Genomic DNA, 71,366 nt, shown 5'->3' on the forward strand with positions numbered 1-71,366 from the left:
TAGGGTAAGGATCAAAAAGGCTAGTCTGACTTCATTGTATTTTGGTTCAGACACTCCAAAGCCATTTTATGTGGCCCTCCTCATTCTCTCATTAGACAACTTGCCACCAGCCAGGTGTGAGGGCCATGGGCTATCTTCCAGGGGACATGTGTCACCCAGAGCACTGCCCTGCCCTGCAAGTGGCCCATCGCAATCTCAGCCTGCGCCTGGAAGTGACATCCGTGCCCCTTTGCACTAAAACATGCAAAGTGTGTTATAGGCTTAGTGCCAGGAATGGGTCCTTCTAGGAGCCCGTGTTGACACACTGGAAAACTGTGTGAATCAATTTCTTGACTCTGTTTCTTTGTCAATAAAGTGGGCACAAAGGCATCAGCTCAGCCTTGGGCTATGGTGAGAACTACACAAGTTCATGGACATAAAAGTGCAGAATTCTCAACAGAAGGAAGTGCATGCCAGGGAACAAACTCTGGAGCATGCAGTAGGTATGAGGACTCCCTGTTTCCATCAGAGAGTGAGCAGCGGATCGAGGACTATGCAAGGGGCACTTCAATAGCGGCAATAAACACTTGGCGAAACTAAAGAGGTAATCTCTCCATGGGCTTTCATGTGCCACTGGATACCTCTCTTGGCATGGCCTGAGACATTTTGGAAGTGGCAGTGAGAGATAAATTGATTTTCATCATCTCCATCCACAGGAAAAGGCCAAGAATGCCATAGAGTATAGAGACTCCAAAATTCAAACCACCTGGAATTTGGAATATAGCACTGCGCACACATGCACATCATTATTGCGAGAAGAGGGGGTTGAAGTAAGTTTGGGACAGATAAATAGAGAAAGTCAATGAAGGTGTCATGGACAGAAATACTGAAACAGGGAATGGCTGACGGGCCAATCAGGGAAAGACATATGGAAAGGTTGAGAACGGAAATTGTGTTTAACAGAAAAGTCACAGCTCTGACTCCTGATTGGGGTGAGACTGAGCAGGGCTGTCAGAACCAAGCTCTCCCCAAATTCATGCTCCAGATGGCTCTGTCAGCAGCGGGGGAAAGTGCCTTTCTAGCTGCTTGTCCTCATTTAACCTCCTACTCCTCCGCTCCCTGAAGGCCTGAGAGAAAGACAGAAGAAGGCTTGCTGCAAATCTGTAGAAGGCTGTTATACCTCCAGGCTAGAGGGAGAAAAGTCTTGGCTGACTCGGAGCATTCATTCTGTCCAATTTGATTCAAACATTAATTGAGCACCTCTTGTATGCAACACACATAGAAGGCACCGTGGGTGGTGGGAGGTGGGGGGCCTCAGGAATGAGGGAGACCACGACCTGGCCCTCAAATAAGATTAACATAGTCCAAAGTAGTTTGGAAGAGTAATCTTTTTTCAAACTAACATTTAAGTATTTGTGACATTCCAGTAGGAAGTGGGAACTAAGAATATGAATGCAAAAAAATCGCCACACACACGCGCACACCCACATGCATGGACACATAAAGGTAGGTAAAAAATATATATATTGTTCAACCTCAGTAGAGATAAAAATAAATATTTGAAAGAGCTACCATGTAACAATTATATTTTGGCAAAGATTTATGTAATAACAGCATTCAGTGTTTGTGATGGTGTATGACGAGGTTGACATATACAGCTCGTGGGATTGTAAGTAGGCACAATCATTCTGAACAGTAACTTGACATTATGTATATAAGTATATCAAGCCGTAAAATAGTCATAACCTTTGACCAAGTAAGTTCACTTCCTGGAATCTACCCTAAAGAGATAACTAGATATGTGGTCAAAGGTGTAAGCACACAGATATCTGTCATCGCATTATTTATAAAAGTGGAAAGTGCAAAACGGAAGTCCAACAACAAGCAAAGAGAAAAAGTGGATATGGCACATCAGTATAATGGGTGATGAGGCAGCCTTTTAAATTGGGTTTCGAAGAGTTTTTTGAAAACTATTCATAACACGTGTTAGGTGAAAAAAAATTATGATACCAAACTGTATATAGTGTGATCACAACTTTATTTTAAAATAAATATATACACACATATATATATGCACATGTATACATATGCACATATATACATACAAACATACACACATTTATTATATAGGTTGTAATAGAAGGAAATACTAAGTAATGAAATATTTAAAAGTGATTACCTCTAGACTGTGGGATTTGGGTAGTTTTATTTTCTTCCTTACCTAGTTTTTGCACTTCTAAATTTTCAATAATAAGTGTGAGCTTGATAAAGCGCCTTGCTTCCCTGGCCCTTGTGGAGCTCCATGGCTCCACCCACCCAGAGTGGTCACGTGTGCCTGAGGACTGAGCTGGGCCTGCCCTCCATCGGACCTGCCTGCTCTGACCAGCACCGGATCCTGCCTGTGCTCTGAGCCCAGTTCCCCATGTGACCTAGGCACCTGGTGCTCTGTCTCTCACACAGCTCATGTGTGGTGCTTGACTACCTTTTCCCCTCATGAACTCTCTCTCTGCTGTCCTGTCTCTGCTGACCAAGAGCTCAGGCTGGCAGCAGAAGCCCCACCCAGAGCCTCAGACTGGCTCTGACAGCGCTCTGGCTCCTCTCTGACCCCTTCTCCTTGTACTTCAGCATCAACTGGACCACCCTGCTTTCGCTTCTTGAAACGTCATTTTCTCTCTCACTTCCAACCCTCCCCCCTTCCTCCAGGCTGCTCTTCTGCCTGGAAAGCCCTCACCCATCTTCCATGGCTGTCTCCTACCCATTCATCCCCAAGGTCACTGTTAGATGTCAGCTCCACCTAGTAGCCTTCCTGTCTAGGAGGAGAGGTGCCCCTCCCCTGTACTTTGCCATTTCATCATAATGTCATTGCACATAGTAGGGGCACAAAAGTGAGCTACTGCCTGGGCTGACCAGCATATTGGTGGCAAATCTAGCAGGATGGGAGAACCCTCTTTATGGTTTAGCTGACCTCACTGCTGAATGCTATGGAGCTTATTGCAGCACAAAATTCTTTGTCATAGCTCTGAAAATGGCAGACCTCTGCCTCCCTCTGCAGCCCTGGCAGGGCTACCTCCCTGTTCCTGAAGGCTACCAGATGTGTCTGACCACCAACTCGTGACTACTGTCACTGCCACCAGTTCTTCACCACTCATGTGGCAGAGTCTGGGAAATTTGTCCCCAAAGATCCAGCTCAGGGCTTGAGCTCAAAGACTTGTTCCAAGTGTCTCAGCAAAGATCCTAGGCCCCTGACTCGAGGTGTGTTATGACTGTTAAAACCATCTACCCTGGACCAGTGTGCTAAGCAGCCTCAGCTCACAGCATGTGATGGTCATGGGGGAGGCATGCAAGGATGTCAAGAGTTAGGGTGTCACCTGCTGCTTATGAGATATCTGTGGGACCTTGGATAGGTCACTGCAGGCCTCTAAGCCTCAATTTTCTCATATATGAAATGAAGATAGCCCAGAAGCACATCCCACTGGCTGCACACGCTGTTCACAGAGTGTGGTGGGGTTGGGAAGAGAGGACAACTGTGCCAAGCCATCACTTCTGCTGCAGAGGGTGCTGCTGCACAAATCTGATGTCAGTCCTGCCAGGGATGGCTTCTGTGGCTCAGCGAGTATCTCTGTGATGGCAGAAAGTGTGACATGAGAGTGACACAGAAAGGAAGGCAGCTTCCTGATCCACAAAAAATTCAGGGGTGCCTCCAGTTTCTTCTGTCCCCCTTTTCCAACTCTGGCACCACATCCATGAGACCCGTCCTCAGAGCAGGACCCACACCGAGGTCCCAAAATATAGGAAGCTGCTATGTCTTTAACTAAGTCATAGCTAAATGCTTTATTTCACTTAATCCCAGCAACACCCTGACTCATTGGACAGAAGAGGAAAACCGAAGCTTAGAGAGGTTAAGTACATTGTCCAAGGTCACCCTGCTAGGAGGTGGAGTCTCGAAACATACGTTTGCCTGGTATAACTGCCCCAGTGGGAACTGACAGGCTTTCTAAATTTAATGAGCATAGGGACAGACCTGGGATAATCTTCCAAGTCCTATTAACTATCGGGATGATAAAAAAAGAGAGGGACCTCAGAGAGTAGTCATGCTCCAGGAACTCCAAGAACTTGGGGACCAGGAAGGCTTCAGGATGGAGGTGAGGGCAATGTCAGGCCTTGAAGGGTGGCTAGACTATATTTTCCAGGGAGGTCTGACAAGATCTTCTAGAAACTGGTGACAGCAATTACAAAGAGTCAGAAGAGGAAGTGAGCCAAGTCAGCCTGCTCCAGACACCACGAGAAGTCTAAACCAGCTGTTGCAAAGGTTTATGGGAAAGGTGTCTGGCCCTTCATGCAATGGATTGCCCATCTTAGGGGACGTGAGGGCATTGAGAGACCAGGATTTGGTCCCATCCTCAGTGTACCCCTTCCCCACAGCACCAATGGAGTAAAGCTCATCATGTTTACAAAGTGCCTGCTGAAAGTCTTTCATGTATTGGCGTGCCTAATACGTCTCTGTGAGGCAGAGAGAAACTTGCCTGTTGGGATCTCTGGAGAGGTATAAGAGTTATGACTTTCAATCCCTGAAGAACTCCTATTTCTGAGGAAAAACAATGTGAATCAGAACACACCCCTCTCTAGAGAGGGCATCATCTACTAAGAGCCAGTTTCCCCCTGTTGCCCACCGCCCATCTCCAAGACACAAAGTCAGCTCAGGGCTCTAAGCAAAAGGCTGGAGACAGTGTGAGTGACAGCTGGACACACCTGACTAGCACCTGTGCTGGAAGATAAAGGTGACAGGACAACCATGTTGACCGCTCTTGGTTCTTTGGTGCCTTCAAATTTCCAACTCATTGTGATTAAAATAATTAAGGTTCTGCCTGAGAATGAAAATATCCCCTCATTTATCAGATCCTAAGACAAGGATGTAGATGAATTAGTTAGGTCAAAATACAGAGGTTCTTGAATCCTATGTTGTTCAAGATGGTGGCCAGATGGCGGGGCTAGTATGTTGAGCAAAGCCAAGGAGTGGAAAGGCCAGGTGTGGGTGGGGAATGGTGGACGTGGCTGTGGCTGCTGCATGTGTGGGTTTTCAGGGAAGGAGGAAGACATGGGTCTCCAGAAGCCCAAGATGTTAATCGCAGGCTGAGAGTCTGTTCTTTATTCCACTGGTTATGGGAACAATTAAAGGGGCGGGGTTGAGCGGAAGGGTAGACCCTCTGAATTGTATCTCATAGCCTTAGTCTTCTCTCCTGCTTCCCCTCTCTTTCTGGATACATCCATATGCCTCAGCCATATCACCTTCCCTGGGGTGTCTCCTCAGGTACTATAGATGAAGGGATGGGTCAACAAAGGCCAGGGATAGGAGGAACCACCTCATCTTTCTGCCCCCACTCCTGGCAGGGAGCAGCTCAGCAGACCCAAGGTGTCAGCTGCTGAACTGAGGGCCATGGGTGGGATCCTTGGGGAGTGGTTCCAGGTTCTAGGCAGCTTTGGGACCCAGAAGCAGCAGCATCTCCCATAGCAGTTAAGGCAACACCACCCTTATTTCATAGATTTGCTCCAAAGTAGTGTTCTCACTGCATTTTTGTCTCCCAGAGACATATGTCAACATCTGGAGACATTCTGGGTTGTAACACCTGGGAAGTGGTTCTTACTGGCATCTAGCAAGTAGATCTCAGGGATGCAGCTACAATAAAGTAGGATATCCCCCTACGACAAAGAATTATTTGGCCTCAAATGTTCATATTGCCACAGATAAGGAGCCTTACTCTAAAGGATCTGTTTTCAGGCCCTGGAGAGGCCTCTGGTTGTCACCCCCACCCCCTCAGGTCATCATTTCCTCCAGAAGCAGCTCTGTGAGGGGCCATCATTGTGAGCTAGATCCTAAGTGAGACACTCTGAAGCAGGAGAGTATGTGTGGGAAGATACTAACACATATTTCAGGTAAGGTGGCTTCAGCTTCCCCGGTCTCCCCACTCAGCCCCTTCCAGAAAGGAGATGTGCTGCACAGGAGCTTTTCTTGGGATCTGCCCCTTTGAAGGAGGTAGGCTGCACTGTCCCAGGTCAGGTGGGGGTACACTGAGATGACCCCAAGACCCCAGCAGCTTTGAATAATCCATAGTCTTTATTATACATTCCCAGCCACCTAGAGAGCAGCAAGGCTTAGCCAGCCTCCCAGCCACATGCATGTACGTGTGTGTGTGTGTGTGTGTGTGTGTGTACACTAATGCAGACAGGACACGACTCACTGCATGAGGAAACCTGCCTTGGGAGTCACCACCCTCCACTGGTCCCTTGGCTCAGCTCTCTAGGGCTCTTCCACAGTGTCAGAAGGCAACAACCTCTCCTTTCCTCAAATCCCCATGGGCAAGGGGGTGGTGGTGTTGCAATGAGACAGCCGCCTCAACAGGCGGCCAAACTGTGAGCCACAGTCAGAGGGGAGAGATCTCCAGAGTCTGAGGGTACAGCTGTGTGACCCCCAGCTTCAGTACTGACATGTCACTTTACCTGTTCCTTTCCTCACCCTTAAAATGAAATAAGCATGATAGCTACCATTTGGAAACTACTTATTATGAGCCACACACCTCACATGCATGTCATTCTCATGACAGCCCTGTGAGAATTTATTTGTATTATGCCTGTAATATGGGTGAGAAAATGGAGGGCAGATGGCTTGTCCAAGGTCACACAAGCAAGGAGAGTGAAGCTGGGACTGGAACCCAGGCCTGTGCAATACAGTCTGCCTCCAAGGGGGACAAGGGAGCTCTCAGAAACCATGCTGCAAAGTGGGGTCACAGCATTCCAAGGTGGAAAGAGCTTTTAGAGCAAAGGCCTCCATGAGCACGGCATTTATTAATGGTGGAAATTTAAGTTAGGGGAGTAGCTCAGGCCGGTGGGCCCACCATGGCAGGGGCTAACAGGCAGATGCGGCTGTAAACACTCCTGAGACCTAGAGCCAAAGGCCCTGCTGCTGTTGGCTGGGCAGGCCAGGCCCCTCTAAAAATAGAAGGGCTCTTAGGTCCAGCTCCCTGACCACAGCAGGCAGGCCGCTCCCTGCACCCCAGCCTCCTCCTCTCCCCTCCTCCCTGCCCCACGGGACAGGAACCAGGCTTCTAGAAAGAACAGAGATATTAAGGTTTTTTACTTCAGGCCAGAGAGAACTGTTAAGTTGATGCCCAGTGGACATGTGTCCAAATTCTTGTGGGCCATAATCTCGGGGAGGTCCTGACCCCAAGACCCCATCCATTTCCTTCTTAAAGAGGGAACTGTCAACCTCCAAAACCCACCCCAGGCAGGAGTAGGGCCAAAGCCAAAAGTTGCCCAATTTCTCCACACCTTGCAATTCAATCTGGAGCCCTCTTGTTGTTTTTCCTTATCCTGAACTGACTCTCACTGTTGACAGCCCTGTGCGATTCTGTATTTGCGATGCCTTTCAGAGAAGGTCTACTTCGGGCCCTCTCGGGGAACCCCTTCCCCGCACCCCGCACCCCGAACCATCCCACCCCCCACCCCACCCCCGGAGATGTCAGGGATGGGGCGCGCCAGCCAGCCAGAGGACAGTACTAGAGTCCAGGACCAGTGCTTCCAGCTCTGGGGATAGCAAGAAGGGGCTCAGGGCCGGAGGTTCTGGGGCCCATGACCTCTGTGCATGTCTGGGCTCAGCCGGGATTTCCTTTCAAAGGTGACTTAGAGCCGCTACATTAGGGGAGCGCCCTCCCGGGCGGGCCCTAATGGCTTGTTTGGCAGAGTCAGCGAAACGCGGCGCGCAGCGGCTGAGCGGCGGGGGAGCGCCCTCTCCCGCGCCCTCGCCATCTCCCGCGCCGGACAGCGGCGCGCACGGGGCCATTTGCAGCGCAGGCAGCTTTGCGAGCGGCCGCGGCGCGCGGGCGGGGATCGAGGTGGCACCATGTCGCTGAAGAAAGACAGCAACGCCGTGTCCATCGACATGCTGCTGATCGTGCACTCGGAGAAGCAGCGCGCTGCGCAGGGCATGCACTCGGACCGGCAGACTGATCCGGGCGCACTACCGCAGCGCAAAGGAGGTAACGCGCGCCGGGCCGAACCCCGGAGGCCCCCGCACTTCGGCCTCTTCTCCCCAGAGCCCACCCGCCGTGGGGGCGCCCCAGGCGGCCAGCGACACCGACCCTCTTCCCATGGCTGCCTGCATCTCGACGCTGTCGCTCTGGCGTCCCTTGGCAACGCGCAGCCCCGTGATTGCCCTGAGTTGACTCCCTGTGCCTGCCTGTGGGTGCTTCCCTCAATCCCGGCTGCCAGTTTCCTCCAACCACTCTCTGAAAGATGCAGATTGGGTTGGAAGATACCCTGGAAGAAGGGGGCCAGAATCCCAGGCCTGACTCCAGGGTGGCCAAAGCCTGTTCCCCATATGGCAACGCAGGGTGCAGGGTCCCCCGAGAAATCTGTGTGCTGAGTCAAACTTGAGGATGGGGTGCTCCCTTCATGCCCTTGCACAACTCGCAGCCTCAGTTTCCCTTTCTTGAGCCCAGCTCCGCCCCTCCCCTCCCCCTTTGCTACAGAAGGCATAAAAGGTAAAGGGCACACAGGCTTGGACAGGATTAGGCTTGAAATCTGCCCTTCCTACCTTTACTTAGCTATTAATTTTTCTTTCCTTCAGACTTTCTGATAACATGTAGACTGGTAAAATAAAGCAACTGTTTATAGAATGATTGTGGAAAGCAGATCCTAGCCCTCTGTGTTCTCCAGAGGAGGGGACACAATGTGAAGAGAGTAGAGATGCATAGTAATTGTTAACCAAGCCCCTCAGACAAACGTCTGGGAACCTCTGGGTCCTGGGTATGGAGGAAAGCCCTCAGGACCCCTGGAGGAGGGGTGTGCACATGCACTAGGCTGACTGCACCAGTGCTTTGAGAGTGATGATCGACAACCCATGCGATAAAATGGCTTCTGCCTCCTGCCCCTCCTCCAGCTCCTGAGCTCCTTGAAGTCTGCCCTGGCTCTTCTGCCCCCAGAACCCCTTTGCACATTGAACATCCACCTTCCACCTGCTGCATTGAAGCAATGATATCATGGATGGCTTTGCCCCCACCAGCCACACAGGCTGGAGCTGCCCCATAGCTCCTGGTGACCCCTTGGAGAAGCAAACAGAGGGAAAAATAGATTCTAAAGAGCTGAGAATGTTGACAGGTACTCCAGTCTTGGGAGGAATTTGGGGGCCAACAGTTGTTTGCATTGGTTGGTTCTTGAGTTCTCAGAGCTGCTCCTCTGAGCAGGGAAAGTAGGGAAAATGCCTACCCAGGGTATTTGTAATGAGGAAATTGGCAGAGGCCATTGACTCCCTGATAGAAATGAGACTGTTCCTGCTACACACACCGCAGTCCAGAAGGCCTCCCACTGTGCGTGGCACCGCCAGAGGGCCCCCACAAGGCCCAGCTCTGGGTCAGACCATGAGTCCTCATGTACCGCTCCTGTCTGATCATGTCTCTCCTAAAGGCTCTGTCACTAGCAAGAAAGGGTAACGAACACAGAGAAGCCCCAGAAATGCCTAGGATCAGCACTGCTCCAAAAAGGTGTCAATCACCTACCTCAAACCCTGCATGACTCCATGACTCCCGATCAATGCACTTCACATGAGTCAGGGAAAGTAGACCCTGCTTGCTGAGCTCTTTCTGCTATTTTTCTCCAAATAGTTCCCTAACAGATGTTTCTTCCAGACCCTATGTCAGTGGAGAGACCTGTGTCACGAATTCAATCAGACAGTTCTGCAGCAGAGCAGAGAAGAGGGAGCGTGCACCAGAGCCGAGGCCTGTTGGTCAGTGGTGGTATCTAGGAGACCCCTGGCTAAGCTAGCTTGCGAGCCTGCACAGCCTAAGGAGGGGAAATGCTGAACAAGACTAGCTTGTTCCAAGGTCTCTTGTTGGTGCACAAGATCTAAAAGTCACCCATGCCTACTTCCAGGCATCTCCTCCTATCCCTTCCTGCTCCAGGTCCTCAGCTCTGTAAAAGAGGGCCTGAGCTCAGTTACTGTCATCATGCAGAGGACTGAGTAAAGATGTGACTAGGTGGCATTCTGCTGTGTTCTTGTGACAGAAAACATTCAAAGGGTCAGGAGGCAAGGATGTGGCACCAGGGATTTGGGATTCAGGGCCAATAGATGCTCTCTCCCCTTTCCTCTAGGGTCCCAGCATTTTCTCAGCCACTCCCTTAGAGCAGTGCTTCTCAAAAATGTGCCTGGAGGCCCTCAAGTCCTCTCAGGTGTGCCCCTGGCCCCCTGTGCAAGACTAAAAGAGCTTCAGTGTTTTAGGTTTTATCCCCAAAGTCGAGGTGGCATGTGCCTTCCACTCCAAAAGTGTGTGGGTGAGGGTTCCAGGTGATAGGTCCCAGACACTGACTGTAGAGAGCTCTGCAGAAAGGAGGGGCTTGGAGTGGCTGAAAGGGCTGCGAACAGGCCTGAGGCTAAGCTTCTGGGAGCGGCACCATCAGCTATGCAGCAAAGCTGCCACCAAGGACCATACGGTGCTACTTTTCCACCAGGAAATTGATTTTATTGCAGCGGTTTCCACTGCCAGAACATAGGCCAGCTCTGTGACAGGAGCTTGACCTTGCAGCCACCACTTCCAACTGTCACCAGAGAGAGAAGTTTCATTCCCTTCCCTGTTGCCTTACCAGGTCCCAAGATGCAATTTGGACACATATGCTACTGACATACCATTCCTAGGCCACATGTGTCTTTGCTCTAGCTGCAAGGGAGGCTGGGAGAGCAGGAAACTCTTACTTTCATTCCCATAGGAATATGTGGTCTTTGCCAACTCTCACCCCACATCAAGACTCTCAAAGTAGGAGATTCATCACGTACAGAAACAGGCAGGCAAAATGAATAGCAAATGTCTTTAACAATAATCCTTACATATTTATTCAGTGGAGGCATGGGAGTGAGAAGTGGGCACCTGTACTGTGAAAATTCTTCCTAGATAATCCTGATAATCAACCCCACCACCTTGAAAACTAGTGTTTTAATTTTTTTTTTTTTTTCGTGTTTTAAATGTTGAAGGCTGCATTCATGCTCCCTAGTGCATCTCATTCTTGGTGAGCCTCCTTTGGATCCCAGGAGAGCCAACTTCCACCAGCCCCACTTTAACCCAGATGCAAATGCAATTAGTACCTCATTCGCCAGGCCTGGGTCTCCACACCACAGAGAACCTCACACCAGTCCTTGTTATTTCACAGGAGGCGTCGCCAATGGAATGCGGAAGTGGCAGAAATTAGAAGGAAACAGCTTGTATGGTAAATCCTCTCTTTTCATTTTTTCGTTTAATCCCTGGAATTCAGCATGTTGAGATATGACTGGACGCATTGGGTTTCACTTATCTGAAGATGCTCTTGTCATCTAACCATGGAGAAGTGGCTGCTTGTGATGCAGGCCTCTGGGGCCACTGTGATCCTCTGGGGCCAAGTTTCCCCGTCATCAAGTGCCCCAATTTCCTGGAGTGGGGTCAGTGCCATAAGCTTTTGTACCATCTTGCTCATGTGGGATGTGAGGTTTGGATGTGTTCCCACGGAGGTGGGGCTTCTTATGTTCTGAACAGAGAGGACAGCATCCTGCCTTGAGACAATTCTACTTGAGGCCTGGGAGATGCCTGTGGCTACCTGGCCTGGGACCCAGAATACCATAAAATCTGAGAGAAGTCAGCTTCCAAAACCTCCTCTCTCTGGTGCCAGGTGCCTGTCTCCCTGGAGGCCCGGGATTTTCTGGTAATGTTGTGCATGGACCAGCTATACTGGGCCTTATTCTGTGCCCTAGAGAGATTCATTGGCCCAGCCTCCAGGAAGAAGCATCAGTGTAATTGTCCTGTGGGTGTGTGCAAATTCTAATAAGAATCAGATCTGCAGTCACAGAGCCCCAGTAGGGACCTCAGTCAGACCCTGGGTCAGAAGACTGACTCATCCGATGCCAATGTGAAGGAACCACCCTCCATGACCCTCCCCAAATGGGGAAACAGAACCACAATTGAACAAGACCAAATAGCTATGTTCTGGCATCCTTCTGACAGTAACAAAAGGGAAGGATGACGTTTTAAAAGTACATTCACTTATTTACTCATTGCCTCAGTAAATTCTGCAGTGCTTACTCTGTGCCAGGCAGAGTTCTAATTGTTGGGGATGAAACAGTAGACAATGTGGTCAAGAGCCCCTGTCCTCTTGGGGCTATATTAAAATTATTGTAATCATACACCATTTACTGCAGTGGAGTCACAGCACCCTGGAGGTGAAGAGCCTGACTGTGTCCTCTGCCCTGTGCATGGGGAGGAGTCATTCTCAAGACATACACCCTGGAGACCACCCATCTGTGTCCCAGCTGATGGGCATGCAAGGGTAGGATGGCTTCTTTAACCTTGCCTTGGAGCCATCCGGTGGGAGTGCACCCACTTGAGCTCTACTGAAGCAGATGCCAAAGTTAGTGGAACTGTGCTGCAGGCTCGTGAGAATTACAGTAAGACTCAGACCTCTGGAGACCTGCCGGACACAGAAATGCATAGCCCATGCATGCATATGTGCCCAGCCAGTGTGCACGCGGGCAAGTGGGCTGCAGCGGGAGAAACATGACATAGCATCCTGGTTCGTTGTAGCCCTCGTACTTTGCCTGGGTTGTCTGACATTTGTCTTATATCTTCTCCGGTGTGTTATTTCATCAGGAGAGCATTGAAATATATGCAGGGCTGACGAGAGGCTCCATGGAGGCCTTGAACCCAGACCATGCCACCAATATATGTAATTTAAAGTAAAACTGTATTTATTTTTTAAGTGGCACACTTGCATGCATGCATAAATTAGAGCTATGGCTCTTTTCTGTGTTTTCTGATGGTAAGACTCTGAGTACATATCTGCCTTGTTGGTGTGGTGCTCAAGGCACCCAGCCCTAGAAACTGAAGGACAGCTGATGGCGTGTGCTGGTGGAGTGTGCACAAATGTGGCTGAATGTAGGATTGATCCAAAAAGGCACATGTGCTCCCTTTTGCTGCCCTGTGCACTCCTTGGACTAGGGTGTTGGCAGGATGGGGGGAGCCTGGAGCGCTCCAAACTTTTTCCAAACAGCTGGTGTTTGGGGCTGAGCCACCCCACCACCACACCCCCAGCTTGTCCAGCAACGGGCTTCCCCTTCTGTGATTGGCTGCTTTCCTTGGTCCTGGCTGAAGTCTGCCTAGCAGCACAGCGACTGACGCCCCGCAGCCACAGGGAAACCAATTGTGCAGCCCCGACTATAAATACCCTACAGCAGCCATGCCAGCTAATCGCCCTCCTTGAGGATTCCCTTCCCAGATCTTGTTTCCTCCCTCGGCCAGCAGAAATGCAGCCAGCTGTGCCCACAGGAGGTGGCCTCCCTGTTCCCTAGCCCGAGTCTGGCCCGGAGCTCCAACCCAGCATACCACATCACACGGGGATGGGGCTTCTGTGGAGCTGGCCCTCAGCCGACCAACCTTTTGCAGCCCAGGGGCACAGGGTCCTGGCTGGCCTGTTTATAGGAGAAGGCTGGAGCCAACAGGTGTCTCTGGGGCAAGACCCTGCCAGGTGGATGGCAAGCCCAGCCAAGCTCAGTGCCCCTCCCACCCACCATGACTGGCCTCTGCCTGGACACAGGCGTGGGAAGCACAGAGTAGCAGATCTGGTTGGGTGCATGAGGGACGTCATCGGAATGGAACCTGGTCAGGCCATCACCCCGGAGTCGTGTTTGTTTCCATGCCCAAACACTGGTCCCAGTGGTCACTTCCAGTGGCAGTCCCCACAGCCTGTCTGCAGACTGGTGGGAGGCCAGGGAGAGGTGGCTGGCCAAGGTGGTAGCAGTGGGAGAACCTCCCCAGCTGCCATAACCCTGTCCTTCCCAGACTCTCCCCACACCCTTCTGGAGCATAGATTCAAGGGCAACCTCAGCAAGACCAGGCCACCTCAGCAGCTGGAAAGGGAGATGTAGGAAAGGTGGTACCTCCCCATAGGAGGGGCAGGTAAGACTGTGGGTTCTCCTCATGGCCTATGGCAGAAACAGGGCATCCCTCTACAGCAGCTTGACCCCACTAGGCTCTGAGAACAGCTCCATGTCTTGGGGACATAAATAGTCCTAGCACATGGAGAGCGCTTTCACATAGTAAGTGTTCTGCAAATGCTTGTGCAACTGAACCAAACGACAACTCACCCCAACTCCCAAGGGGAATTGAGAGGCAGGCTGCCCCATTCTCAGAGGAGGCAGGAGGCTGAGCTAAGAGTCAGGAGACCTGGGGTTCAAGCCCTAGGTCTGATGCTCCCTAACTGCTGAGTCTGGCAAAAAGTTAACCAGTCTGAGCTGTAGATCCCTTAGCTGTAAAATCAGGACAGGAACCTTTCAGCATGTTCTACGAAAAGTTGGGGATGTCAAGCATCCCTATGTACTTTGAAGACTGTGCCCAGTGACCCCAAGTCTGAAGTTGTGATTACTTAACACATGGAAGTGTCCCCAGCTTCTTTTGAAGAGTCTCTGTTGGGTAGTGAATACACAATACAATATACAGATGATGTATTATAGAATTGTACATTGAAACCTATATAATTTTATTAACCAATGTCACCCCAATAAAGTCAATAAATTTTTTTTAAGGAAAAGAAGTTCATTAGTATCCTCAAAAACAAGTCAAAGAACTACATTCATAATGCTATAAAAGTGTGTATATATATTTTGAAAACTACGAGGAAAACTAAAACCGTGGCTCCAATAATCAAAAGAAGCTAGAAATAAAAGTAGGAAAAAAAAACCCTAAAGAATCTGTTGGTCTCTGCTGGGAGGTGTGAGGGTATATGCACATTTGCCCATCATTTGCCTCTGTGTTCAGGTGTGGGACTGCTGACTCCTGCGTGCACACGCTATGGGGCTGTGCAGATGGGTGAGTGTATGTTCAGGCCACGCCTGGGGTGAACTAGGCCCCCACCAGCCTGCCTTCCCTGCAGACACACACGGCTCCCCGCTCTGCCCTGGGGAAAATTCCACTGTGGTCCCAGTGGTCACTGCAGGTCCCTCTGTCTTCTTTAAATAGGAAACCTGGCAGAGAAGCAGCATCCTCAGCAGACGCAGGTCATCACTTCCTACGACAACCAAGGTAAGGAATCCGCTGCCAGTCATGACCTTTTCTCCAGCTCCTGTGTGCCAGAGATAGCCGGGTGCAGAGTGCACGCTGTGGGGAGCAGGGTCCTCTCTGCCCCATGGATGTTGGAGCTTCCTTTCCCTCTTCTCCCATCCATGAGAAGCAATAAGAAGCTGCATGGTATCATGGGATCGAGAAATAGTCCTTGGGCCACAGAACCCCCTGGTGTCATCATCACCCTCATTGCCATCACTATAGCTAACATTTATTGAGTGCTAACCATGTGCCAGGCATGCTGCCAAGCCATTGACATGATTATTCTCACACAAATTAAGCTTCACAACAATCCTGTTTGATTGGTACTCCTGTTATCCTCATTGCACACATGAGTAAACTGAGGCATGGAAAGGTTAACATGTGTTCAAGATCAAATGGCCAGCAAGATTCAGAGCTGGGCAATTGACTTCCCACCAAACACCACCAAGTCCTGAGCTGTTAACCTTCAAATCTCTGCTTCTACCACAGCTGCTCCCACCCCGGCCCTACACTGAACCGGCCTCCCCTGCTGGCTAACCTGGAGCAGGAGGACTCCACTGTTGAGGCTGGAGGCGAGGCCAGGTTAGAGACCCCCACCCAGAGGCGGATTTAACGGTGGGTGCACTGGGCACGTGCCCTGGGCCCCAACTTTTGAAGGGCCCCACAAACCCCAACTTTACACTTTTTTCTAATGATACCAAATTTGGTTTCATTACTACACTGCATAAAATATGGTTAACATGTATTTTTATTTTCCCTGTCTCTCTCTTTTTTTTAAGGGGCCCAGTATTTTCTTCTGCGCCCGGGGCCTCAACCGACCTTAATCCGCATCTGCCCCCACCCCTACCTCAGTTTCCTGTTATGCATTAAAGACTCGGGGCCCGGTGTCTAAGAGCTCTTGTAGGCTCAGCCCTAAGAGTTCACCACCAGCGCCCTCAGCCCTGTTGTCCTAACCTGTAGAGAGGTTATCTGATGGCATCCAGGGGGCAGTAGTGGCTCCCAGGAGGACTGGAAGCCTCAGAAACTGCTCTCTGAAACACGGGCAGGAAGGCAATGGTTTCCAGCATGAGGCAGCCGGCTCTCTCTGCAGCCTGGGTCAGTACCTCTTTAGGCTAGAATGCTAGCCGTTAGGTTAGAACACAGCTCCAGGACAGGCCCCAGAGCCTCTCAGTCGGTGCCCCACACCCTGCTACCCACCCAGAGCACCACGAGCACCAACCCAAGCCCACTGCTTCTCTGGACTACCAGCATGCAGCTGGCACAAAACAAGAATAAGCAATATTACTAAAATGAGAGTGGATTAGTGACCACTTAGCTCACTTAATTCTAGCCACACCCCCTGATGGGGTCATGGTGTCATTCCTGTTTACAGTTGAGGCTGGGAATACTTCTGTCCTGAGCCAGGTTCTCAGAATGGCACCGCCTCCCTAGTGTCACAGGCTGAGGGGGTGGGGTGGGGCCTGCCAGTCACCAGAGCCGTACCTGGCAGAGCGTACCCTGGCTCACGTGTGCCACACACATGCTACCTCCTAGCATTCAAAGCTTCCAAAGGGGCAGGGAGGAGGGCAGCGTTGGCGTCCTAGGACAAGGATGGAGCCCCGTGTAGATCGAACAGGCCATTCCAGCAGGGTCTTCTGGGAGCTTGGGCCACAGCAGGAAGAGGGCTCCCCCTCTTTGGGGGCCTAGTCAGAGTTCACACTGACATTGACCCATTCATTCCACAAAAAGCAGTTCCTGATGCAGCACTGGGGATTCATCAGAGAAGAAAACAGACCAAGGCTCCTGTCCCCATGGAACTGACACCTTAGTGGGAGAGACAGCTGACCCTAACAAAAGGGTGTCGGATAAGACTGGAGGGAAAGATAAAGCAGAAAGGAGAGTAGGGATGATGGATGGATGTGCCCTGGGGTATGTATTAGCTTCCTATGACTTCTGTCACAAATTGTCACAAACTTGGTGACTTGACACACATTTACTCTCTTAAATAGTTCCAGAGATCCCAAGTTTCAACTAAATCTCATTGGGCTAAAGTCAAAGTGTCAGCAGGGCAGTCTCCTTTTGGAGGCCTATGGGGAGAATCTGTTCCTGGTCTCCCAGCTTCTAGAGGCTGCCACCTCCTTGACTAGTAGCTGTGTCACTAATCTTTGCTTCTTTTGTCACATTGCCTTTTCTCCAAAGTAGTTAAATCTCCCTCTACCTCTGTTTTATAAGAATCCTTGTGATTACACTGAGCTCATAAGTATCAGATAATCCAGGATAACCCCACCCCACCCCCCACCACCCCAGGGATCCTTAATCACATCTGCAAAGTCCCCTTTGGTATATAAGGTGACATTCACAGGTTCCTAGAATTGGGACATGGATATCTTTAAGGGCCATCATGAAGCCTACCACAGGGGACAACTTAAAATAGAATAGTTGAAAAAGGCCTTCCTGAGAAGGTGACATTTGAATAAGGGAGGAGGTGAGGGAGCATGCCCTGCAGGCACCTGGGGAAGAGCTTCTGGCAAAGGGAGCACAGGTGTGTTCAGGGATCAGGGAGAGCAGGTCACTGTGGCTGGAGGGGTGTGGGCGAGGTGGGGGTGGCAGAGATGAGTCAAAGAGGACACAGGGCAGATCCTGCAGGGCCTGTGAGGCTACCCTTGGTATGCTGGCTTCTAAACTGAGTGCCACTGGAAACCACATGGTTTTAAACATGACAGCCTCCAAAGAGTAGTGAATAAACAGAGCGGGCAAGAGTAGATGCAAGAAGGCCCCATGGGAGGCAATGTGATAATCCAGGCAAGAGAGGTCTACCTGCCGTGTGGATTGGGGTATAAGAAAAAGAGGGGAGTTAAGGTTTGGGAGCAGAGGGTGGAGATGGAGGAGCTGCAGGAGGCACATTGTAGGGAAAGAACATGAGGAATTCAGATTTGGCCTTGTTGAGGTTGCTACCAGTGCCAACAACCACATCCCTGCTATTTTGGACAACAGTGACCGGGACATCAGTATTCTATGGGCCACTTTCCTATTCATCCAGTGAACCTTGAAGCTCATGAGCTCTTTCTGTGAACCACACCAGCCCTCAGAGCAGCTTTCTCAGCACCTCTTTACGTGACAGTAACAGCAGGGCCCCAGGGGGAACACTGCATATGGGCCAGTCAGTGACCTAAGCCCCTTTTGGGGGTCACTTCATTTAATCCCACGACCACCTTCTGTGTAGGTTATCACTCCCATTTTACAGATGGGGAAACTGGGGCCAGAAAGATTTTAGTTACACATGTCAAGTCTGGAAGTTAAACTCACATCTGTGCAGGTCCAAATCCAGTAGGCATAATGACTCCACCCTACACCCCCTTCATATAAGGCAGGGACCAATCTGGAGGGGGGACACTCTGGTGCAGCACCCCCTCCACTTTTCAGCCAGACAAGAAATTCAAGATTTCAATCAGAACTTGTCACTCAAAATGGTTCGGCTTTCCCCACTCCTCTTCACCTTGTCATTCAATGGAAGATTTGATACAATAGATGACAAAAGATTGTTGGAATCTTGGATCTTCACCTGGAAGAGTCTCCACATCTGTAATAGGCGTGGGAGTTGAATGAGAGGAGAGCGCGCATCAGCGCCCCTGGACATCAGGCCTCCGTAGTGATTCTTGGAGTCGGTTTTCTGTTGAGGCCTTCATCTTTCCAGGTCATCGCCCTTATCACCATGCAGACATTCTGCCTTCTTTGATCATGCAGCACTACGGTCAACTTGCCATGTTTCCAGACCTGAGACATGCCCATGGAGTTCCACTCTGCAGAAGGAATCATCAATGGTTGTGTTTTCAAGATCCCAGTGGAAGCCGGGTCAGTTAGGGCCACAAGGGACGCCCTTCACCTCACACACCAGCGGGGCCCCGAGCTCTGCACACTGAGTTGTCATCTCATAACTAGAGCTGTTGAGTGCAGCTTTCATACCACGTCCAGCAGTACCTGTGAGCATTCTGCAGAGCTGGACTCTCCCCTGCGACCATCCAGCATGCTGTTCCTGGGATGTCCCAGCTCACTACATCCTGCACGAAAGCTGACTACTGAACTGCTGGGGCGGAAGCCACAGCAAGTCTCTGATGAACCTCAGGTAGAGTCTGTTTAAGGGTATTTTCAAAATGCTTTAGCTGAGGTGTGTGGACGCTCAGCTACCACAGGAAAATATTCCAAGGCAAAGAGTTCAGGTCGTAAATGTGGCAACCAGTTACGGAAAGAGTTAAAGAACACCTTCAGTCAGCGATGGCAGATCTCAGATGAATCCCTGATTTCCTACACATACGTGTGTGTACACTCACATTCATACACACACATGCCTGACAGCCTTTGCTAACTGATCAGTGCTCTCAGCAGCCCCTTGCAATCAGAGTTAATGAATAAAAACAAAATCTGTTCGCCATCTTCGCATTAGTAATTCTGACCAAATTAGGCCTTTAGACAAACCCCAATTCAAACTTGCAGAGACCTAGAGAGAAGCTGTCGGTGGGGGGACTCTCCTGACGGGGTAAGTGGCAGACCAGAGCAGTGTACCAGGGACACGCTTGGGCTTGTCTGCCGCATCTCCATTCCTTAGAAGGTAGGAAAAGGAAGCAGAGCCCATGGCATCTGGGAGAAGCACCCGGGAGCCACTCCTTATGGGTAGCAGGAAACAGTCATTAACACACTTCCACTGAGACAGCCAAAACTGCAGCTTCAGAAATGCTGGCGGAATGTCATGAGAGAGTCAGCATGGTCATGAGGTGGCCTGAGGAAGGACTTCCATTGGGTTTGGTTGTGACTATTAAGATTAGTATAACGGTGTCTGTACTTAGGGTTTAGATCTTACTTTAAATTTTGTTTTAAATGATGTTCCATTCTTTATTATTGAAGATTGGCCAAATTAAATTTTTTCCTAAGTTAAGAGTTTTATTTGATACAGGAATCCTATCGTCAGCAAACTCTTAACATTCGGAAGCACAGGGCTATGCTGTGAATTCTGCTCACCTGGAGACCACAAGCCCAGTCCCAGGGTCAGTTTCTAGAGCAGGGAGCCTCCTGGAAGGGCCCTTACAAACCTGCAAATGAGAGCTGGGATCACACTCCCATACAGATCAGGCAGGGAGTTTTACTGTTTCTCTTGAGAGGGTGCTGGTTAGCAGCATCACTTTGGGGAAGAGTCAGGAAGTGGGCCTCAGGAGAATATTGAACATTGGCCCTTGTCCAAGAGGGAAGAGAGAAGAGGAAGTGCAGGAAGGAGAGAAGAGACAAGAAATAGAGAAGGGTGGAGCTTCCTTACATTCTGCACATGAGACTCCTTCAGAACACACCCTTGGAAGGACTTTAACATTATATTAAAGAGCGATTTTTCAGCTTGCTTGTTCTTTGACAAAGAGATGATGAGGCTGAATTGGGAGAGGTTGGAATTTCCTGGACATTAGAAGTTCGGGAAGAGGTTGGTGTGGAGCCCTAGGCCAACAAGTTGTTTAGTTTGGGAGATTGTTCCTGTCCAGCATTTTTCAAATTGTGTTTGACAGAGTAGGACTTCTTTGCTGGAGGACTTCTCAGAGCATCGTGTACTGAAACCTGCAAAAGGGGAAAGAGCGGTCACGTTTCTCAATTTTTGTTTTCACAAGGCATCTTGCAGCCCATTACAGTTTGGCACCTCCTTTAAAGAACACCTCAGAGCATTTCAGGTGGATAAGTGAAAAGGCAAAGGAGAACAGGCCTAGACCACTCCATTGTGGGAAGATACACAGGGAGTCTTTGCTGCTGGGTGTGAGGGCATGGGATCCTAAGAACAAAACTGAATCATGCTTTTAACTCTGAAATGCTTAAAGTCATAATTATGAAGTCATGGGCTGATTTTCTTTAAAAGTGAATGTTCTAGGAACTACACTCAAAATGAATGTTAACCTCTTCAAAGTAATGCTTCAGGAGGCCAGGTGCTATCTTTTTAAATTGTTTGAGAATTACTCTCTTTGGCATGCAGAGCAAGTTTTTTCACAGTATTGTTATTCTGTGAAAAATAATTGTAACACATTTATCAGGCAAATGGTTAATAAAAAGAGCTCTTACAAAATTAGTAAGGAAAAAGTAATATATTATCAGTAGAAAACTAGACTACCCACAAAATAAGAATTTAAAATGGCAAATAAATATATGAAAAATACTATACTAAAAATTAAAGAAATACACAAAAACAGCTAAATGTCATTATTCATTAATAAAAAGTTAAAGGATTGATAAAAATCAAATGTCCGTGAAGGTAGTTGGATTTATTTTTACATTACAAATCATTCCAAAACTCAGCAGCTTAAAACAATAAGCATTTACCAGCTCACAAGTCTACAGGTTGGCTGGGCATTCTTGTCTGAGCCACACCCAGCTGATTGTGGGTCCTGGCTGGGCTTGACCATGTGTCGTGGCCAGCTGGAGGGTTGGCTGGAAACCTGCTGGTCTAGGCTGACCTCACCTGAGATGGCTCTGCTCTGCTCCATGTGGTCTCACATCCTCCAGGAGACTAGCCTGGGCTCACTCACATGGCAGTTGTGGCTGGAATTCCAAGAATGAAAGCAGAAGCTGCAAAGTCTCTTGAGCCCTAGGCTCAGAGCTGACATAACATCACTTCTGCCACAAGTTACCTGGCCAAACCAAGTCATAGGCCTGTACAAAAAGATCTCTCAGTGGGAGGAAGTACAAAGCATTGTGGCCCATTTTGTAATCAGGCAGAAGAATGAGCAAAATTGACATTTTCTTGCACTATAGATGTGGTCATAAACTGATAAAATCATTGATGGATAAAGTTTGCCAGTATCTAACAAAAGCTTTAAAAATCTTCGTATCTGTTGATCCATGTTTAAGAATTTATTCAAGGGAACTGATTTGAAAAATAGGTAAAGAGGTGTGTATCAGAATTTTCATCACATCACTGTTTATAATAGCAAAATATTTGAGAAAAGTTAACTATCCAATGAAAAGGGATTGCTTAGATGGATTATAAACCAGCTATAGAATAGGATACTATGCACCCATGTAAAATGATGACATATAAGTATATTCACTGATGTGCAAAGACAAGAAATGAAAGCAGGTTACAAAAGGGATGTTTACTATAATTCTACTTTAGGTTTTCAATTTCTATTTTGTATCTTTCTATATCATCAAGGTTTTGTTTTTGTTTAATTCTGCTTAGGCTTTTTTGTTCATTTGGGGATCTTTAATTTTTATTTTATTTTAAGTTATGAGTTGTAATATATGCATAGATTCATGTAACCACCACCACAGCTAGATTACAGAGCAGTTCTGTTGTCCCCAAAATTATCTCGTGCAGACTCTTTGCAATCACATCCTCCCATCACTCCTAAGAGTTTCTCGGTATTATTGGAAATTGTTTCTTAATATGGATGTACCCACCAAAGGACATCTAGGTTATTTCCAGTTTGGAGTAATTATGAATAGAGCTTCTGTAAACATTTGTGTATAGGTTTTTGTGTGAACAGATTTTCATTTCTGTGGGTTAAAAGTCCAGGAGTGCAGTAGCTGGGTCATATGTTAAGTATATGTTTTGCTTTATAAGAAACTGCCAAACTACTTCCAGGAATGGCTATACCATTTTATGATAGCACCAGAAATGTGTAAGAGATCCAGTTCTCCACAACCTTGTCACCCTATAGTATTATCACTATTTTTATTATTGCTCTTCTAGTAAGTGTGATATTTCATTATGGTGTTGATTTGGATTCTAATGGTTAATTGAATACTTTTGTGTGCTTACTTGTCATTTCTGTTTTGACAAAATATCTGTTCTTTTACCCATGTTCTAGTTGGATTGTCTTTGCACTTCTGTAAAAAAATCAGTTTGCCATATTTGTGTGGCTCTGTTTCTTAATTCTCTATTGTGCTCTGTTAATCTATATATCTATTTTTTGCCACTATCCCACTGTAGTGATTACTGTAACTTTATAGTACATCTTAAAATCAGATAGTTGGAGTCCTCCAACTTTTTTTTTTCTCACAGTTGGTTTGGCTACTCTAGCTGCTGTATCTTTTCATGTAAATTTTAGAATCACCTTATCTATATCTATAATCTTCAACATCTCTCCAAGGGGTTTGATTGAAATTGCATTAAATCTTTCGGTCAATTTAGGGAGAATGCTAACTTGGCAATATTGAGTCTTCCAATTCCTGACCATGGTATGTCTCCTCACTTATTAAAGTATTTTTAATTTGTTTGAACATATTTTATAGTTTTCAGCATACAGTTTCTGTACCTTTTTTTCAAAACTTATACTTAAGTATTTTAATTTTTGAAACTATGGGAAATAGCAATTTTTAAATTCAATTTCAAATCATTTATTGCCAATATAAATATAATTAATTTTGGGGTGCTGATATTGTATCCTGTGACCATGCTGAACTTATTATTACTTCTGGGAACTCTGCTTATAGCTTACTTGAGCATTTCTATTGGGACAGGCATGTCATCTGTGAATAAGGAAAATTTTATTTCTTCCTTCCCAAGCTATATGGCTCTTTTTTCTTATTTTATTATATAGGTAGGACTACTAGTACAATGTTTATTAGGAGCAATTAAAGTGGACATTCATGTCTTATTCCCAATCTCAGAGGAAGAGAATTCCATTTTCATCATGCAATATGCTATTATCTGTAGATTTTGGTAGATGCTCTTTATCAGATTAAGGAAGTTTCCTTCTATTTATAGTTTGTTGAGAGGTTTTATAAGTAGATGTTAAATTCTGACAAATACTTTTTCTGCATTAATTGATACTATCAGATGATTTTCTTCTTTGGCCTGCTAGTAAGGTGAATGACATTTATTGGTTGTCAGATATTGAGCCAGCCTTGCATTCCCAAAATAAACTACACTTGGTTGTGGTGTATTATTCTCTTACTATATAACTGTATTTAAATTTCTAATATTTTGTTGAGGATTTTTGTGTTCGTAAAGAATATTGGTCTGTAGTGTTCTTTTCTGATACTATCTTTCTCTAGTTTTGGTATAATGCTGGCCTCATAAAATGAGTATGAAACACTTACTACTCTTCTAGTTTCTGAAGGATCTTGTGAAAAATTGGTGTTATTTCTTTTTAAATGTTTATTAGAATTTTCCAGTGAAACCACCTGGACCTGGCATTTGTTTATTTGTTTGTTTGCTTTTGGAATATTTTGAGCTACAAGTTTAGTTTTAGAAATAGATGTAGGAACATCCAGGTTATCTACTCCTCTGGTGAGTTTTGGTAGTTTATAACTTTCAAGGAACTGGCCTATTTCATATAAGTTGTAGAGTTTATGTACATAGAGTTGTTTGTATTCCCTTATTGTTATTTTAATATATATGGGGTCTGTAGTGATAGCGCCCATTTCGTGCCTGATACTGGTATCTTGATTCTGATATGTATCAATTTTACTGATATTTTCAAAGGACCAGCTTTTGGTTTTATTGACTATTCTTTCATTAATTTCTTCAAATATTTTTTTTGTACTGCACTATTTCTCCTCTCCTTCTGGTATCTCAGTGACTTGAATGTTCAGCCTTTAGGTGTTGTCCCACAAGTCCCTGAGGCTCTATTTACTTTTTCTCTTTGTTGTTCATATTGGATCATTTCTGTTAATCTATCTTCAAGTTCACTGAATCTTTCCTCTGTCATCTCTATTATGCCATGGATCATATCCAGAGAACTTTTAAACTACCTATTTTTCAGTTCTAAAAGCTACATTTGTTTCTTTATATCTTATTTTTTCCTGATAGTTTGTATTTTTACATTTATTTCAAGACTGTTTGCCTCCACTTTTTTGAGCATGGCTGTTTTAATGTCTTTGGCTGGTAATTCCAAAATTGGGGTTAGCATCTATTGATCATCTTTTCCTTTCAAGTTGAGATTATCCTAGTTCTTCCCATGCTGAGTAGTAATTTTGGACTCTAGCTTTTGCAGTGCTATACATCTGCCCAGCACATGCACCACCCAGTGGTTCAGTTGAACATTAGTCTAGTTCTCAAAGGTTGTATTATGATATTTAGGGTGAGATCCCAGCACGCGCAATTCAGGGGTGACCAAAGCATTCATTCGTAACTTTATGGATTTGCTTTCTTGAGCTCCCTCCTCTTCACAACCCACTTTCCAGTCCTCTGGCCAAAAAAAAAGCTGAGGCTTTAGTTTTTTCACTCTGCCAGGCACTTCTCACAACTGTTTCTGCTTCTGGAGCCAATCGGTGAGGACAGGGAGAGGAAAAAAGACAATAAGAATTTGCCCCCACCCTCTTGGGAATCATAGCTTCTCTGATGCCCTCCCTCAAAGACCCAGGTGTCTACCTGGCCATCAAAATCACTCTACACTGCTACAAATAGAATTTCCAGGGGGCTGAGTGGGGAGAAAAAAGAAAATGGGGAAAAAGAGGGTGTTTCCCCTACTTTCTTACTCTTCAAGGTTCTCCTTCTCACTCCACAAGCCTGGAAGAAAGGGCTTCTCTTGGAGCATTTTTTGTCCACACCCATTGTGCACTTCTGGGTCTGGTGCTGCCATTGAGTCCAGTCTAAGTAATAACATTGAGGGAAGAGAATGGTAAACTCACTGCCAATTTGGTGATGCTTTGAATTCTAATCTTCTCCCCCAATACTCCTTCTGTCATTGACTTCAGAGTGTTCAAATAGTTGCCCTATGCATTCTTTCCAAGGTTTACAGTTGCATTCAGTGGGAGAAGAAAGGCAGAATGTGCTTACTCAGTCTTGCCTGGATCTGGAAACGTTCGGCTTGCTTTTTGTTGTTGTTGTTTTTTTTTTTAAACAAGAATTACTTGTATAATCAAAGGAAAGCTCTAAAACCAACTGTGTTTTGTTGTTCAAGCATCTGTCATGAGACATTGCACCCTTTCCTAGTAGCATCTGGATGAGGATGTCTCCTCCTATTCCCTTACAGGGACACAGCTGACTGTGGAGGTCCACCCTCGAGACGCCATGCCCCAGATGCTCAAGAAGTTTTCCTTGGCTAAACGTACGTACGTATAGGGCTGCTCGTGTGCAGAGGGCTGGCAGGGAGGATGAGGGCAACTTAAAGGGCCAAGCAGAGCCCAGCTTGGACATCCTCTGAGGTGAGGAGAGGAGTGACCTGGACCTACACACTGATAAGAGGCAAAGGTATGACAGCTTTGTGCTGAGGGGTTTCTTTCTTCTCCATACCCAGTAATCACTGTTCTTGAGCATCTGCAATTAGGAATGGGTAAATAGGGCATTTAGCTGAAGATGAATTTTATCACCAGAGTGTTACTGTTTTTAGATATCATTTATTGACTGTCTAAAAAGTAGCATGTGCAGTGCTAAATTTCTTACATTCATTAACTTTTTAACCCTTGGACATATTATTGCCACTTTTTACATCAGCAAAGTGATGCTCAGCAAGGTGAAATAACTGCCTAAGTGACCAGCTAGGAAGTGGGTCAGAACCCAGGTCCAGTCGAGGTCTGTACTCTTACCCAGCATACTTGGCTGGCCTCAGTGCCTGGTGCACAAGCCCATGCCCAGGCCCAGACCCACGATGTCTCCTCCACTCCTTTTTTGGTCTTCTTCCTGTATCTGTCCATCTGTGGCTAAAAGGGGCCTGGGGAAATGCCAGCCAAGGAACAGAGGCTGCAGAGCATCCAAGGCTCAGGTTCTCTCTCAGTTCATTCAGTGGGCCAAGGCAGACCCTCCAAGTCTGCCTGGTCCTGCAGTCCTGAGCTGTCAGGGTCTCAGGAGGGCAGTCAAATGTAGAGAGGGCAGGCCCTGACCATTAACTAGTTGGATTCACATTTTAGCTCTGTGACCTTGGGCAAGTGGCTTAACCTCTCTTTTAGACTCCGTTTCTTCATCTGTAAAAGGAGGAAAGTGATTCAGTGTCTCTCGTAGGATTCTTGGGAAGTTAAATGAGATAGCCAATATAAAGCACGAGCCAAGGATAGTAAGTACACAAGAAATGCTAGCTTCTATTTTGAACCCCATTAGTCTACCAAAGAAGGCAGATGGAAAGAAAATGTAGGTCCAGTGTTACTCAGAATGCTCTATATACTGTCTTGGCACACACCCTCACCCCCAGCTCCTCCTGGTTCCATCAGGGATCCACATCTTCCTGACCTGGTTTCAGATCAGCAGGACGAGTTCCTCTCCTATTGCCCATGGTGTCAAAGAACTATTGGTGACCGCTCTGCCTTAATAATCCTGGATTTATAGGATTTGGTTGCACTTGAACCCTCCCAGGGACTAATTTAATAATTGCTTGACCTTTGGGGGTTCAGCTCCATACAAACCACCTTCCCTTTGCCCCACTTTCGTGTCTGTCCATGGTCAGTTTCTGTCTGGGGTTATGGGACATGAATTCACTGGCGCTCTCAGCATCCCCAGCTTCATTCCTGGATAGCAGGAGAACGAGGAGGAGGGCAGGCACAGCAAGCTCCAGGCAAGCCCACAGAATAATACAGCGTTGCTCTCTGAGGAAATGCTACCTCTGCTCTCAGGCTGCAGGTGTCTTTATTGTCATCCATCGCTGGTTCCCAGTCCTCCCTCTGCCCCACCAGGAAGTCCAGGGCAATCCCAGCAGCCATTTGGTGGGGGGTAGGGATGGGAACAAGAGGCTCTGAGATGGAGAGTGAAGGGGAGGGGCCAGAAGCCAGGACCACCACACAGAGAATCCTCTGTACTTGCATTTCTGTTTCTTCTGAAGTGTCTCTGCATCTTGACCTTTGGGATATTGTAGGTGATAAAAACGGAAACACAAGACCCCGGCAGCCTGGAGGGAAAGATGCCCACGGTAAGTGCAAGGCCTTTTCCAGGGCCGTTCTCTGAGACAGGGATTTGATTTAGCCTCATGGGGAATCTCCAGCCAATTGAAAATGGCTCCTTGGGTCCCTGAGGTGAGAGGCTGGAGACACCTCTGGGCTCAATAAGGGAGAAGTATCTGATTGATTAGCAATGTCTGCCATGGACACAGGGGGAGAAGTGAATAGCTCACAAACCAGATGTAAGCCCAAAGTTAAAGCACAAAGCCCACCAATAACAAGGCAGCCCATTATGGGAAACATATTAAAATGAGAATCTAGAATTGTGTTAACTTTAAGTAGAATGCCAATCACATGTAAGGTTGGAGGCATGTAAGTAAGCAGAGTGGGCCAGAGGAAGAAACCCTGAATGGGGCGATAGACAGCCTGGGTTAGAATCCTGCTTTTGTTTCTCCTGGGCCTCAGTTTTCCCCTCCGAAGACCAGATAGCATCTAAGGTTTGGTGCCACTTGGCACTTCTTCCCATTGTTTTGCTTCAAAATTAGGAAAGTTTAGTTAATGCCACTGGTATATTAAATTACTTGTGCAAAATTATATTTGGATTTATATAATCTACTCAGAAGGTAAACTTAATGAGGCATAAATCATTATGGGTAATTTTAATACTCAGATATTGTAAAATAGAACCAAGAAAGGGTAAAAGCAGGAATAGGGTTTTTGGTCCCATTTTAGAAATTCCATCTTTCTTCTAAATGGGGGCAGGGAGACCTCATTTGCAGAGCTGTGCTGAGCAGAAATTGTTCAATGTGTAAGTCCCCTTCATATCCACTTAGGTCACCCTGATAGCCCTTGTCGGACAATGGCAGGAACCAGATTTCAGGGAGGGAGAGGGAGGGCACTGAGGAGTGGGAAGCTCAGCAGGGCCTGCCACCATGTCCCCATGCCCTTCTGAGGGGCTGGCTGGCTGGGCCAGGGCTGCACTCAGACCACATGGGACAGGGACAGGGACTGGTGGTGACCTGAGACAAGAAGGCTCAGCTCCAGCACAAGAGCGGTAAGCATGATGATGCTGAGCTTCAAGGCAGCTCTAATGTAATCCTGACAGCAGGATTGAGGTGTGGGGTCCAGGAACTGTCCTAGTCCTTTTAGAGGGAGCAGAAGAGGAAAGAAAATGCTAGGTTGCTGGGTGGGTCACAGCTTCATGGTAGGCTTTGCACAGCCTGCCTGCCTGCCTACCACACGTCCTGTCCCCTCTTAGGAGAGGAACAGCCTCTGGATCCTGGATGTCAGGGCACATGACCTGGTGAGAACCCAGCCGGAGGCTTGAGGCCAAAAGGACAAAAACCCCCAGGGGTGCTGCTGCAGTGTGACAGCAGGGAGTGAGGGAGTGGGGGGAGGTGGCCTTGGGGAAGGTGCCAAATCCAGCCTGGAGTTAAGAAGGATGAAGGCCTAGCTCCTTACAGGAAGGGGCCTTGGAGCAGTGGGGAAATGCAGAAGGCTTCATGTGGCCTGCTCCTGACAGCTAACCTTGACGAGCTACCTAACCAGCCAGCATGGCCTCTCATCCAGAAAGGGTCATGAAACAGCTCAGGCCGGAGCTGGTGGCGCCACCCCATCCTCACCTTCTCGCCACACCTGGGTCTATAGCACTAGGGTACAGGGCGCTCACAGCCCCTGTGGGATGTGTGGGCAAATGCACAGGGCACAGAGGCTTCATACCCATTCTCCTGCCCTTGCCTGCAGAGGACCCCTATCCTGCACCCTCCATGAGCAGAGTGACACTGACCTTACAACATGACCCGCCATCTCATTCCCTTCCCCCAAGATGCCCCATAGATATGTGCCTGAGGCTCTGTAGCTGAGTTCAGCACCCCCAGTGAGGTGGAGGTAGGGCCCCAGTTAGAACCCATGCCTGTGCCACCCAGTAGGCATTTTCCCACCTCACTCTACTCTTCCTGGGTTCGCTGCTGCCCCCCGGTGCCCCCCCCCCCCCAGCATCCCTTACTCACTCAACACTCAGAGGCTCCTGAGATGGCTGGCTGAGAGTCAGGTGAGTCAATATAAGTCAGGGGATCGATGGCTCCATCCTCCTCCCATCCCTCCCTCTCCTCCTGCCCAGCTTGCCTGATTTTGGTCAGCTTGGCTCAGGGGGCCTTGAATAAGAGGACTCTGCCAAAACCCAGGTTCTCTTCTGGGCTAGGACAGGGGTTGGCTGCCCATCCATCAGTTGGTCTCACCCCTGGTCATTTAGCCCTATAGCATCTGACTGGGCCTGCCATGGGTCCAGGCTTCCTATGAGAAAGGCTGGACGTGAGTGATTCTGGTTCACAGCCTCCCCACAGTGCCTCGAGTGCCTGTTATCAGAACACTTGGCTTTCTTGGGGTGCTCCAGGCTCCTGCTGACTAGGGCAAGGGAGAAGGCCTATCTGGGTGCCAAACCCACCTCAACCTACACAGGCCCAGAAGGCTCTGCAGCACCATGACCATGGCACAGCCCCCCCTCCCCCCGCCCCTTGAGCTCACTGGGGGCTCATAGCATTGTCCAGACACTTCCCACAGAGCACTCATTCCTGGAAAAGTTAGCAGAGATTCTGCAGAAAACTGAGTGGTGAGGAGAAGAGAATTTCATCATCAACCTGTCTGGGGACTGCTGAGGTAATTGAGGTGAAACCAGTTTCTTTACTGAAGGTTTCATAGGGTCCACAAATAGGCTTATGTTCTCAGTGAATCTCCAGGAGGACTAAAGGAGTTGCCATAGTTGCCAAACCAATTTGACCCACACCCTTTCTAGGAGGTATAGCTGCTGGGAGCAGAGTTTCCAGCTCTGGGAATCAGGGTAAAGGTCGGACAGTCACAGCTTCTCAAAAAGGCAGGGAGCCCTGGGCCAGGCAGCCCTTGTCAACATGTCCCAGCCACTGACCAAGCCTCCCTGTGTTTCCAGCCTACCCCTGGGATCGGTCCAGCCTGAAATCCATGCCCCTGGACCTGCGGCAGTTTGAGAAATTAGACATCTATGCCTCACAGGTAGGAGAGCCAGCCCCTCTGCCTACAGGTCTTAAAGTTCTCCAGGCCAGGGTAGCACAGTCTTTCCCCTGCCTCCCCACCACCACATACACACACTCAGTATATCCTGAGTCCCTTGGATAGATGGCCCAGAGTGCCTTTTCATGGTGTATGGATGGGGGACAGATGGCCCAAGGTAGCAGGCCATTCCATCCCTCACTCCCCACTGATGACTCTGACACTCCCACCAAAGGCTGCATACCCTGCAGCCGCCCCAGTGGCAGGTCCCTCTAGCCAGCCCTATCCTGCCCTCTCCCTGCCCGTTTGGGCATTACTATGAATGAGCTATGCCAGCCCCAGCCTAGAAAGGAAGGGAGGAAGAGGGTGGGGGAGGAGCACAGATGCAGACGGCCAGCTCCCACTGTGACCATAGCCAGGTTCATCCCTTGAGCACGTAGGCTGCTAAGCTCTCACATGTCTGGGCCTGGGCACGGGTGGTGTGGAGGTGGAGGGAAGCAGCTACAAGAGCTGAGTTGAGGCACTAGGGGCACACTGAGGTCATGGGAGCCAAACAGGACCCTCACCACAAAGTCTGATTGGAAGGGCCAAGGAGCTGGACCTGCTGGTGACATCAGAGTGAGCTCCCTCGGCTGGCAAACTGGGAGGTCATCTGCAGGCTGCTGGTCAGGCTCAGAGAGCAGTGCAGGTGCCCTGCTGAGGCCAGAGACACAGCCACGGAGCAGTGGAAGGCCAGAGCCAGCCAGGCCCAGGGAGGGACAGGCGTGGGGACCAGTGGACCAGAAGCCACAGGACTGAAGTTCTGGGTTAAATCAGGACTCAGCCAGGCCACAGTGTGGGCCTGTAATGTGTTCTAGGCCCTGGGGAGAGGGACAAAGACAAGGACTGTGGAGTTGGACCTGAACCTAGAAGAAAAAGCAGCAGAGAACAGTGGGGCAAGTGGGAGACAGAAGAGGGGCCCAAGGGTAAGCAAGGGGGTCCTGGAGCTCCGATGTGAGTGGTGGAACAAGTCCAGGAGAGAATAGGTCAAGGAGCACCCTAGAGTGGGGGTGAGGGGCGTGTGGGCAATGAAAGCCCATTTGAGCACCTGGGTGCCCTGACTTCTCTAGAAAGGTTGAATAGGGTCAAGGCTGCCTTTCCAGCAACCCAACCCTGATTCCTCCTGAGGGCTCCTGTGAGAAAATTTAATTTTTTCCTTTCTTTTTTTAATTGTGGTAAAATAGATATCACACAAAATCTCCATTTTAATCATTTTTATGTGGCATTAATTACATTCACAATGTTGTACAACCACTTCCAAAATCAGAAACTCTTTACCCATTAAGCAATAACTCCCCATTTTCCCTCCCCCAAGTACCTGGTAACCTCTAATTTACTTACTGTCTCTCTGAATTACCCATTCTAGGTATTTCATGTAAGTGGAACCATACAATTTGCATCTTTTTATGGCTGGCTTGTTTCACTTAGCATCACGTTTTCAAAGTTCATTCATGTTGTAACATGTATCAGAACTTCATTCCTTTTAATGGATGAATAACATTTTGTTGTATGGATCTATCACATTTTGTTTAGCCATTCATCTGTGAAGGACAATTAGGTTATTTCTACCTATTAGCTATTGTGAATAATGCTGCAGTGAACATTTGTGAACAAGTATCTGTTTGAGTTCCTGCTTTCAGTTCTTTTGTGTATGTGCCTAGGTGTGGAATTACTGTATCGTACGGTAATTCTGCTTAACTTCTTGAGGAACTGCCAAACTGTTTTCCACAGCAGCTGCACCATTTTACATTCCCACCCGCAATGTACAAGGTTCTTTCTAATTTATGCACATTCTTGCCAACACTTCTTGTCTATCTTTTTGACTATAGCCATCCTAGTAGGTGCGAAGTGGTACCTCTTTGTGGTTTTGATTTGCATTTCTCTAGTGACTAATGATGTTGAGCATCTTTTCATGTGCTTATTGGCCATTTATATATCTTTGGAGAAATGTATATTCAAGTCCTTTGCCCATTTTAAAATTGGGTTGTTCTTTCGTTGTTGAGTTGTAGGAGTTTCTTATATATTCTGGATATTAAACCCATATCAGATATATGATTTGCAAATATTTCCTCCTTTCTGTAAGTTGTCTTTTCACTTTTTTAATAATGCCCTTTGATGCACAGAAGTTTGTTTGTTTGTTTTTATTATGAAGCCCAATTAATCTACTTTTCTTTTGTACCTTATGTTTTGTTATCATATCTAAGAGTCTATTGCCAAATCCAAGGCCATGATGGTTTACTAACCCTGTGTTTTCTTCTAAGAGTTTTATAGTTTAAGTTCTTATGTTTAGATCACTGGTATTTTTTGAGTTAATTTTGTATATGGTGTGAGGTTGGGGGCCAGCTTTATTCTTTTGCATGTGAGTAGCCAGTTGTTCAACACCATTTGTTAAAGAGACTATTCTGTCCGTTACTGAACGGACTTGGCATCCTTGTCAAATGTCAGTTAGTCATAGATGTATTATGAGTTTCTTTCCGGACTCTCAATTCTATTCCATTGGTCTATAGGACCTCCTACTGATGTTCCACACTATTTTGATTACTGTAGCTTTGCAGTAATTTTTGAAATACAGAATGCGAGTCCTCCAACTTTGTCCTTTTTTTAGAATTGTTTTGGCTATTCTAGCCTCTTGCAATTCTATATGAATTTGAGATCAGCTTTTCCATTTCTGCAAAAAAAAGGATGTTGGAATTTTATAGAGATTGTGTTAAATCTATAGATTGCTATGGGTAATAATGATCATGACTAGATGCTACTACATCCACCTGGCCCCCAAATCACATAGAAAAGATGTAGTGGTTCTAGGACCAGTGATCAGTTGGTCAGCACTACCCACTATGTTCAACACCCCCCACTAAGGCTTGCTGCCAGCCCAGCCCTTGTCCCTCTGGACATCCTCTCCTCCTTCTCTGCCTGGAAGAAAGGCAGCACTGGCTGCAGGTGGCAGGGAGCTGGGCTCCCCACAGCCCTCGTCCAGGCCCTGACATAGCACACCCCTTCCACTCTCCAGGTGACAGTCAAGAGTGGCCTAGATGAGCTAATGGACGACCTGCTCCAAGAGGCCCACAGTGACCTGGAGAGAGTCCGTGCGATCTGGATCTGGATCTGCCACCACATAGGTAGGATCACCTGTGGTGTTTGTTCTGGGACCCCTTGATGTCACTCCTTGCAGACCCTTATTCCCAGGGTAGTATCTCTGGGACTCATTCAATCGCCAGTGAGTATGGAATGAGACCGAAGATGGGACAGGGGCTCTCAGATGGGTAGATTGAATAACCTAAGACTGACTAAGCAGAGTAGAAGTTACCATGTGCTAACAGTCTCCATAAAGGGTCATTGGATGGGGGAATGAGTCCCACCTGGCCCTCTGCCCACACCCGGTGGCCAGAGCTGAGGCCCTTCACCCAGTAGCCACCTTCCCTCAATCCTGGCTTTCTGGTAAACCTGCTCCAGATACATAAGTACCCAGGACAAAAGGTCATCTTCAAAAATGATAACCATCAATTGGGGGAGAGTCATAGCTATTTCAAAAGTTATTGCAATGAGAGGTGGCTTAAGGTAACAGTGCTGGGAAGGGTGGGCTCTCTTCTCCCTGCTCCTGGTCCTATATGGCAACTTCGGTCACCAGTCTCAGCTCAGGCTCCAGGTTCTCAGAGCCACATTAGGGGACCTAAGCATGTGCAGCTGCCTACAGCTTTCACAGGGCAATCCTGGGAGTCTGACCAGGTCAAGCCAATCCCCACATGTGGTGGCTAAGAGGATAATGGATGCCACCCCTTGCAGTCAATGGAAGAACCAGATGGTTGGTGGATTTTTAGTTTTTACCCTTCTCTCCTGACCTGCTACTATTGAGCTTTTCCTTTGTCTTCCCAAAGCAGCAGTTAGAGACACAGCTTAGGATGAACATAGGTAGGGGATGTAGCCATAGGCCTGTGGGGGCCACCTGCTCCCACCCCAATCGCAGCAGCTCAGCCTGGGCCTTAAGGGGACAGAATCAGAAACAGAATATTTGGTAGGATGTTCTTACTGCACGCACACACACACACACACACACACACACACAACACCTTTGTGCCCTCAGTGGCCACTGTGCCCCCAGGCCTCACTCCAGGCCTCAGGCTCTCTTGTTAGTGAAGTGACAGGTGGTAGCAGAGCAGGCTTCTCTACTTGGGGCAAGCTTTGACCGTAGCTCAGTGCGCCCCCTGTGGGTCAGTGTGAGGCCTTGGCTTTGAGGGTCACAGCAGGGACAGGAGCAGCCTCAGAGGAAGGGCCTGCAGAGCTGTGTGGTGGTGGGAACAAGTGAGCAGAGCCCTGCACTCCAGTGCTTCTCCCAGGCCCCAGGGAGGCCAGCCCAAATGCTGTGAACCCCCTCTCTTCTCTGCACCTGCCTTGGTGGCCTCCCAGGACCTGGTTCCTCACGGTCTCCCACTCTGCCCTCCAGAGTACGACATCGAAGCTACCCAGGAGAAGGACCGCCAGGCCTTCACACCCAGCAACATCCTGCGGACCCAGAAGACCAACTGTGATGGCTACGCTGGGCTCTTTGAGAGAATGTGCAGGTACTAGAGGGGTCCCTTGAAGGGCAGGCAGTCCCGAGTCCTACCACCCCCACCCTTCCAAAGCGCTGTGTGCCTTCGCCCACATGTCAGCCCTGAAACCTGAGTTTGCAAACTCTGCTCTGGAATCCAAGTGAGTCCTGAAAAGGTCAATTTCTCCCATTTTCACACCAGCATAATTGACTTTGTACCATCTGCCAGGCTTCGCCATGCATTAACATAATGGCAGATGAATGCACAGAGATAATTTGGTTATAAAAGGCCCTTTTTCCACCTTCTCCCATCTCTGTGCAGCTGAAGGTTAGAAGAATGGCAGATTTGGGAACAGGAGGACAGTGGCTGCTGACGCCAAGGGGACTGTGAAAGGCTTGTCCTCGAGTCAGGCATAGGGGTCCTCTCTCACGGGAACCAAAACTTCTCCTACCTGAAAAGATGCGTCACTTGAAAAAGCTGAATAACTAGGAAGCAGCATCTCTCTTGGAGACTGTGGGCTCCATTTTTGTTGCTCAGGTTGCCTGGGTGGGTAACAGTAGTTGAGTGGCTGCTAAGGAAACCATTTGTGTTTGGAGTCATCATTGCTGGTTCTGGGTGACCTCGAGAGAGACTCAAGGCTGGGGGAGCCCCACTAATCCCCGCAGCTTCCTGTACTTGCTCTCCGAGGTCTGCTGGGTTCTCCAGAAAACAATCAGCCAGCACTAGAGGCCACTGAAAAGCCCCCTCTGTGGGGGAGGGATGGACTGCTGTCCACTGTCTCTGCAGGCCTCTGGGGGTGGGTCTTTCACCACCCTGATGTCAGCCCCCCAGGATAGCAGGTGGTGATTCATCAAATGAAGTGTAGCAACAAACAGTTAAGCATCCACAGGCAGGCAGGTGCGATGTGGTCATGTCACACAGGTGGCTACAAAGTGTCCTGCTCCATTAGATTACCCACAAGGTCAATTCTGGGCCTGACCCCCTGTTGTTTGTCTCCCACCATCCATACCCACCACCATGTGCCTGGCCCCTGTGCTGCTCTGACCCTCCTGCTCTTTCCTTCCCCTGCCTTCAAGGCCCACCTCTGAGACTGCAGCCCCGGAGGCAACCAGGGCAAGGTGCAGAGGACACCAGCTCCTTCACTCAATGGGAGCAACCCTCACCACCCCGAGCACTCCCACCGCAACCTCCCTCCGCCAAGACCTAGGTGCCCCCATCTGCCTCTGGGCCTCTCCAGCCCCCTTCCCAGGCTTCCCAGGCCCCAGGTTCCTGAACAAGACTGTCCTGTAAAGTCCTTCAAAACCTGGCCTCAGCCATACTTCCAGCCCTGTGCCCTTTGAGGCCGCCTGCATGTCCAGCTCACTTGGCTCCCCTCTCCCTGCTGCTCATTCCAGGCCGCATCACATGTCCGGATGCCCCCCACCTTCCCCTCCCTTGATCATCACACCTTATCCACAGCTCCTGTCTTGCCTTATGCTTTTATTGAATGTTTTCTAAATTAAAAATATATTTGTTAATTGTAGGTGATTTATAAAGGGCACAGAAGTAAAAAGGACGAAATTAAATTACTCTGAAAGTTAAATTACTCTGAATCCTACCACATAGAGATAACATTTTGTCATATTCCTTTCTGGACTTTGTTCTACCATTGAGGCTTTACCTGAGCTCATTCTCATATGTCTACGGGTCTTACATGTCTTCATGTGTGGTTAGCCTCTCTCTCTCTCTCCCTCTCTCTCTCTCTCCTTCCCCTGTGACCACCCATCTCAGAATCCTATATACAGTGGGCCCTCAAAAACAGGAAAGGACAGGATATTCCAGCAAACTAGTACGAAATGGACCTTAGTCTCTTTTTAAATATAAAATAATCATCAATTCATCTTCAGCTCTCTTTGTGTGTAACATCGTTCAGACTGTAATTATTTTCATCTGAATTTGCAAATTTGAAAACACTCAGGGTTTTTAAGTCATAAAATATATCTTTCTCTATCCAGTATAAGCTTTCTAGCATGGTATAGAAGGAGTGTCAGGTTTAAAGCCAGAAAGACTTCCCCAGTCCTCAAGTTACCAGTCCTTAATTTACCACTTACTAGTTTTGTTCCTTTTGGAAGGCACTCAGCCTCTCAGATCCCCAGTTTCCCCATCTGTATACTGGGACTGTATACAGTCCCTACTGGCGGGACTGCAGGACTAAGTGAGAACAAGCAGTCTGGGATTTGCCAACCCAACTTTGGGATTGTTTTTTTAAGCTTTCTTGTCTTTCTTGAGTACTAAAGTGCTTTTGCTCCGTGGAATTTTCCTGCAGACCCATATAGACTCTCAAAGACTCGGAAAATTGGCACTTGCCTTGAGTGAAACTGTCAGCTTTCTGGCTGATCCACATGCTTAACAACGGCCATATTCTGGCCTGCAGCTGATCATTAAAACATATTCAACATTTTGCATCACTTGAAGTTAGGTTCCGACCTGGCAGACTCTGCACATATCCAAGATGTTTAACAGTAGCTCACAGTTCCTTGAATTCCTTTAACTTTTGCTTTAAAGATCAGTAACCTCATCTATGCTTCACTTCCCTAATTCTCCTTACCTTTAAAATAACTGCCGAAGGCTTGGTAAATGCATCAGCTGATTCCTTAATAACTGAAGACATGTAATCCACACTTGCTGATTTATCCTCGCTCAGGTGTCAGAATGTTCTCTTAGCAAGAGCTGTGCCCACATGGCCATCATTACTGCTGCCAGCCCAGTCTGCCTCCCTGCAATGGCCTCTTTAAAGACTGATTTAATAAAGTAATTTGGTGGGGAATTCAGATATTTTCTCCATATCACTCATTTTCTCATCTTCTTTCCCAAGTAACCAATGTGAGGTTGTTGATGATATTGCTTGTAACGGCTGGTCCACTTTCTTTCTGACTTTCTATCATCCAGCATTAATGTCTCTCCTCTTGCCTTAATTGTCACAGCCTTAATGAATTCTGCTTAATTTCCTTGCAGGGCCAAGCTTAACTCCCCAGATCCCTGCCACTGAGTCAGCCTCCAGTACATTCCCTCGCCCTGTTATCACAGCTCTATCACCAGCTCGCAGATTTTCCAGAGTCTTTGGATAAAGCCAGGAGCTTATTACCAGTTTGAGGCTTTGATGCTGAGAGCGCTGGATATCACCAGTCAGATGTCAGTCAGTTTCCCATCTATCTTTCAGCTGTCACAGACAGCTTCTGCTTCCTGTGATGTCCTGGACGAGCCCCAAGCATCTCTTGTTTCCAGAGGCCTCAAAACAGGGGAGTGGCCTTCTCAGCTTCCTGAGAGAGGAAGATACATTGGATAGCCTTAAATTATCCCCCAATCTGACTCTGTGATATAAGGCCTCCAAAAGAGACATCTGAACTTCCCCACCCTTACAGATGCATCGAAGGGTAGTGCTCACAAATATGAATTACATCCCTATAGCAAACCACCCTTCTGTTTCACTCTGTACACCACCAATACATTTAAAAATTAAACTATGTCTTGGTGTACAAGGTCCAGCCTCCCAAACTGGGCATTAGGACAACTGAGCCCTGGTACTGTTTTGGCCACCAACTGGCTCTGTGTCCCCAGGCAAGTGAGCCTCCTTCTCTGCACCTCTGTCTCCTCACCTGTCTTAGAAGAGGCCCCTGAGGTCTGACTCAAGAGACCCCACACAGGGCCTTCAAGAGAGAATTATTACTGTGATTACATTTACTGACCACACCATAAGGGCGATGTAAGAACAGAGAAGCAGATAGCAGAAATATAAAGACACTCTCAAATTTACAAGAATCAACTACATAAATTGGGACACATAAGTCACGGTACGCTGGACCTGCTGCAGATGGAAACCATAGTATTTTTTGGTCAGTTTAGAATTTACCTTTACTGCAATAATACAATAATTAACCTTCCTGAGGACCAACATGTAGGGAACAGAAAGGCCCTAAGACTTCGAAATCACATGTGCTTACCGAGTGAAAGTTAGCACTGGGCTTAAAGTTAATGGCGCCATATTCCCTCCCTTCACTATTTGAAATCATAAGATACCTGAAAAAGAGCAGGCAGGCTTTGTTGCCTCTCCTGCCGCCACCACCCTTCCCTGCCCTCCAACCCGTTTTGTAGCAGGGTTTGGACATGCTGGGCGAGGTGGTCAGAGCTGGTGAAGCCCACAATGGTCAGAGCCTGGTGGTGCACCCTGCTGAGGGCCTGGCAGTGGGGGGCTAAAGCAGTATGACATGGTTCCTGCGATGGGGCCTGGACCATTCCTGTACAAAATGACAGTCGCAGTCTGGATCCTCCACCTTCCTGGCAGTGGGGTTTTCAAAACTGTCAAAGGTAAAAACCAAGATTCTGCAGCCTGAGGTTATTAGATAGATCTCCTTTGGTGATCCTTTGGGCCCTAGTTCATCTGGCCTGAGCGTTCTAGGAGGTGGAAACATTTCTTGTGTTCTCTCTCTTCTTTAAAGCTCTGCCTGCTCTTTCCAGCAAATTCCTCCTCATTTGCATTTCCCAGGGCTTTGTTTGTCACCAACATTTTAGTGACAGTTCATATATCTGCCCCTCTTCCAACTATGAGCACGTCTAGGGCAGCCAGTGAGTTTGATGTTTAGAAACATTATATTTTATTATATTACAGTATTTATGGTATGATATATGATATGAGATATGATTTGATGTAATTCTCTTGGGCCTGGTACAGTGCTTTGCTCACAGTGTATACAGTCGGTGATCTTTTGATGGCATGAAATGGTCATGGGTCATCCTGACTAGCTACCAGCAGCTGGACTTACTAGTTCCACAATTTTGCATGAGAATTATGGGATATTAATAATAATGCTTTGCATTATGACTGCTTTGTCCAGTTCATCTTGCACATTGCTGCCAGGTAGTAAAATATTCTCATATCATAGTCAAGCATGGCATAAGCTTATAGCTGAGTTTAGTTTCTCGTCTACATTCTGCCCCAGGCATTCCCCACAGCCCTCCCACCTTCTCCTCAGCCTGTCAGAAGAGAATCAACCCCTAAAGATCATTTACTGCTGGCTTTTCATTTTGCCCATGAGAAGCCGACCAAGGTCACACTGGAGGTGATATTAGGGCTGGGAGTAGAGCTGTGATCTGCTGGCTCAGCCCAGGGACTGCCCACTCCAGCCCAGAGCACCCCAGGAGTGAGAGCTCCCCCTGCCTAAGCCTGGGCAGGTTCTCAGATCTTACCTCCACTTCCTCCCCTCCCAGGGGAGGGTTCCCCTGGCCCACGGCCTGAGGACACTGCTTCACCTAGGAGGACACTCGGGCTGAGTTTGAGCCAGCCATGCTGCCTACATCAGCGCCGGCTTCATTTCCCTGCAGAGCTCCTCCCTCCTTCCCTGGCTCCAGGTCCTCTTTTTTTTTTTTTTTTTTTAACAGATTTTACAATTTATTTTTTAAAAACAAAAGGTTAAAAAAGTTCTTCATTTCCAACCCTGCCTGGGGTGTGAGTAGGGAATAGAGCAAGTTGAGGAAGGTGGCCACCCTCTTCAGGGGAAGAGGCCCACTCTCCCCCCGAGCCTACAGAGGACAGACAGGGCAAGTCAGAGGTAGGCCCTCGCCCTTCCTGCCCCACTGCCTCTGCAGGTAGCTCAAATTGCCACTATGAAGTTCAAGAGGCCAAGTGTAGAAGTGGGAAGCCAAAGGCTGCCTTCTTCACATCAGTGGTCTCTCCAGCTCTTCTTGCCCCCTCACAGGTTCTCTGGGCCTCACCACTGGGGCTCCCAGGGCGGGCAGGCAGGAGGCTCGGCCTGAACCAGCCCACCGGCAGCTTCCTTAATGTTGTTTGTGACACAGCAGGGCAGTCAGGGGACTTCACAGTATGGGGAAGGGCTTAAGAGACATCATGACCAGTCTGGAAGGGAACATCTAACCCTCATCGCTTTCTGATCTTGCCTCTCTGCACCGGGGCTGCCCTTTTCTATTCCCCATTCTGAGGCTGAGTGGAGTCCACGCTCAGTATGTCCAGAGGTGCACAGCTCCACCCAACTCACCTGACAGCAAAACGGGCCCTGCTCCCTGTCTCCCTCCACATTGTGCGAGAGACATCGATCTGCACAAGCATTCTGAGCCAGAAAGGAAAATAACTCACCAAAGAAAGTAATTTCAAGTAGTATTTATGGTATGGATTTTTCCCAACCCCAAAAGTAACACATAATCATTATTGAAAATTTAGAAAATATAGAGAAGTTCAAAGAAGAAAGTTTAAGTCACCCATAATCCTATTACCAAGAGACCAGGTGATTTTTGCTCACTCTCTCTCTCTCCCCTGCCCCCTCTGTCTCTTGTCCTTCATGAATTCACACACACGCATGCACGCACGCACGCACAATGTGCTGATGGCACAGTTTTATAGGCTCTTGTCAATTAGCCTTGCTTCAGGAGCCTTTCTTATCTCACTAAGTATTTTTCACATTTCTTCTCACACTCTCTGAGTACATGGAGCCTCCTGATGAGGCCCAACCTTCACCCACACCTCCATCCCACCCCCCTGGCCTTACTTTTGACCCTCCCCTCTCACTGGCTGTTTTCTCCAAGACTCTGAACATGCTCTAATCTTATTCTGCTAACAAGGCCCCTCGGTACTGCCCTGCGTCTCCTCTGCCCCCTCCTCTGCAACGTTGCAGCAAAAGGGGGCAGGGGCTCTTCAGGTGTGTCTGCTCTGCTTTCTCTCCTCCTGCGGGCCCCCACCCTTCCTCGCCCTGCCTCCTGGGCTTTCAGCCTCTGAAACTAAGCTTCAGGATCCAGTTTCTCTTGCTTTCTGCCCCCCATCTCCCATGTGCTCCCAAAATCTTTCCCACGGGGTCCAGCTGGTCATCTGTTCCCTTAGACAGCCTGGAAGGCCTGGTCCTCTGTTGGTGAGGCTGCAGGCAGAAGCATAGGGAACGGGGTGAGGGGTGGACTGCGGAACAGCCAAGCCCACCAGGAGCCTCAGCAGAGCAGCCTGCACCCTGCAAGGGAGGGAAGTTCAGGTGGATGAAGGTGATGAACCAGGGCCAAGGTGCAGGTGAAGCAGCCCCCAGCAGGTGCAATGTGGTAACCTGCAGGCTCCACATCTCGCCTTGGTGACTCTCTCATCAAATGATACAAAGTACTATAGATTAGTAAATTCTGCTAATTGTTCATTAAACATTCATTTTTAGAGGGGAAATTTCCCCCATTCCCATAGTGACTGTGTGGCCATTTCACCCCAGTGCTTCAGAGGCTCCGTGGCACTCTTGCTTAGAGCACCTGAGGCTGCAGGCCTGGTCCGTGGAAGGGCCCCTGCCACCAAGGCCTCCTCTCTGACCCAGGCCTAGTGACCCCCGGAGTGCAGAATCAGTTCATCTGAGCAGAGCTCAGAGTCAGTTCTGCTGCGGAGGGTGGCCAGCCAGTCTGTGTCGTGTGCTCCAAGGAGCCCCATCTGAGGAGCCACTGTGTACATCCTGGATAGCATACATTTATGTGTTTATTATACCACTCTTCCACAAGCAAAAAGAAAGTATCTTGAAAGGGGCACTTTTTTCTAATTCTCAAAAAGGCCCCAGAAGGGCCAGCACAGGGTGTCCCCTCAGCCAGGCTGGCAATCCACCCCCCGGCTGCCGTTGGGGGCCATAGGATACTGAAGAGGACTGCCAGCTGACCATCACCACACTCTAAGAGCTCTTGCTTGGCCTTGGGATGGTACCCACCATTCAGACCAGGGCCTCAGGATTTCAGCTACAAACACCCAGATTGTAGCTTGCCAGCGATTTCTGTGGTTCCCAGATGTGGCCAGTGCCCATACGGGCTGTCCAGCCCCCAGGAAGTGTTGCCAGCTTGGTTGTGAGCTCCAGGGGAGTGCACTGCCAAGGAGACCCAAGATCTGGGAAAAGAATGATAGCGTCCTACATCCCAAAGGACAACTAAGCAGGACTCCAAAACTGTGGCCCAGACAATCAGTCAGCCAGTGACCTTACTGCATGGTTGTGGCCCTGGCAGTCAGACAGGAACCATCCTGGCAGGGGGCCCGTCCTCCCGAGTCAGGGCTGCAGACTCAGGCTGGCCCTTGGGCAGGATGACACCCAGGAAGTAGGGCTCAGCTTTCTTCCGTGACCTCCCGTATAGCACGCCTCCCTGACACCCCACACGTGTCACCTGGACTCAGCTCCTCAGTTATGCATGTGTGTAGAGCTGTTCTGGTTCCTCAAGTACATCACCATTTCCCTGGTTTTCATGTCCTTGAGGTCATCCTCAATGTCCCACTCATTGTCCTCCTGAAGAGCTTCCGTCGAGCCCCAAGACAGGCTCTGGGGAGAGACATTTTAGTCTTGAGGGAGGAGCAGGCAGCAGGACTGCAGCCAGTCTTCAGCAGCAGGACCAGCTGGCCTGTGTCCCTGTCCCCTGTCCTGGAGACAAAAAGCCCTCAGGCTGTGTATATGTGGCTCTGATCCAGGTAAGGAAAAAAAGAGGCAGAGAGACTCATAGACAGCAGACATGCCTGAAGCCTGGGGTCACTGACAAACAGGCTTGGGGGGTGGGCAGCCCAGCAGGAGCCACCTCTCAGACCCCTGTCCCGCCCCCAGAATCGCTGGAGTGCAGTGCATGACCGTGCCTGGCTACTCCAAGGGCTTTGGCTATCAGACTGGGCAGAGCTTCTCTGGGGAGTTTGACCATGCCTGGAACGCCGTGTACCTGGAAGGGAGGTGGCACCTGCTGGACAGCACTTGGGGCAGTGGCCTGGTGGACACCACCACCTCCAAATTCACCTTCCTGTAAGTACAAGTCTCAGTTCTGCTGCATGTGTGGTGGGTGGAAATGGGGGAGATCCAAGGTTGAAGGAGGCGGCACCAGGGAAGGAGAGCCAGGTGGCCACAGTCTGACGCGGGTCACTCCCACTCTTTCTGGGCTCCCAGGTGATCTAGCTGCAGGTCAATTACAAGGGCTCAGAAGTTTTTGTCACCTCACCCTTCACTGCCTAATTCCCTCCTCTGGCTCCCTGCTACTCCCTCCACCCAAGTGCTGAAAACCTCCAGCATTTGCCCTAGGGCCACATATGGGAAATGCAGGGCTGAGAACCTTCTTTAACTACCAATGGGTTCCCATTGACTGTATCATGATTCACAGATAACAGAATTCTCTCCCACTGCTTCCCAGACATCGAGGTTCCTCTCCTGCTCTCTGGGCTGAATGCAGCCATTCACCTCTCTAAGGAAGGGGTTAGGGTTTTGCAGGAAGGGGTACTCTTAGTGTCCAGTCACCGAGCCACACGGGGGGGGGGGGGGGGGGGGGGGGGGGGGGGCTAGAGCATCACTATCCTTGGAGGCTCTGGCCAAGCCCAGCCTCAAGCTAAACCCATGACATTCATTGTGGATTATGATGTCCGTCAGCAGCTGAGATCCATCAGAAAGATTAGCATTGTCTCCAATGTTTTCAGTTTAAATCCTGACAGCCCCGCCCGCAGGACAAATATAAGCACATGCACACACACCCATGCCAGGGCCTGTGCCCTCAGGTGCCTTCTCACCTCTGTCAGCTCCAGGTGCTGCTCACTTTAAAGGGCCAAGTAAAGCCTCCCCACCCCCATCACAAGAGAGTCCCCCCATTTCCTTCTTGATTCCCATCACTGACCCCCAGAGAGCCACATCTGGTCGACCTTAGACACTCCAGAAGGGCCTCCATGGTGCTCGGGCATGGAGGCTAGCGGGCCGCTGGAGCTGGCCCACCAAGCACTTTCCCTCCCTGCCTCCCCTCCCCTCCCCTGCCTGACACCTGGTCCCCGTGTCACACTTTCCGCTCCCTTCAAGTCTCTGGCTTTGAGAGCAGGGGAGCCCATTCTGCCCTGGATACGGTCGTGAGTTGTGACCTTCTCTTAGAAGGGGCCCCAGGTCCTACCTTGGCTCCTGTTTCTGGAAACAGACACTGAGGGGTACCTTTAATGCCCATGTCAGGATGGGAGACGATGCCTCTTCCCTTTCAGGGTGTCAGCGGGACCCCTCCTATGGGTGTGTTAGCCAAAAGAAGGCGCCATAGATGCCCTCCCTGTAAGGCACCACCTCCCACTCCACAGGGCTGGCCCTGCTCACCCCACATGGCTGCTCACCTGCTCTTCCTCTGCTCTAGCTACAATGAATTCTACTTCCTGACCCACCCCGCCCTGTTCATCGAGGACCACTTCCCAGACAACAAAAACTGGCAACTGCTTAAACCCCCTCAATCGCTGAGGCAGTTTGAGAACAACATGTATCACAAGAGTGAGTTCTACAACAAGGGGATGCTGAGTGCCCGTCCGGAGACTCCCATGATCCGAACAGGTAACCCCAGGACAGGTGGCCGGTGCGGCAGCAGCAATGGGGCAGTCTGCTCAGTGCCTCTAGGCACCTGGGCCCCACAGGACTGTCCTGCAGGGTCCATGAGCTCAGCGTGAGCTGTATGTGTGGGAACATGCAGAGGGCACATGGGTCCCATGGGACTGTCTGTCCAGGGCTCATGTGCTCAGTGTGAGCTGTACATGTGGGAGCATGTGGGGAGCTACTGAGGCAGCCAAGGCTGTCAAGCCCACCGGTCACACTGTGTGAACCCAGAGGGGGGTGTGGAGGATGCCTGTGGGTTTTCCCACCGCGAGGGCTGTACTCACAGTCCAGCCTGTCAGGGAGCCAGCCTCACTCAGCTCACACAGCGGACAGGGGCCACCTTAGCCCTGGCTGCACCACCTCCTGGTTCAGGTGCCCAGCAGAAGCTAACACCCTGCTGTGCTCTCTTTCCAAACTCCCAGCAGTGAACACATGTTGGCCCAGCTGAGTCAGTGTCTGTGTGTGTCAGTGGTGCAGCCAGGCAGCCAGGGAGTGGCAGGGGTGTCCCAGGACCCAGGGTAGGAGAGGCTTTCTTAGGGAGGTGCCGACTGAGCTGGGTCTTGGGAGCTGGAGTAGAGGAGGCATCATGGTATATAGGGACAGACACATTTTGGGAACCTCCGAGCTGAAGCACCCCAAGACCGGGCCAGGCTCTAGGGGCAACACAGCCTCCTCAGTGCCTTGGATGCCAGCTGGCTCTGCTGGCCTCTGCTCCCCTTTCCTCCTTCCTGGTGACAGGATCCAGCCTCTTCCAGCTAGCTTCCCTGGGTCTGGGCAGTGCAGAACCCCAACCTGAACTGTCCCCGTGGCTAGCCTGGAGTAACATTTGCTCCCCACCTCCCCACGGGGTCACACAGGCAGCCATCTGGGTGTCTCTGCACACTCTGAGGTATGTGGGAGGGCCGGCTCCAGGGATCCAGAACTGTGATCATGGCCTCACAGGACTCTCTCCAGAGGACTGTCTTATGCACCTCCATGGTCCTGGTGCCTGGTCCTGGGCTGGACACATGACTGGACATGCCACAGATTCAGCACAGCCTGGTCAGTGCTCCCCCAGACATCAGCAAAGGACTGCCTGTCTGTGCCCTCCCTCCCTGCTACAATGGCTTGTATACACTCAAGAGATGAGGCCTGAGTTCACATCAGTGGTAGCACGGGGTGGCCTGTAGTTGGGCCCAGAGCCCATGGGAGCCTGTGTTCCCAGGTGCCACCATGTTACTTCCAGCTGCCTCGCCCCTTCTGCCTCACAGAGCCTTCCTTAACCAGGCTGAAGGCTGGCATACTTGATTTAAATGACAAATACCTAGCGGCACCTGCTGTTACAATAGCAGTGTGAAGCCACTCACTCTCTTGGAGAAGGAATGCCTTTCCCAACTTGAGGCAGGATGGCCTTGTCTGCCTCCAGCCTTATCAGATGGGAGCCTGTTGTCTGCGGTGGGCCATGGAGCCACAGGGAAGAATGCACCAGGTCACACTCATGTCCAGCTAATGCCACTGAGCTGAATTTGCCTTTTCAAGAGACATGGGGTGCTTTAATAGATGGTAATCTAAAGTTTGATTCTATATTCGAGATGCATATTTAAAGACTATCTCTTGGTTGGAGCTAGTTATGTTAAGAGTGGGGATGGAAAGGAAGCAGGAGAGGGACACTGAGGTGCACAAATGCAGGAAAGGAAGAGAACACAGGTCTGTGGGGGTGGAAAGCCCTTCAGGGCAGAGAGCAGGAGAGAGCTAAGGAGAAGGTAAAGGAGGAGGAGGAGAAAAGGTGCAAAGGAGGTCACAGGCTCCTACAGTCCGCAGGGGTCCCCAGCACTTTATTTCAAGTCTCCCTGGCCATACCACTCACCATTGCCAGGAACCCCCTGGGCAGGGCACTGAGGCAAGGCAGGAAAGGAGACAGGTGGGCCTCTTCAACATGGTGTCCACATCCAGCAGAGAGGATAGACATTAACAAAACGAATTCCTGTCCTGGCTGGTGTGGCTCAGTGGATTGAGTGCAGGTCTACCAACCAAAGGGTCACCGGTTTGCTTCCTGATCAGGGCACGTGCCTAGGTTGTGTGCCAGGTTTCCAGTTGGGGGCATGCGAGAGGCATGGTGTTTTCCTCCCTTCCCCTCTCTCTAAAAATAAGTAAATCAAAATCTCAAAAAAAAAAAAAAAAAAAAGAAAAGAAAAGAAAAAAATCATGACAGCAGTGCTAAGTTCCCTGAAAGAGACCCAGGGCAGGAGAGAGGCCTGCAGGGCGCCCAGCCTCATCTGAGGACACTGGAAACACTTCTTTGCAGTCAGGTCTTATCCAGGTTTGGGGAAAATGGTGGAGGGGAAGGGCAGGTGAGAGGATCCCAGGGTGTGAAAGGGAGTATCCCTGGAGGATGTGAGAGAATGCTCTGTGGCCCCCTGAGAAGGAGGCCCCTGAGCTGGCAAGGCTGAAGGGAACAGGCTTCTCCAATGGTCTCCAGTTTGATGGTGAGCACAGAAATGAGCCCAGGATGGGCAGGGAGGATATGTTCACAGGAGCCCTCAGGCTGCTGTGCACGGGCGCTGGACAGTGCTCCACGCATCAAACATAAATTGCATGGGCCCTCACAACCAACTCAGGTGTCAGATGGAGCAGGACAGGGGCCATGAGCAGTTGAGGGCTGAAACAGCTCTGCCCACTGAGCTAGTTTAGAAGAGGGAGTGAGGGGAAAGGGTTTCAACTGAAAGAGGATAACAAGTCTACTGTTCTTAGTCACTTTCTTTGGAGGTTATGTTGGGGCAGATGTCCCACAGGTGTTGAAGGCCATGGACAAAGAGCATACACAGAGAAAATAGCATCAAAGCACAAAGAATCCCACCATCAGTGTAATGGAAAGGGAAGGAATGACAGCAGAGATCTGGTGGCAGTCAGAGGGACGGGAAGAGGGCCAGGCTGGAAAGGGTAGCAGACGCAGGGGGAGGAGAGGACGTCCAGAAGTGCATGGCCCACAGACTAGATTCTCCAAGAAAGTCACTGAAAACTTTGGAGACTGGAGACAGAGGCCAGATTTCTGACAGCCAAATAGGAAGTGCAGTGGGGACCAGTTTGGGAGTAAAGGTGGGTGAGGAGTTGGCAGTGCCTGAGAGGCAGGGAAAGTTTTCCAGGTGGAGGAGCCCCATGAAGAAGCAGAGGAAGCAGCCGTCGAGCTCCCACCCCTGTCCTGCTGCCTGTGTGCGATTCTCATTCCCCAGCTTGGAGTTGGCACTGAATGCAGTCACTGAGCAGGCTGGGGTCAGGGAGCCCCATGGCAGATTCAATGGCAAGCCTTGGGGGCACTAGTCTTAGAGCCTGGCAGAGGAGTGCTTATGGGCTGCAAAGACCAGAGGATGGGCCTTCTGTCCCTGAAAAAAATCACCAGGAAGGAGGAGAACAAAACTACAGGGTAAGGGGAGAGGCAGAGGGAGGGTGGATGTCAAAGACCCTCCCAGGCACCCACTGACTCTTCACTCCACAAACATTGCTAAGACACACCCCTAAGGGAAGCATGGAGGAAGGGTGGAGCAAGGAGGCAGCCCCGCCATTTGAGCACAGTCCCCAGGAGTGAAGCCATTCCAAGCAATCTCTAAGGTAATGTGTGGACATGGCAGCTGTTAACACTGGAATGAACAGATGTTGGAGGGAGCAGTGTGGAAACGAGGCTCCAAACTTGGAGGAGATGGTCGAAGGAAGGCTCTTCAGCCAGGGCCTGGGCCCTCCTTGCTCCCGGGCCCCTCCGTGCTCTGCAGTCAGGCGAGACCTTTGTCTGATGTGAATCAAATGAGCAAGGGGAGCCCATACAGCCAGGGACAGAGTTTTTCCTTGAGACCCCAGCTTTCAACTCCCTCAAAGAGAACCACCTAAAGTGAGCAGGAGGACATTCAAACGGTGTGCTGCAGCTGGCTGAGGTCACATTCAGAGGCGTCACATGGCTGCTTAAAGTCAATTGTGGTGAAAGCATTCACACCACGGAAACAGGCAAATGTTACAAGTCAGGGCTTTCCCATCCAGAGCCAGTTGGTCACCAGTCACCAGCACATTGTCCCAGGCTGAACCCACTTCACCCGACTTGGCTTTCTCCCCACAGTGAATGGGAAGGCCACGATCACCATGGAGAGCTGTGCCCCGACGCTGTTCATGTTCATGCTCAATGGCAAGCAGGAGCACGGGCTGCTGAGCCTCCGGAAGAACGGGATGAAGCTGGATGTCTACCCTCCAACCATGGGCACCCACAAGCTGCAGATCTTTGCCAAAGGCACCTCTGACATCTACAGCTCGGTGCTGGAGTACACGCTCAAGTGTAACTATGTGGACTTGGGTGTCCGGCTGCCAGCCGAGCTGCACCAGCCTGTGGGCCCCAGCTGGTTCTCAGAGCAGATGGGCATCTTGAAGCCATCCCACCCCGACCCCATCATCTACACCAGTGATGGGCGCTGTTCCATCAGCTTCGGCGTGGAGGATGGCATCAGCGTCCTGGCCTCCCTGCACGGGGATGAAGGCCCCATCACCGAGGAGACGCAGCGGCGCTACATCTTCCAGCTGCACCGGGAGAAGCGCATAGAGCTGAAAGTCCAGCTGCCCCATGCTGGCAAGTTTGCCCTCAAGATCTTCGTCAAGAAGAGGCAGGAACCGGGCAACTACGTCTTTGTCTTCAATTATCTCCTGTGCTGCAGCAACACCAAGGTGAGCTGGCCCATGTTCCCCGAGAGCTTTGGCAACTGGGGGCAGGGTAATGAGCTGCTGGAGCCTCTGTCGGGCATGCTTCCTGCCAACCGGAATGTCCCATTCAAGTTGAAGCTGCACGGTGTCGCCAAAGCCCTGGTGAAGGGGCAGGACACGTGGCCCCTGACCCTGAGCGGCGAAGGCTACTGGGAGGGCAGCTGCAGCACGGCCGGCTGCCGAGAAGTCTATGTCATGGTGCTGGAGAACGCCAACCACAACTTCTATTCCTACATCCTGAAATATAAAGTGAACGACCAGTGAGGGCCCATGCCCATCGCCTTTCCAGGGAGGGCCTGAGGGACGCGCAGCGAGCCCTGGGCCCCACAGAGTCTGCATGAAGTCACTTCTAGGCCTCTGCCTCCAACCCCCTGCTCCGTCGCAGGAGCTGTGAGGCTTCAGTTCTGATGGCTTCACTCAGTTGTGGCGATGGCCAAGGGGACAGAGGCAAAGGCCCCTTAGAAGTAAAAGGTGCTATGTAAATCCAAGGTATTGTAAACTGTACACCCCTGCCCAGATGTCCCCTTCTTGTATTAATGCTGTTGTTGTTATAGGCTTGATGTGGGAAAGCAGGGTGTTGCCCGGGCTGAGAGCTCTTCACATGATGGTGAGAGAATAAATCTCCTTCGGGCCCCAGAGACATGATTCGCTAGGCTGAGTCATCTTGAACTCATAGAGCCCCTTCCCAGGAGCATCCCAGTTTCTCACCCACCCCTGCATCCCAGGGCAGATTGGACTCTCTTTTGTTTTCCAAGACCCAACCATCTTCCACGTTACTGCTGCCTCTTCATTAGGTACTACTTGGTTTTGGAGAGCTCTGGGGGGGGAGAAGGTGTGAAGAGGAAGGTAACATGCCCCTGCCACTCACTGGAGGCTGGTGGTCCCCCCAATCCCTGTGCATACTGGGAATGTGGCAACAGAGAAATTACAAGGTGACTGCAAAGCAGGAAGAAGCCTGTACTCACTCTTGGGTGCCCGGGGTGGGGGCACCATGGCAGTCCTGTGCCCTGAGTCTGAGGGATGAGACCTCCAACTTTGCTCTCAGAGGAACCTGCAGAATAGATGGTTCAGTTGGGGGTGACCTTCCAGGCCATCTTCCAGCCTGCACCCTGCCCAGGGAGCCTCAAGAGGCCTGCTCTCCCCTGGGAGCCTTGTTGATAACACTGAATACAGACTTGGGCAGGGAGGCCAGCTGAGGCAGCAGTGCAACGCTGCAATTCAGGGAGACTCCCACATAACAGGACTCTCCAGGCCTCCAGGAGTCCCCACCAGCAAAGCCACAGCTAGGGGGACCTCAGCCTGCCTTTGGAGCAGTTTTCGTGCTTGCCCCTGTCCCATCTCCCTTTCTCTTTTACTCTAAAAAGAGAGACCCTCAGGTTCCCACCTTCTGTGGGGACAGTTCAGAGCCTCTTGCTTGCTTAGGATCGAAAAGCCTCAACTGTCCAGCTGGCCCTCAGCAGCACCTCGGGCAGGCGTTGCCATGGCAACAGTGGAAAGGCTAGCTCCAGTGAGGGCAGTGGAGAAGGGAGGATGGAGAATGCCATGTGTGGCCCACACAACACCATCCCAGCACACGGAAACATTGAAGGTGGTCCCTCCTGGCTTCTCTTGCTCTGGAGCCCCTGCCTGTCTCAGTGTCTCCACCCCTGAGAGCCAGCCTTACCTAGAACTCTCCCCTCACTGCTGCTCCAATTGCCCCCAGTTTCAGCTACAGCCAGGGCCCACCAGGGATCCTCACGGCCTCCTCTGCCTTTATTCTCACATTTATGTATTTAACCAATCAATGCTTGTGGGGAACTTAATAAGCACCAGGTACTGTGCTTCAGGCTGGGGCTACAGAGGAAACAAAGAGGGACCTGCCCCTGCCACCCCAGAGCTCAGGGTGAGTGACTGCAGCCTCCTCAACCAGACCTGTCTGAAGTTCCAAGCCCCCAATACTTCAGTCCATCACGCCCCTGGGCTCCCTCCCCAAAAGACCCCACTGCCACACAGCATGGACCTGGCCCAGGGCAACGTTACAGCAGTGTCCATCCCCCACCACGCTGAGGCCCTGGAACACGAGGGGATGGCCCCATGGTGGGACTGAGCTGCCCTGGCCTGTGTCCAGTGCCTTCTGGCCTTCTCTGCCACCCTGGCATTCAGCACCATGTCACTCGCCTGGAAAACGCACAAAGGCCCCAGAGAAGGAACCACTGTGCACCACGACAGGGAATCAAGGGGAGGTTTTACACCCTGAAAACAGCCTTTTCTCACACCTTTGATTTTATGCGCTGAAAGAAATGTGCTGTTTCATCAAAATAATAAGTGCCTTCAATGACTCATGTCATTCACTGTAGCCGGAGCTGGCTGCTTTCTGCTGAGAAGGACACGCATCTTTTTAAAAACAATATACTTAATATATTCTGGAGCATGCAGAGGATGCCACCCAGCAAAATAAAAGCTGTCTAGAGAACCGGAGACAGAGGCCAGCCTCTAAAAGTGCCTGCGGAGCATCCGCGTGCCCCTCCCTCATTGAATCAGGCACCCACCGCCTTTGTAAAGACGGCTGTAGACACAATCAGAAAATCACCTGCAGTTCTTCCCACTGAAGTAAAAATACATGAAATGAAATCCCATATTTATGAATTTTTACACGCATGCTGCTCAGGGTAGAATTTGGGGTTGCATTTTGAAGTCTTTTATTCAAATCCCCATCTTTGTTTCCTGGTCCACTAGAGTCCCAGCGGCCGGTGGAATGGCACGGGCGCCCCCTGGTGCCCAATGTGCAGAGCTGCCGTCGCTGCACACCACCGTGAGGCTGAACCTATCACCAGGGTTTTCTCCACAGAATTTGAATTTGAAAAAATGCTGCTGAGATGTTTATGTTAAATTCACTTGGTGCTCTCTCGTGGCTTCTCAGTGCTTCCTCGTGTGTACACCGAGCACATGTTTTGCCACGCACAAGCTGTGAAGCGAGCCTGGGGGACTGCCTGGAGAGAAGACACGGAATGTAATAGGCTTTGGGCGTGCTTGGTCCAGAACACTGGGCGTAGGATTCGATGGGACAGTTTTGACCATGCTCGTTACTACGCCAGTGAAGGATCGAAGCTGATCAAACTCAGAGGCAAGTCCTGGGATGGCCAGCCCTCAGGCCACAGGAGGAAGGGTGTGGAAGAAGAGTGCAGGAGCAAATGGCCTCCAACCACAACTGCAATTAACTTCCTTGCAGCTTGTTTGGGAAGTGGCACCAGCACAGCTGGACTCCGTTTTCCATCTGATTATAGTCCTTGTGAGTTCCCCATATGTTACCTTGTCCCACCAGAACAAACTCTGCACACACAGCCTGCTGAGATTAAAGGGAAATAAATTGAATAACTGAAGCATGAAGGATTTAGGCTAGACATAAAGAACTATTTCCTGTTGTTAAGCAGGAGGGACAAGTTGCGGAGAAAGTTTTGTGAAATCCTCTTCTCAAAGGACTTGGAGTGGAAAAGTCTTCCTAGTGGCCTGAGGTTCTAGAAGCCACGCCAACTGCAAGGACTAGGCTCTCTCCAAACCAGTTAATCTTGAAACACACTTACTTGATCACCTACAGCGAACACAGGGCGAACAGTAGCGCCGGGGCCTTTGCTATTGGCAAAGTGTTCCGAGGCGGCATGCAGGCGTATCGCTTCAGTTTCTCTGCGTTCTATCATTGCTTTTCCTTTGGAATGAGCAGCTGGACATCTTAAGAGGTGATTACTTTTCATGACGTGTGCACTGAGTTGTGTGGGCTGGCGGCTGTTGGGTATGCTTTTCCCACATTGTTGCGGGTGTTGTTTTTCAATAAAATTTATATTCATTTTTATCCAACAATGTAATTATCGATCCATTCTTATCACTGCTCTCATAAGAGGGGGGAAAATAAAACCACAGGAAGAAACACTTTTATGTTCAAAGGAAGCCTCAGGGGGGAGGGGAAATCAATGTCCCAGCCATTTGAATGTGATGGTGAGATGCAAATGGAAGATCGGGCCAATAGCTATTACACATTAAAGAAAACATAATTAGGTTAGCTCCAGCCCTGTTCAGGCTCACAGGCCTTTGAAGAACATGAAGGCAGTGTTTCTTTCATCAAATCTTGTTTAACCTGAAAAATTTTAAAGTCAATCCTAATTTCTGTTTTTAGAGGAAAGGAAAAAAATCTACGCAAAATGCCTATCACCACACTTTTCTCATTGTTTGTGTATGTAAATATATATTTCTTGATATTCATGTACATGCAGAAACTTCCCAGCAGGCTTCCTAAACGGATTATTCATAAATTGGACAGTTAGGGAAATACAGAAAATGAAAATCTAGACACCTCTAGGAAGCTGCCGTAACCATGGAGACCATTGTCATAGCTAGTGTGAAGGACAAAAAAGAACTTGTGTTCCCAAATCCAGCCCATCGCAGCCCTCACTGCTAGATCCACAGTTCTCCTTAGGAAGAGGGCCCATAGGTGGACTGTGTTTTTAACAGCATATTAAGGGAAGTCAGAAGAAACAGTCTTCCACATAATAAAAGGGGGAACTCTTGAATTATTAGAACAGTCATCCCGGAGCTGAAATGGATGACCTCTAACGTCCCTTGCAGTCCAGAGAGTCTGTGATGCTGTGTCTCCGTGAACAGATGCTGGCAGGTGGTAGACCTGGGATTGTCAGTTGCAGGACATCTGAAGAGCCCTGCTGTGTTAAGAGCCTGCCCTGCAGCCCCCAGCAAACTGGGCTGCTGGGCTGCTGGCTTCACTCTGGCCTGAGGACAAGGGGCTGGAGAGAACCCAGCCGGGGACCAGAGGGGAAGCAACAGCCCCTGATAGAAAGTTGCTTCTCTCTGGTTTTGCAAGCAGAACTAAAGAAAACTAAGTCAGGCAGTCCTCTCGTGGATGTCCCACAGACACTTCAGTCAAAAGACACTGAACCAAAATCACTTTTCTCCCCCAGATTACCTTCCGCTCCTCCTGGGCCCCCAGCACAGTAAATGCATCCCCACCCCCCAGGTACCTGAGTCAAACACATGGTGGCCACTAGTGCCTCCTTCATCCCCAGTGAGTGAATGAAATCTAGTCTATGCTGGCTGTGTCTCATATCTGACCTGCTCTTCCAACTCCACGTCCATGCCATTGCATGGCCTTTGGCCTAATTCAAGCCTTCACCATCTCTGTGTCACACTATTGTGATGGTTTCACACAATGGCAGGAACCCTCCGCCTGCCCCATGACTCCTTGTTTCCTCTTCTATGAACACTGGGACCATTGGGTTGTGTGAAGACAAGGTTTCCATGGAAGCCTTCCACAAGAACTTTGCCATCTATGGAGAAGGCATAATTTGTGTCAGGCACTAGTGGAAAAAGTGGGTCTTCAAACAAAAAACTGGTTTTAATCAGGAAGCAAGAAAAGTCCAAGGGTCCCCTCATTTTTTTTGGACTCTGAAGAGGCCAGGTGCTGCTGCTTCACTCCTAGGCAAGAGTGTGTAGGATGGCTCTTAGCACCACTGCCAGGTCGGGACCCAGGGCAGCATGCAGTGCTGGAGTCCTGAAGGTGAACAGGCTACACCTTGTAAATCAGGTAATTCCCAGAAGAAAGGCCACCAGAGAAGAACAGCTACCCTACTGGTGAAGGTGGGTGGCCGTGGACAATCAGGGACTCTTTGGGGCCATGAATAGTTTTATGGAATTTCTTTTTCTCACTCTAATTATAATTCTTGCCCAGATTTCCCCCCACCCCCAGCCCTGTTTAAAGGGAATCCTATAACCTAAGCTTGGTGCTTCTGTTGAAAAGCACACAGACAGAGCTGAAGGCATCTGCTGATCCCGCCCACACCTACCCAAACAGAGCCCAACAAATAAGCCTTTCTGCAGAAAAGCTCCTAAACCCCAGAAGAATGCGTCATCCTAGGAAAGAGCAGTGGAGTGGCAAATCTTTGGTTATTTAAGACTATAAAGCATAAACATTTTCTACCATATGTGGGACTATCTTCAGTTGCTATTCTAGAAAACGATGCTCAAGTGAACACTCAGAGCAAGGTTGTCCTCAAGGCTGATCCTCTAAAGGGTCACACCTGCAGGGTGAGGTGACAAAGGGCCTCAAGGTTCTTGGAGTATCCCGTGGCAAAGCTGAGTCATGAGGGTTTCAGAATGAGAAGGAAACCTGGACAGGGCCTGCCATGTGTTTTCATGCTTTGCCTTAAACCAGCTCTCTCCAGATGTTTCGCCAGTGTTGCCTGAAGCATTGGATTAAGAAGGATTTTGAAGTCACACCAAGCTCTGCAGAAAAGAGTGTTGTGATTGGCTAGTGATCCACAGACACTCAGTTGAAGGGTAAGGTATGCCATGCGTTGGCCAATCCTAACTTAAGGCAGCCAAGTCAGGCTAAGACCAAAATAACAAAGGAGGTTTTCAGACCAGTGGATGAACACTGGCATCCCAGCAATGTAGTCCACTGGCTGACAGCCAGTCAACTACCAAACCATGGGTCAATGGATGCACTGGAGGCCTCCTGACCACCTCGAGGCTCCAGGAGGATGCCACTCACCATGGCAACCTGGAGCACACAAATGCACGGGCCTCTCACTCTAGAAGACGGGACCCCAAGCCAACCTTGTTTGCTATTTCATCTCTGGGATCAAATAATGACTTGCATTTAGAATAAGTCATCAGTAAATTTTTTACCTGAACATCAATTTGTTGTTTCAAAAATAAGTTAATAGGCCCTGGCCAGGTAACTCAGTAGGTTAGAGTATCATCCTGATATGCCAAGGTTGCGGGTTTGATGCCTGATCAGGGCACATACAAGAGAGAACCAATGAGTGCCTAAATAAGCGGATCAGCAAATCAATGTTTCCCTCTCTCTCCCCCTAACCCCTTCCTCTTTCAAATCAATAAATTTTAAAAAGTATTTTAATTAATTAATACATCACTGGATTTATGTATATGACTGTTGATCAAAAAGACTGTTAAGTTACAACCTCTGAATAAGCATTGCCTCCTTCACCTCTGCTAACTAATACAGTGCGTGCCAGGCGACCGCTCCTTTGGCCCCGTGGGAAATGTGTTTACAGGGCGAGAGAAATGGCCACCTGGCTGGGAGTGCTCATGGTGTTGGCCACCAGGAAGCAATCAGGACAACAGATCGATCGGAGGAGTGCCCTTCTTCTCAGGGACCCTCTGCCTTCAGCTCCTGCTGGGGTTGCTTCGTTTCCATCAAGGCGATGGCTGACTGCCTCCGTGACACAAGGAATCAGCCATCGTCATTTCACCCAGGCTGTGCGGTGTTGGCGGGGGGGGGGGGGGTGGACCAAGGCAGGGCCACCCTCTCCAGGGTGGCAGGGAGGACTGTGGAGAGGCTGGTGGGTGGAGGGCAGAGAGGCAGTCACACCACGAATGACCAGGAACAACTGGGCTGCGTGATTAATGGAGTGCAGATGTCAGGAGTGCAGGGCCCTGGCAGCTCCCATACGGACAAAGAATGGTGATAAGGGAACATGAGGAAACCTTCAGTTAATGCAGTGACTGCTGAGTTACAGATTGCCCGGTGAACACTTTCCTTCATATATGTATTTGTATGAATGTGAACACCAAGGGGATCAGAAAATTAACATTTGATGATATGATGAAAAATGAAGAGCTGTCGACGGCATTTGGCGGCTGCCCCGCCCCACCCCTGTCACCTCATCATCCGTTGTGATCATTCCCCTCAGGACTAGGGCCAGCATGGGTGCAGCATCAGGTCCCCTTCCCCATCACCCAGCAGAAACACAGTGAGGAGAAGACGTAACCTGGTGAGGGGAGGAAGTCCACTCTGTCAGTAAAAGCTTCACTTGACATTTTTAAAGCTCAATAAGAGTGTCCAAAGACCGTTTTTAAAAGAAGCAAATGGGTTTCTTTTTGGAAAGATGGCCTCTTGGCTGCTGGTCCCTGTTTAGCTGAAAACTGTCTTGCACAGTCAAGAGCCATTACTCTGGGGTTGAAGCTTCCATCTCCTCTGGATTGGATCTGCTTGGGGAAGCCCTGTGGCTCGCTGGAGCTCCCTCCTCACAGAGCTGTGTGGTCCTGAGGCTGGGGACACAGCAGGACGGAACAGGGTTAGAAGCACAAACCCTGCCCGCGGAGGGCCACACAGCTCCTGCCCCAGCCCTGCCACCTCCCAGCTGCCCTTGGCAAGTGACTGAACCTCCTGTTTCCTCCGCAGTAAACCAGGGATGATGCTCAGAGCACTGATCACATAAGTTTCTTGTGGGGACGGAAGGAGTTAACCCCCACCCAAGGAACAGAAGTGCCCCCAGCACATAGTAAGTGCTCCGTGAGGGTCACCGCCACCGTGCTACAGCTGTCTTCTGCATTATGAGGATAATGCTGACAGGTTGTGTGTTGTTCCCTGAAGAATCCAAAGGCCCGACTGCTCCTGAAACCATGGAGGCCACTGATTTCTAAAAGAAGAAATCCTGTTTCTGATACCTGGCCACCCGCCTCTGCTAGAATCCTTGCAGAGACCAGGAGCTCAGCACTCCATGAGGCAACTGTTACATGATTGGACACCTCTGCTATAAAAAGCCCCCTTCCTAGGTAACTGCCTTAAATTGGACCCATTGAGCCAATCTGCCCACTAACTCATGATCCTATTTGTTCTAGTCCAGGACTACCATATGGCAGGGGCCCCGAGCCACCAGAACAAAGCCCGGCCCTAGTCTGGGTTCGGGGATCCGGGTAGAACAGCTGCAACCTACAGATAGGAAAGGGGGGACCCAGAGAGAGGAAAAGAAAAGGAAAATCTCCCACTCAAGAAAGCTCTCAAAGCAGCATCTGAAACCACATGAAGAAAAATAACGGTTAAAGTACATATACAGTTTGCACACTGAGTGCTGAGACCACCTCCAAGCCTTTATCCACCTTAACACCCCAAAGCTAGCTGCCTGGCTTGTACCCTCCAAGCAAAGACTGGAAGATTCCTCTCTGAGAAAACTGAGCCACCCAAGAAAAATGACCCACTGGAGCAGCACTCCAGTGAAAGGACTGGGACCCCATGCGATCATCTCTGGCTGCAAATGACATGTATGGTGTTTTAAAACTAGGTCCACAAATTCTCTGATACCCCTTCCCTTCATAATTCCCATCCACTTAAATTGGGAGCTGTATTTAGCAATTCTCTGCTAACAAGTATAATATGGCAGAAAGGAAGGTGTATGATGTTCAAGATTAGGACATAAAAGGCATTAGAGCTTCCTCCTTGTTCTCTCTGAGGTCACTTGCATTTTAGCAAAAGACTCTTAAGCCACACAGAGAGGCCCTCCAGCCAACAGTCATGGGAGGAAGCCATGGAAACTGATTCCTCTGCAGGTTCGGCAGCTCAGGCCGACTTGACTGGAACCTCATGAGCCATCCTGAGCTAGAGCCAGTCACTTAGACCACTCCTCAATTCTTGGCCCATAGAAATTGTGAGATGACAAAAGTTGCTTCTTTGGAGCTGCTACAATTAGGGGCCATTTGTTACACACAGTAGATGACCAATACAGTGTTTTAGCATCTCTATCTTTAAAGTGAAAGGACCTCCCAAGAACCCCAGTTTTGAGGAAAATGTCCAACTGATAGGAGTTCCGGAAAGGGAATGATAACGCTAGCAAACACCATAGTGTCTAGTTTGTGCCAAGAACTGCTGAGGATTAAATTATGAAACACATCATTCAAGAAAATTTCCCCGCTTTGCAGCACACGACAAATGAAAACAGACTGTGAATTAAAGAACACTGGGACAAACAGGCCCTCTAGAGAAGAAATCAAACCTGTGACCTGCAAAGGATTGGGAATCAGAAGGCTTCACAGTTCTTGAAAACACTGGCAATGAGAAACTTGTTGAGTAGGTCCTCTGATGTTCTGCAAGAAAATGATTTCCACCCTGAAGTTCTACACTCGGTCAAAATCGTTCAAGGGTGAAAATAGAATAAAAATATTTAGGGACATCCAAAGTCTCCAAGAAAACCTATCTCCCATGAGTCATTTCTATGGCAGAGTGTGCTACCCACTAAGGGTGTAAACCAAGAACAAGGTCCACTTGGGACCATGAAATCCTACCCAAAGAAGAGGCAAAGGGAACCTGGGAGGATAGTAAGGGATGTATCCGGGAAATGGCTGTGCAGCGAGAAGTATCAACACCGTCTGGAAAGGAGCAGGGTGGACCTGTCCAGGAAGGGAATTCTATAGTGACATTAAGGTGTTAAGGGGACCATTTGGTGAAAGGTATGCAGAGAACAAAATCAATGCTAACTCCATGGTGGAAAAATTTTACAAAATAGTCATATTAATCATAGTATACTACATGATATTTACATGGTCATAATAATATCAATGCTGATCAGTGATGCATCAGACACTGTATGGACATCTGATGTCATTCCAACCCTATTTTCCCTTTTTACCTCCCACTTCAGAAATGAGGGAGCAAATTCTCACTCTCAGTAATGTGTAGATTTTTGTAGAGCCTTGCATATCTTTTATTAGATATACTTCTAAGTATTGGACCCTGGCTGGTTTGGCTCAGTGGATTGAGCGTCGGCCTGCGAGCTAAGTGTCGCTGCTTCGATCTTCCAGTCAGGGTACATCAGAGAAGGAAAACTCTGATTCCAAAAAACCTCCGCTGCCTTGCGGCATACCTCTTCAGGGGAAAGGCTAAGGGAGTAAACCCCGACAGAAAATCCGGAGCCGGAGTCCCTAAGGCGGTTTGACGTTGTAGTCAATACCGGCAACTCCTGCGGCGCACCTGAAGCCAAGCTGTATTGACTCCGTCTTTCCCTTGGATCCTTCAGCTGCGAAGAGATGGGGGGTCTGCTGCATGGGCAACAGCAGACCCTCCATATCACCCTGCCCAGGCTCTGTAGCTTCAGCTTCACTTGAGAGGACACTCCAGCGTCATCGCAAGATGTCGATTCAACACGGGAGGAGGCAGATACCATGTCACTCCCGAGTTGGACTGCACAACCATTCTCGGCGGTGCAGATAGACTCTTAAGAAGCTACACCATCGTCTCTCGAGACAGACGGCTGCCGACGACGACGATGACTTCTAGGTATTTGCAGGTGTATTTTTTATATGATAAATGGTATGAGTTTTTATGTACATTATCTAATTGTTTCTAGTGCATACAAATACAATTACAATACATGAAATCATGCCATGTGTCTTTGTGGACGGGTACAAATACAAAAACATGGCTGTGAAGTGTCAATGCCGTCATCAGGAGAGCACTTGCTCCTGGAGACAAAGAAGGGGATGGCATTAGAAAGGGCCACAAAGCTCCACAGGAGGCCTACATGCCGCTGCTGCTGCCAAGTCTCTAGTGATTCCTGAGAAGTCCCAGCACATTTTGCGAACGTTCAATACCAGTGTCAATGGGTGATGGGAAACAGCCTTTGCTATCAATGCAATGAAGGGTGTGGGGCCAAAACACGCTCATGTGGTGCAGAGGGACACAGACAACAACCTCACCAGGGGATGAGGGAGAAGGTATGATCGCCAGGATGCAGAACCCATGCTAGGACAAGATTCCAGGCTGGTTCTTGGGCAGCAGCACGTGAAGGACAGAAAATACAACCAGATCCTGGCCAGTGGTGTGGACAACAAGCTCCGTGAACACCTGGGGCAGCTGAAGAAAATTCAGGGCCCACAAAGGGCTGCACCGTTTCTGGGGTGTTTGTGTTCCAGGCCAGTACATGGAGGCCAGGGCCGCCAGGGTCACACTGTAGGTGTGTCCAGGAAGAAATAAATCTGTAGGACCTGTCTGTTAATAAATAATTTATATGCAAAAAAAAAAGAAGGGGTGGGGCACAAATAAATTTTCAAAAATCTTTTATGCTATGTAAGTTCTGAAGCACACATAGTGAGATGTTGGCATTTCTTAAATCCAAGGGCAAAGAAATAATCCATGTCACCATTTTAAAACAAGGATATCTGCCTAACCCAGGGTCACAAAGATTTCATTCTGTTTTCTTCTAGAAGTTTTATGATTTTTTCTCTTAATAGAGGTCACTCTATTGCAAAATGAGCCCATTCTCCCTGGAGAACGAAAGGCACACACGGCGCGAGGCCAGTTTTTGTGGCATCAGTGTCCCTCGGAGCCATGCAGACATGGCAAGATGGTCTTGCCTCCTGCTGCCCTCCCCACTCCCTTTCCTGGGGGTCTTGCCTGTGGTGATGGGCCCTGGCCCATCTTTATCACCCCAACCCTGGTGTGGGCAGAGGTTGCCAACTCGACTGTTCTGCCTGCACAATGTTAAAAAAAATTAAAAAGTGACTTAGTGCCAATCAGGTAATCGCATTAAAATCTGACTGGCCTGCTTCACCCAAGAAGCCTATGAATCCCTCTAAATCGAACCAAGTTCGAACCAAGTTGCAGGCCCCCCCTTCGGACAGACTGACTTGACTATCCCGGTCACCCCCTACCTGCCCCTCTGATTGTCTCCCAGACCCTGAGGCCAGGTTGGCTGCTGACCTTGAGCTGGCACTTTCCCAGAGCTGCCCTCTTCCATTGGTTGATGCCACATTAGGCCCAATATACAGCTTTTTGCTTCTCTTCCCTGTGGCATCTCACCTGGCCTGTAGCAGCCTTGCTCCGGGAGGATCAGTGTCCGCAGCATTCTACATATGAAGAGAATGCCCAAGGGCGTACAGCTGCTGAGTGGCGGGCCAGCTTTGAGCCCCTCCTCTTGGCTCTCAGATTCTTTTCACTGGGTCCCACCGCCCTAGGCACTGAGCTGTCTTTAAGCATTGCTGATGCAAATTGCTAAGGGCACGAAGTGTGTTACTAGGGCTGCCACGCACACTTGTCAGAGGTTCTGGGAGCATGAAAGGCACTAGGGTCTGTGTGGCCTCTTCAGAGACTAGCAGGAACTCAGTCTTCTTAAGATTGGGGGTTTGCTCGATTAAATGTTTGATGAATGAATTAATAAATGAATGAACTGTCATCTGAGTAGCCCACCTATGTTTAATCAAAGTAGATTTTGCGGCCTGACCGGTGTGGCTCAGTTGGTTGGAGTATTGTCCTGTAAACTGAAATGTTGCTGGTTTGATTCTCAGGGTACATGCCTCGGTTGTGAATTCCATTCCTGATCAGGGCACATGTGAGAGGCAACCGTTCGATATTTCTCTCGCACATCAATGTTTCTCTCCCTCTCTTTCTCCCTCCCTTCCCCCATCTCTAAAAATAAAGAAATAAAATCTTTAATAACATAGGTTTTAACTGCAGAAGTATTTTAGCTGAGACATAGAGGAAGAGGCAGAGAGCTAGCCTGTAAGGCAGCAGAGCCTACCCCAGGCCCTTGCCACCAAGGCCCTCTCCTCTCACTGCTACATGTTTAAGGGAGGAACTCCCATGAATAGCATAGACAATAACATTTGTGCAGCCCTCTGTATGGAAGAAATTTCATTACATTTTCCTCTGCAATATTTAATTATGATGATAAAAATAAAATGCAAGTATTAGGAAAGACATTGAGTTTATATGAAACTTCCAATATGATATCCTTAAAAAACTTTAATGAAAACTCTGAGCTTTCATGACCTCATTTTTTCACATCAGGATTAATGCTTGAAATGGTTGCACAGAGTTTCTGATCAAGATATTTTTAATTACCAAAGTCTTTAAATTCTTCATAGTTTATTGAGACACTTTGCAAAGTTGTGACAGTTTTATTACAACATTAATTTGAAAATTACAACAACACAGATTGTATTTAAAGACTCTAATTTCAATTTCTCTTTTTTCATTGACAAATTTATTGTTGACATTTCTAGTAATATTACAGATAGATTTTGAATATAAGCAAACATTTTGAGATCTAGTGTTAAATAATGCAAAACACTAATTTGGAGAACTTCCTTTTCTTGTTGGAGCAGTTACCCTGTAGCTGCCTGGAGCGAGAGGCAGCAGGGCACACAGCAGACAGCTATGCTATGTGACCATGGCTGGATAATACTTTTTGTCTGGTTTGTAGTAGTGACCTTTAGGCCAAGGGTCCAAAATACATGAGTTGATATTCCAGAAAGATTAAGACCATTGGATTATTTTGCAAAGACAGAGATTTGGAGTGCTGTCTAGAGTTGCACCTACAGGAAGTCCACCTGGCCTCCCTACACCAACACCATCCACCTGTCCCTTGATCCACAGTCCCCAGGTGACTGCACTTAGGCAGAAAAATTCTCGTTGGGTGCATAGAGCACCAGCTCCTCCAGGATACCATGGGTCCCTGCCCATCGTCCACAGCAAACAGTGGCACCCTCTGCTCAGTCAAATGGGATGTATAAGTGGTCCAGCTCCTCCTTGGTCATATGCAGAGCCCAAGATGCCATATGTCCTTCATTGGGCTTGTAACAGTTGCTTAACCAAACCTGGCTTTCCTCCACAGAGGCCCCTGCTAGGACGTCTGATTATCCCGGGCTTGGCCTGGCTGCCCCAAATGTAGAGGGCTTCTAAGAGCCCAAGGTCTCCCCAATTACCCAGGTGGAAGACTCTGACTTTTCTAATGTTCAACACTAGTTCTCCAAGATGCCCAAAGGTAAGCCATGAATAAGTGTGTAAGTCCGTTTATGGTTGCATCCATTCAAACACTAAGTTCTTAGTCACAGGTGGCACTAAGCACAAGCACTGCCCCCTCTACACCAGTGAATGTTCACAGAGAACCAGACTGACTAAATATAAAGGAAAATGTAACTAAGCTCAAAGCCTCTAAATTCTTAACCTGGAGTCCACAGACTCACTACCAAGGGGTCCAAGGACACAATTTGACACAATTTAGGACTCCATGAATTTGAATAGGAAACATTGACAGCTTTATTCTCATTAAGCTCTCACTGAAATTGAGCTTTTATTCCATTAGAAATCTAGGCCATAACCCACAGCAGTGCCAGCAGGACCCGGGGCTTTCTTCCAATGGAAATCACAGATATTTTCATATTTCATCCCAGTGCTGCAGACGTCTCAAAATATTGTTTTTATGCATCCCTGCTTCAAAAGCATAGTAGGAGACAGACCTGCTGCCTCAGTCTTGCTGCCTCAGTCTTGCTATTGAATGACTTAATAAAGAGGCATATATATCACAAATTTGTTTTATTCTAAGGTTTTGATAACTGAATGTCAATATAATTGGTTTTTATTTAAACATTATTTTGTTTTATGCACTGAATCATTATCCTGAGGGACCCGGCGGTTCAACCACATTGCCAAAGAAGTCCCTGGTACATAGAAGGTTAAGAACTTTAAGTGCCAGAGACCACCAGCTCCCGGTGACTTGGGGAGCAATAGCAGAGGCCATCAGGGAGAGGGATGGAGGCATCTGGCCCTGGGAGGAGGAGAGGCAGCCCTCCCAGTTCCGACCTGGCCCTAGGCTATGATACGCAGTGCTTTCCATTCTACGTTCACACATTTCTTTCTTAGGAATACATTAACACATTGAAAAATTGCAGATCTCTAGAAGACAATTTGAGAAATGTGAATTTACAGAATGATTAGCCTGGGAAGATACTAGAATTGCTTGATGTTGTTAAAAATGTGTTAGTGTTAAACCTTTTTGGAGCAAAATAAAGAGGTCAAATGATGTCTTCTTAGTTTACAGATGTTACCTCCTGCAAAAAAGGTGGCTGGTTGAACCTATCAGCAATCTAGAACTTTTCCCATCCTTTGCACAATCCAGTGTATATTAACACGAGCAGGCTGCTGCTTAGGGGTTTCACATGGTGCTGAGGGGCCTCTCAGCCAAGAAGGGGATCCCTGGGGAAATGACTGGGCTCCAGCACCAGCCACTACCTACTACCAGGTTACACGGGTATCTGCATATTTGAAGTTCGTGCTCCTGCTGGGAGCAAAGGCTCTGTTCAATATAGCTGAAGAGATTGATAGGTAGAAGACACTTCTTAACTGGTTCATGGCATTCACTTCTAGGCTGAGGATCTGAGATAATCTCCTAGTGCGCAGAAAAGTGAGTTGTTTTACTTTATGCAATACATCAGAGGCAAGACAAACCCAAGAGATGGCCCACCCAGAGGCCCTCATTGCTTCTGCAAGCCAGTGCCTTGGCACGAGGACAGCACTGGGCACCGGCATTGAGCACATCCACACTGGATGCCTCCTACGGGCACAGCTGTTCTGTAAAAGCACTGGGCAAAGAAGTGTCATAGCTTATCCGTTCGTTTTTCACAGCTGAAGACCATGAGCAGGCCTGGCTTCTCATTCTCTATTTTACCCAGCCATGCTTGTAGAGATATTGGGGGTCTTGCCAAGCACTCTACGGCACAGAACCATAGTCCCACATTTCCCCATCAGTGGTCTATCACTCTTTCTAAAACATTCTATAAAAAGCCCACCTCTAACCTCTGAGGTTAATGCCTAACATTCCTGCAGCCCCTGTGTACAATATGCATGGCCAGGAAGCTCTGCCTGGCTGCCTATTACGGACTTTGCTGCCAGAACCCTCAGTAATCCTGGAAACTGTTCCCCTCACAGGCAGCCCAAGACCTGCTCCATTGGAGGGAAAGCAGTAGCCCTGTCATGTGCTGCCGCCCTGGCAAAGCCCCTCCCCAGGTTATCTCACAGGTGCAGAACCGCCCCACCCACAGAAATTCACTGGGGAACACAATTTTTGTTAAGTTAGATCTGACACTAGTTTTTGACTAACTTTTGGCATCTGAATCCAAAACTGACTGCAGTTTTTCTCTATCACGTCAACTTTTTAAGGTACAGGATACCCTCCCTTTGTCCCCAAAATCATATAAAATGTACATACAAAGAAAATTTTTTAAAATTACCTGAATATACCTTTTATTTAGAGTCATTTTATTCATATAAAGGCTATATATTGTTACTGTAAATCAAATTGTGTACAAGTAGTGAAGTTCTGCTACCAAACATACATATTAAGGTATTTTATCTTTTCAAACGACAGGCTAGGAAATGCCAGAATGAGATACTTGAAGCAGTCTCCTTAAGTTGGCCAAGCTTTAACAAATTGCTTCATGAGACCCAGTTTTACGTGCAGAGGTGGGAATATAATGTTCTTTCTGTCAACAAGTGGCTCATGGAGAATGTTTGGATCACCAGGTTTGAGGTCAGATCTTGGAGGTCAATTAGACACCACCCAATGCTTCTCACGAGCTCTGCTGTCCCATATACACAGAAAACAGGGATACTTGGTGTATCCGCATTGCTGACCAAGAAGGAAGCAGATCATTTTAAGGTCAACACAGATGATTCAATTGTGCCTGTGATATTGCAACAGATCAATGACTCTTTATGTCTTCATGTTCTTCATGAAAACAAACTGAATGGCCAGTTGGGACTGCACCAAATAAACTGCGATTGTGGAGGAGGACACACTTCAAGCTCCGCTTTGAGCTATCGATGAACAGTCGCCATTCAGTTGAGTTCTAGATTGGAATTCCCAATTCCTCCATTAAACCATGTATGTTATGGCAATACACAAAGCCACCGTCACTTCGAAAGTACTGCAGAAACGCACTTTCTCTTGATCAAAAGTAGGATGCCTTCGCTCCTTTTCCAAGCAAGTTTCTCTTGTGCAGTCTTGATGCCAGGAGTTCTAAAGCCTTTTTGGATAGTCCCAAATCTTGTGCCAAATCATTCAATTCATGCTGATCAAATCCCTTATGAATTGAGTCACCTTTAATTTCAAAATCTTCATCATTGCTGTCACTTAGTTCTTCACCATACTCCTGTTTTTCAAAAGAGAAAGTAGTTCAACGAAAACTGGCACTGGGATTTCAGTTGAATGAGGCACTGGGCGTATAGCTGATGGTAGACTAGGATACTCTATTTTGCATTTATTTTTCTTGTTATATCCTGACGTTTTCACTATACAAAAGTAATGGTCACTTGAATGATCTCTGGGCTCTCACCAAACCATAGGTATATCAAATGGCAATTTATCACGTGTTCCCTTCGTCCACATCCATGAACTCTTGACACACTGCCTGCACACCTTGTAAGGGGCCCAAGACTTATGTTGATCACCAAGTTTTACTTTAAATATGCAAAATAGGCTTGCCTGACAAATGCACTGATGTTTGTCCTTTGACTGGGAATGGTGAAACTGCCACAGATATAACAAAACAAATCAGGGTTGTTTAGGCACTTAGGACGAGAAATAACAGAGGCAGACGTGGTCTGAAGGAAAGGAAATAAGTACATATGTAAATAAAAAAATAAATTCTGCTAACTCCTTATATACAGACAAGAACTCAGACTACACTTCGGAATACAATTCACTGTATAGAGTGGCACACAACCTCTCACCACACTGTCTCATGAGTAACTGAATAGCCTAGACAAGTATGAACCTGCCTCTGGTCACCAAGGTCATCCCCCACCCTGCTCCACCAAGGGAGGTTTGCTCTCAGCCAATAGGAGAGCACTAGTGCTTCCCTTGATCCAGGCTCAATCCAGCCTAGAGTGGTCACATTAAGACAAGCTATAGAGAAAAAACTTGACATGATAAAACAAAACAAACTGCAGTTTTGAAATCAGTATGCCTATTTAAGTCAAAAACAGCTGAAAAAATCAAACTCAACAGGAATTATGTTAAAAATTGTTCCCCTGTGATTCAGACAGAGCCTGGTCCCACTCTCTAAAGATGGCTACCACCGTCGTCCGAGTGTGAACTGACAGTGGAAAATGTGAACTTTTAGAACAGCATGTGCTGTGTGTGCTGTGATGCTTTCTGAATATAAGGTTAGATTTTTAGGTATTGCTATCCATCAGTCTTTTTTTCTTTTTGTAACAGAACAGCTTTATTAAGATATAATTCACATACCATATAATTCACCCATTAAAAGTGTACAATTAATTGAGTTTTTAGTTGTGTTACATTCAGAGTAATGCAACCCTCACAACTGATTTTTAGACATTTTCACAAGTGCAAAGGGAAACACTGTGCCCTTAGTTATCATCCCTTCAGCTTTTAATGACTATTCAGTTTAAAACTCAGCCTCAGTGGAATTGGTTGGGCTCCTGCAATTCTATGTCTTTCTGCAAGAAACAGAACACCATTCTGGGAGAGTTCCAGCCCTTAAAGTTGTGGTTCTTAATCTCTTTTTGGCCTACAGATAACTTAGAGTCTGATGAAAACTGAGGGCTCTCTCCCTCAGAGAATTGCACATATGCAGATTTATACATTGCACTTAATGTAAGACAGTCCCTGGACCTAACACCATTCAAGCATTGCTTTGATTGCATTCTTTCTTTTCACAAGAGGAGTATAAACTTACCTCTGATTGGATTGTCAAGTCATTTGAATGTGTCCTTAATGGGCAACATAAAATTCCCAAATTCTAGGTTCCCACCAAGGAAAAAAAAAAAAAAAAAAGAGTGTACTATGTTATTTGAATTATCAAAATTGCACTGTGGAGGAATAGCTTTCACAGAAGATTGTTTTAAAGGCCTGCAGTCCTTCATTCTTCTAAATTTCCCCCTTTGATAAGCAGGCCACAAGAGCTTTCCACCATCATGCTTGGGACCCTCTCAGAGCTGGGCCTCCAAGTGGCACTTGCGCCTTATGCCTCAGCCAGCACTGAAGCATGTGGAACGGAAGCTGTGCAAATTCCCTATTAGCAGTTACAAAGATGTTGTAGTACCTCTCCTAATGCTCACACATCTGGCCCAAGGCAGCACACATTAAGAAAAAAGATGTGCTTCTCCTGAACCCGTGGTCTGCTTTCATCTCGTGGGCACCATAAAGCTTTTAAGTCGTCCTGTTTGCTTTGCTTTTGCCCTGAAAAGCTCAGAGGTAATTTTTCTACCTGCCTCTAGCACCTGGACTGGACTAGATGTGCATTTGTGGATCAACATTTACAGCCCCCACTTCCCCTTTGGCCTGAATCCACCACTTGCTCCTTTTTGAGGCATTTTTGCACTGCTGTCTCAAACTGCTTCTAGAGTAAGTCAGTACATTTCTTTTTCTAACCTTGCCGTCCTGCACTTGAATGCTATTCACAACAACTGTTTGCTTGATATATGTCCTCAATGACAGCTTTATGTTATACTTTCTCATCTGCAATGTTTAGGTACTAGACTCAAGGGTGTTTTGCAAACAGATAAGCATCACCCATAGTTTACCAGGTGTTATGTGTCTGTGTTAGAGAGGGAGGATAGAATTTTTTGGAGTTAAGTAGCCATAACAGAAACACAGAGTGTTGTATTTTTTCTATTCAGCAAGATACTTTCATAGCACTAGGCCAGGCACTGATCCAAGAGCTTTACACATGTTAATTTAATCTTCACAAAAGCTCTGAGTTAGGTATAATTTTTTATTTGCTTGTTTGTTTTATCCTCACCCGAGGACATTTTTTCACTGCTTTTAGAGGGAGGGGAAGGGAGAGGGGATTAGAGAGAGGGGAAGGGAAGAAGAAAAGAGAGAGAAACATCAACTGGTATCCTTCTGTACATGCCCTGACCAGAGACCAAGCCTGAAACCTGGTCATGTGCCCTGACCAACAATCAAACCCTCAGACCTTTTGTTTTACAGGACGACACCCAATCAACCGAGCTATATCAGCCAGGACAGGTATGATTTTTTATTTCTCCCACTTTGCAGATGAGACAACTAAGGCATGGAGAGGTTAATTAACTTACCCAAGGTCACACATCTACTAAACGGCAGAGCTAGGATTAGAAACAGGGTCTTCTGTCTGCAGTCCATGGTCTCTACCCTTAGCCTCTGCTAGAAAGAGCCTGGGAAAGCCACTTACATCCTCCCTGTCACCTGGGGGCAATGAGATCCACTGCATCCTAGACTTCTGGGGATTAAATAAGGCTCCATGGAAAGGTAATGTCCAACCCACAATGGGAACTCAACTTTGTCCTCTTCAGCTAAATCTGCACAGAAATCCAGACG

General features: G+C 48.5%; 1 protein-coding gene and 1 pseudogene across 2 annotated transcripts; both read left to right on the forward strand.

Moving 5' to 3' along the window:
* Positions 1-7,484: 7,484 nt before the first annotated feature.
* KY (kyphoscoliosis peptidase) lies at positions 7,485-51,260 on the forward strand. Of its 2 annotated transcripts, XM_090284303.1 has the most exons (12): positions 7,485-8,009; positions 11,170-11,226; positions 15,000-15,062; positions 26,006-26,080; positions 27,815-27,868; positions 30,778-30,860; positions 33,907-34,015; positions 35,338-35,455; positions 44,005-44,193; positions 45,542-45,732; positions 49,853-50,448; positions 51,039-51,260. In XM_090284303.1, exons 1-12 carry the CDS (start codon positions 7,874-7,876, stop codon positions 51,042-51,044), a joined length of 1,677 nt encoding a protein of 558 aa, XP_090140429.1. In that variant the 5' UTR covers positions 7,485-7,873; the 3' UTR covers positions 51,045-51,260. The 2 variants fall into 2 exon arrangements, with proteins under 2 accessions (XP_090140429.1, XP_090140427.1); XM_090284301.1 differs by having other exon boundaries at positions 7,486-8,009; positions 49,853-51,260.
* A 9,342-nt stretch (positions 51,261-60,602) lies between these two features.
* Positions 60,603-62,236, forward strand: LOC150005080 (small ribosomal subunit protein uS13 pseudogene; annotated as a pseudogene).
* The last annotated feature ends 9,130 nt before the right edge of the window (positions 62,237-71,366 follow it).

Source organism: Furipterus horrens, unplaced genomic scaffold, assembly GCF_987537825.1.
Source record: "Furipterus horrens unplaced genomic scaffold, mFurHor1.1.pri manual_scaffold_7, whole genome shotgun sequence".
Lineage (NCBI taxonomy): Eukaryota > Metazoa > Chordata > Mammalia > Chiroptera > Furipteridae > Furipterus > Furipterus horrens.

Excerpts from the sequence above, each read along its gene's own strand:
- KY (XM_090284301.1), top strand. The coding sequence starts at position 7,874 with ATGTCGCTGAAGAAAGACAGCAACGCCGTGTCCATCGACATGCTGCTG. Across the intron at positions 30,861-33,906 it reads TAGACATCTATGCCTCACAG|GTGACAGTCAAGAGTGGCCT; the intron begins GTAGGAGAGCCA and ends TCCACTCTCCAG. Across the intron at positions 34,016-35,337 it reads CTGGATCTGCCACCACATAG|AGTACGACATCGAAGCTACC; the intron begins GTAGGATCACCT and ends TCTGCCCTCCAG.